Source organism: Coregonus lavaretus (genome assembly GCF_964263955.1).
Source record: "Coregonus lavaretus genome assembly, chromosome: 17".
NCBI lineage: Eukaryota > Metazoa > Chordata > Actinopteri > Salmoniformes > Salmonidae > Coregonus > Coregonus lavaretus.
Window position 1 is genome coordinate 26638666 of NC_140004.1, and position 69997 is coordinate 26708662.

A 69997-nucleotide genomic window follows, 5' to 3' on the forward strand; every position below is an offset into this window, starting at 1 on the left:
TTTTCACAATTCCTGACATTTAATCATAGTAAAAATTCCCTTTCTTAGGTCAGTTAGGATCACAACTTTATTTTAAGAATGTGAAATATCAGAATAATAGTAGAGAGAATTATTTATTTCAGCTTTTATTACTTTCATCACATTCCCAGTGGGTCAGAAGTTTACATACACTCAATTAGTATTTGGTAGCATTGCCTTTAAATTGTTTAACTTGGATCAAACGTTTCAGGTAGCCTTCCACAAGCTTCCCACAATAAGTTGGGTGAATCTTGGCCCATTCCTCCTGACAGAGCTGGTGTAACTGAGTCAGGTGTGTAGGCCTCCTTGCTCGCACACGCCTTTTCAGTTCTGCCCACAGATTTTCTATAGGATTGAGGTCAGGGCTTTGTGATGGCCACTCCAATACCTTGACTTTGTTGTCCTTAAGCCATTTTCCCACAACTTTGGAAGTATGCTTGGGGTCTTTGTCCATTTGGAAGACCCATTTGCGACCAAGCTTTAACTTCCTGACTGATGTCTTGAGATGTTGCTTCAATATATCCACATAATTTTCCTTCCTCATGATGCCATCTATTTTGTGAAGTGCACCAGTCCCTCCTGCAGCAAAGCACCCCCATAGCATGATGCTGCCACCCCCGTGCTTCACGGTTGGGATGGTGTTCTTTGGCTAGCAAGCTCCCCCTTTTTCCTCCAAACATAACGATGGTCATTATGGCCAAACAGTTCTATTTTTGTTTCATCAGACCAGAGGACATTTCTCTAAAAAGTACGATCTTTGTCCCCATGTGGAGTTGCAAACCGTAGTCTGGCTTTTTTATGGCGGTTTTGGAGCAGTGGCTTCTTCCTTGCTGAGCGGCCTTTCAGGTTATGTCGATATAGGACTCGTTTTACTGTGGATATAGATACTTTTGTACCTGTTTCCTCCAGCATCTTCACAAGGTCCTTTGCTGTTGTTCTGGGATTGGTTTGCACTTTTCGCACCAAAGTACGTTCATCTCTAGGAGACAGAACGCGTCTGCTTCCTGAGCGGTATGACGGCTGCGTGGTCCCATGGTGTTTATACTTGCGTACTCTTGTTTGTACAGATGAACGTGGTACCTTCAGGCATTTGGAAATTGCTCCCAAGGATGAACAAGACTTGTGGAGGTCTACAATTTTTTTCTGAGGTCTTGGCTGATTTCTTTTGATTTTCCAATGATGTCAAGCAAAGAGGCACTGAGTTTGAAGGTAGGCCTTGAAATATTTCCACAGGTACACCTCCAATTGACTCAAATGATGTCAATTAGCCTATCAGAAGCTTCTAAAGCCATGACATCATTTTCTGGAATTTTCCAAGCTGTTTAAAGGCACCGTCAACTTAGTGTATATAAACTTCTGACCCACTGGAATTGTGATACAGTGAAATAATCTGTCTGTAAAGAATTGTTGGAAAAATTACTTGTGTCATGCACAAAGTCGATGTCCTAACCGACTTGCCAAAACTATAGTTTGTTAACAAGAAATGTGTGGAGTGGTTGAAAAACAAGTTTTAAAGACTCCAACCTAAGTGTATGTAGACTTCCAACTTCAACTGTATATTGTTAATAGTTCAATAGTTTGTTGCAACATACTGGCCACCTACTCGTCTTCTTTCTTTGGATTACCTGCAAACCTTCCCACTGCCTTCTTCTCACCTTATGGTGTATTGAAATAAATATTAGGTCTACTTGTCTTGTCTAACTCACTTCTCTTTTTACTTTGTTCTCCATTGAGCGTGCCGTCTTTAGCCAACTCTCTTGCTATCTCTCTCAGAATGACCTTCTTGATCCAAACCAGTCAGGTTTCAGGACTGGTCATTCAACTGAGACTGCTCTTCTCTGTGTCACGGAGGCTCTCCGCACTGCTAAAGCTAACTCTCTCTCCTCTGCTCTTGTCCTTCTAGACCTGTCTGCTGCCTTTGATACAGTGAACCATCAGATCCTCCTCTCCACCCTCTCCGAGCTGGGCATCTCCGGCGCGGCTCACTCCTGGATTGCGTCCTACCTGACCGGTCGCTCCTACCAAGTGGCGTGGCGAGAAGCTGTCTCCGCACCACGTGCTCTCACCACTGGTGTCCCCCAGGGCTCAGTTCTAGGCCCTCTCCTTTTCTCCCTATACACCAAGTCACTTGGCTCTGTCATATCCTCACATGGCCTCTCCTATCATTGCTACGCTGACGATACACAACTAATCTTCTCCTTTCCCCCTTCTGATAACCAGGTGGCGAATCGCATCTCTGCATGTCTGGCCGACATATCAGTATGGATGACGGATCACCACCTCAAGCTGAACCCTGGCAAGACGGAGCTGCTCTTCCTCCCGGGGAAGGACTGCCCGTTCCATGATCTCGCCATCACGGTTGACAACTCCGTTGTGTCCTCCTCCCAGAGTGCGAAGAGCCTTGGCGTGACCCTGGACAACACCCTGTCGTTCTCCGCCAACATCAAGGCGGTGACCCGATCCTGCAGGTTCATGCTCTACAACATTCGGAGAGTACGACCCTGCCTTACACAGGAAGCGGCACAGGTCCTAATCCAGGCACTTGTCATCTCCCGTCTGGATTACTGCAACTCGCTGTTGGCTGGGCTCCCTGCCTGTGCCATTAAACCCCTACAACTCATCCAGAATGCCGCAGCCCGTCTGGTGTTCAACCTTCCCAAGTTCTCTCACGTCACCCCCCTCCTCCGCACACTCCACTGGCTTCCAGTTGAAGCTCGCATCCGTTACAAGACCATGGTGCTTGCCTATGGAGCAGTGAGGGGAACGGCACCTCCGTACCTTCAGGCTCTGATCAGTCCCTACACCCAGGCGAGGGCATTGCGTTCATCCACCTCTGGCCTGCTGGCTCCCCTTCCTCTGCGGAAGCATAGTTCCCGCTCAGCCCAGTCAAAGCTGTTCGCTGCTCTGGCACCCCAATGGTGGAACAAGCTCCCTCACGACGCCAGGACAGCGGAGTCACTCACCACCTTCCGGAGACATTTGAAACCCCACCTCTTTAAGGAACACCTGGGATAGGATAAAGTAATCCTTCTACCCCCCCCCCCCCCCCCCAAAAAAAAATAAAAAAAGTATAATTGTAAAGTGGTTATCCCACTGGCTATAGGGTGAATGCACCAATTTGTAGTCGCTCTGGATAAGAGCGTCTGCTAAATGACGTAAATGTGCCCTTGAGCAAGGCACTTAACCCTAATTGCTCCTGTAAGTCGCTCTGGATAAGAGCGTCTGCTAAATGACTAAAATGTAAATGTAAATGTAATGTGTTCTCCTCTGAAAGTCCATTCATCATGGAGACAAAATGCAACTGCAAAACTGTCCAGGGACAGTGCAACCATGCCACCGGTTTACTGCAAACCATAGCTCATTACATTAAAATGGGCTACACGTCTGTTCCAACAACAGAGAGCTAAACATCCTTGCCTCAAACATGGCACATTCCCCCGCGTACGTCAGGCCTGAAGTCAAAACCTGTATATACAGTGAAATTATCGAAGGTAAAGCCACCGAGGAAAGGTAATGCACCTGCCAACAAGGTCCGCAGGACTTGAGGGGATTGTGCCAAATATGTATTGTCCAGTCCTTACACCATTGCCCAGTAAATAGTTTGCTAGGACCCTTATGCAAAACCTTGCTGCAATAGGAAGCAACTGCCAGACGTACACCTTGCTGGCCTCAAACTCAGAGCATACTTTTTTTGTGAAATGCAACAATTATTTCCTTGAGTCTGAAAAGTGGGCGGACATGAAGTCCAAGTTGGACCACTACTTTTTTGAGCACTTCCTGCCAGCCCTGTGCAGGTATAAAGAAGAAAGAATCACACTGGTAGGTGGACAGGTGCTACCCTGGTGCCATGGTAATAAATAATGGTATATACTTTATTCAGTGATTTACAGGACTTTGAAATGTTTATAATTCCAGTTACATGATTGACGCTTAAAATATGTCTATAATTGAAGTTAGCCTATTTGATTGAAGCTTCAGCTTTTAATGAACTGAAATGATTGATGCTGGATAATTAAATAGTCATGGTTGGAAAAGCATTTGTCATGGTATTCTTTTCAGGTAGAAATACAATAGATTGATATACTGTACATCACAGAAATACAGGGTTCTCCCTTAAGTGTTACAGTGGCGCTGTACATTGAGGGTTAGACAAATGTATAAATGCTTACAATAAACAAGAATTCTTCATTCATGCCCTTATAGTGGAGGTGGGTAGGGCCACAAGGTAAGTGTTCTTTAAAACAGTTGAGTACAGCACATACATACCACAGCTGGTTAACTGATCTGGCGAGTGTCAGTGGGATCACGCTATCAAATATGTCCTCTAAGCCTACCACATGTATTCTAAGCCTGGCAATCAGCTTTCTGGGTGTCAGTCTTTGAACCCAGTGTAGAACATGATGAACCTCGGTTCACACTGGAAACGAAACTGTTGGATTCTTAGTGAGTCATTCTCCTTTGCCAGACAATCTATTTCATCACAGTTGCTCTTCCAAAGACAGGGGCTTCTGTGTAATCATGCTTTGGGAATGGTAGCTCTGCAACCTGGTTGGAACTGAAGAAGATAAACTGTCAGGATATTTGTGAACTTGGATTTTCTGGTGACATAAAAGAAGTGGGGATAATGTAGGATAATTAGCCTACTGTTATAACAGATCGGCAGGTATAAAATAGTTCCCGATTTTTTAAATGTCAGTCAATTTGAACAATTAAGAAACTATTTATTACTGTAACAAAACATGAACTACAGAAATACTCACCATGGATCACCAACTAATTCTGCAGTTGGCTCATCTGTCTATCGTTTCAGCATTGACAGTGGCACTGTAAAAAGGGAAAGCAAACTGAACTATAATGAGTGTAATTTCTTAATCATTTGCTTTTTAAATTAGCAGCTCAATTTTCAACTTACATTAATGTTATATGTCTAAGGGGTCTCCTGGAATTGTCTAATGTTACTCCACAAAAACAAAAATAGCTCTGACAGGGTCCTCATCTGGCGTTTAGAGCACACTTTGGTGTTTTCCTTGATCTATAATATACATTAAATATGCAAAATCATGAATACAGTGTATTCGGAAAGTATTCAGACCCCTTCCCCTTTTCCACGTTGTTACATTACAGCCTTATTCTAAAATGGATTACATTTACATCATTTAGCAGACGCTCTTATCCAGAGCGACTTACAGTTAGTGAGTGCATACATTTTTCATACTGGCCCCCCGTGGGAATCGAACCCACAACCCTGATGTTGCAAACACCATGCTCTACCAACTGAGCTACACAGGGCCTAAATACATGTTTTTCCTCATCAATCTACACACAATACCCCATAATGACAAAGTGAAAACAGGTTATTCTAATTTCTTTGCACATTTATTAAAAATAAAAAACAGAAATATCTTATTTACATAAGTATTCAGACCCTTTGCTATGAGACTCGCTAATTGAGCTCAGGTGCATCCTGTTTCCATTGATCATCCTTGAGATGTTTCTACAACTTGATTGGAGTCCACCTGTGGTAAATGATTTGGAAAGGCACACACCTGTTTATATAAGGTCCCACAGTTGACAGTGCATGTCAGAGCAAAAACCAAGCCATGAGGTCGAAGGAATTGTCCGTAGAGCTCCGAGACAGGATTGTGTCGAGGCACAGATCTGGGGAAGAGTACCAAAACATTTCTGCAGCATTGAAGGTCCCCAAGAACACATTGGCCTCCATCATTCTTAAATAGAATAAGTTTGGAACAACCAAGACTCTTCCTAGAGCTAGCCACCCGGACAAACTGAGCAATCAGGGGAGAAGGGCCTTGGTCAGGGAGGTGACCAAGAACCCGATGGTCACGCTGACAGAACTCCAGAGTTCCTCTGTGGAGATGGGAGAACCTTCCAAAAGGACAACAATCTCTGCAGCACTCCACCAATCAGGCCTTTATGGTAGAGTGGCCAGACAGAAGCCACTCCTCAGTAAAAGGCACATGATAGCCCGCTTGGAGTTTGCCAAAAGACACCGAAAGGACTCTCAGACCATGAGAAACAAGATTCTCTGGTCTGATGACAACAAGATTGAACTCTTTGGCCTGAATGCCAAGCGTCACATCTGGAGGAAACCAGGCACCGCTCATCACCTGGCCAATACCGTCCCTACGGTGAAGCATGGTGGTTGCAGCATCATGCTGTGGGGATGTTTTTCAGCGGCAGGGACTGGGAGACTAGTCAGGATCGAGGGAAAGATGAACGGAGCAATGTACAGGGATCCTTGATGAAAACCTGCTCCAGGACCTCAGACTGGGGCGAAGGTCCTTCCAACAGGACAACGACCCAAGCACACAGCCAAGACAACGCAGGAGTGGCTTCGGGACAAGTCTCTGAATGTCCATGAGTGGCCTGGACTTGAACCCGATCAAACATCTCTGGAGAGACCTGAAAATAGCTGTGCAGCGATGCTCTTCATCCAACCTGACAGAGCTTGAGAGGATCTGCAGAAAATAATGGGAGAAACTCCCCAAATACAGGTGTGCCAAGCTTGTAGCGTCATACTCAAGAAGACTCGAGGCTGCAATCACTGCCAAAGGTGCTTCAACAAAGTACTGAGTAAAGGGTCTGAATACTTACGTAAATGTGATCTGTTTTTTATTTTTAATACATTAGCAAAAAATTCTAAAAACCTGTTTTTGCTTTGTCATTATGGGGTATTGTGTGTAGATTGATGAGGGCAAAAAAACAATTTAATCAATTTTAGAATAAGGCGGTAACTTAACAAAATGTGAAATAAGAAGGGGTCTGAATACTTTCCGAATGCACTGTATGTCAAACTTTTTGAATATATTTACTAAGTTACAGTATGTTCTTAGGACATACACTACATGGCCAAAAGTAGGTGTATAAGATCGCGCACACTGCCATGCAATCTCCATAGACAAACATTGGCAGTAGAATGGCCTTACTGAAGAGCTCAGTGACTTTCCAACAAGTCAGTTCTTCTCATTTCTGCCCTGCTAGAGCTGCCCCGGTCAACTGTTAGTGCTGTTATTGTGAAGTGGAAACATCTAGGAGCAACAACAGCTCAGCGGTAGGCCACACAAGCTCACAGAACGGGACCACCGAGTACTAAAGCGCGCAACGCTTAAAAATCGTCTGTCCTCGGTTGCAACACTCACTACTGAGTTCCAAACTGCCTCTGGAAGCAACGTCAGCACAATAACTGTTCATCGGGAGCTTCATGAAATGGGTTTCCATGGCCGAGCATCCGCACACAAGCCTGAGATCACAATGCGCAATGCCAAGCGTCGGCTGGAGTGGTGTAAAGTTTGCCGCCATTGGACTCTGAAGCAGTGGAAACACGTTCTCTGGAGTGATGAATCACGCTTCACCATCTGGCAGGCCGAAAGAGAAATCTGGGTTTGGCGGATGCCAGGAGAACGCTATCTGCTCCAATGCATAGTGCCAACTGTAAAGTTTGGTGGAGAAGGAATAATGGTCTGGGGCTGTTTTTATGGTTCAGGCTAGGCCCCTTAGTTCCAGTGAAGGGAAATCGTAACACTACAGCATACAATGACATTCTAGACGATTCCGTGCTTCCAACTTTGTGGCAACAGTTTGGGGAAGGCCCTTTCCTGTTTCAGCATGACAATGCCGCCGTGCAGAAAGTGAGGTCCATATAGAGATCGGTGTGGAAGAACTTGACTGGCCTGCACAGAGCACTGACCTCAACCCCATCAAAACCCCTTTGGGATGAATTGGAACGCCGATTGCGAGCCAGGCCTAATCGTCCAACATCAGTGCCTGACCTCACTAATGCACTTGTGGCTGAATGGAAGCAAGTCCCCGCAACAATGTTCCAACATATAGTGGAAAGCCTTCCCAGAAGAGTGGAGGCTGTTAACGTTATATAGCAAAGGGGGGACCTACTCCATATATTAATTCTCATGATTTTGGAATGAGATGTTCGACGAGCAGGTGTCCACATACTTTTGGCCATGTAGTGTAGCTAGCAAGTAAATTGGCTAACGATAGCTAAAAAGCTAGTTAACGTTACTGTACCTGAAAATGTGCACCGACATTCCCGCGTATTTTGATGATACACTCGCAACGGAGTTGTGTGTCGGTAGGGAACCGTTGAACATATAGGTTTTTATCTGCTTTATTACTCTTGTATGATGTGCATTCATGTACACGGCAGTACGACATGCTATCTTAAATAGCTATCACACAACAACACGTTGCCTGGGCTTACTTCCGGGGTTACGCATAGGATTTCTTCTTCTTCTTCTTAGATGAGGATTAACGGCGGTTGGCATCCAATTTGTTCCATTACCGCCACCTACTAGACTGGAGTACAACTCCCTTATATTTTGCTTGAAAAATAAAATAAAGACATACCCTGCCATCTAACACTACACTCACAAATTCAAAAATATTATTAATAATTAACACCACCCTACTCCACTATTTAAATATATTCATTCCTACCTCATGCCCTCAACCTGAAATGATGGGACATCACCACTTAACACTCCCTGTAAGTCTTCTGATGTCAAGTCTCGCACACCCAAATACCTCTCTGCAGCTGCCACCACAACCTCAATTTTCTTCAACTTACGTTCCATCCTGCAGTACAATTAATAACCATTACTATAAATGCTAAAAATCCAATCTTACTGAAACATATATCACTTGTTGGCCTATCCCTCTGTACTGGTACATACCTACTACTCTCACCACTCCTCCCCCTTGACCCATATTCCTCTACTTTCTTCACTGCCTCAGCATATGACAACTTCTTCACTACCCCTACCCTGGAATCCTCAACCTGCCTCTCTCGTACGGGACATTTCTGATCCCCAGCCCCATGGGCACCCCTACAATTAGCACATACCACTACTTTCCCCAATGCTACACATTCCTTTGTCTCATGCCCTTCTGCACACTTCTCACACCTTGGAACCTCCCTCCTACACACTGCTACCACATGCCAATTAATTTTGACACCTGTAACATCGTAATGTATTCGGCACATAAACTCGTACAGGATAACTTATATATCCTAACTTCACTTTTTCCGGCAAAGACTCAACTTCAAAACTCAAAAGACAGACAATGACTCTTCTGTTTCCCCACTCTCGCCACCCTGTTTGCGTCGCACCAAACGACGAGCATCACAAACACCGGGAATCTTCCCCTTCAGTTTGTCAACTTTTACATTTACTACTACCCAGTAATCACTCCTTTCAATGGCGCCCTTTTCTTGAGAGCGAAACAATTCACAATTCTTTCCCCCATTTCTTGAACTCTGAGCGCCTTCTCCCTCTGACCAACAGAAACACAAACAATTATCACTAGACCACTTCTGGTTACCCTCACCGATTCCACTATACCCAACACTTTTTTCACCCATCCTGAAACCACAAATGGATCAGCCAAAAGGCAAGGGTCCACTTTTTCAAAAAACGTAACTTCTACTGTCACAAACTCATCTTTATCCTGACCCTCTGCACAAGCCTCGGGCTCTGAGAACTTCACCGCACCTACCACCTTCGATACTTCACCTTCATTCACTTCCATTCCTCTTCCTGTCTTCAGCTCACTTTGCTTACATTCCCTACCATTCTTCTTTAACAAACCTCCCTTTTTTCCATAATTTTTTACAGACTCAAGCTCACAATCTTCCTCCCTCTCTCTCTTAGACCTCCTCTGCCTCTCTTTTTCCCTCCATTCCTCCTCCGTCATCGAAGTATATGTCTCCTTATGATAATACTGCACTTCTCCTGACATCTGTTTCTTGCTTTCTCAAGGGACGCCATTTACGAGTCTCTCCCCCTTTACGCCCATCGGCCTACCCTTGTGCTTCCTCTTCTGCCTCATCCATAGGATTTCCCACCTCAGCCTCGCTTTCTTTTCAAAATGGCGCCTGAAGCATGATACGCAGCAGAAATGTTTTGTACTGATTATATATTTTTTGTTTCTTTATTATTTTTTTATTATTTTTTGAAATTGTATTTATTAACAACAAATCAATACAGAAAGTACATGGGGGAACACAAGTATATATAATTAATATACAAAGGACAAGTGGGCTGGGGGTACAATATCACATTACACAAGGACCTTAATTAAGGGACATACACACACTGATAATTCTAACAGCTTTTTTGTTAGTAGAGTATTTAATTGTCTTAAAATATAGTTACATTTCTTTTTGTAAGGTAAGAAAATGTGGCGTTTTGTTTGTTTGTTTTTCTTAAACTTCTTCATATAGTGGTTGGCAGGATAATATTTATGAATAATTTGAAAATAAACGTCCTTAATGTTGTTAATAAGTAGGTATGTGTGTGGCAACATACAAACTTTTTTCCAACAGACATTATCAATAAAACCATTCCAATAAGGCATGACATAAGGTATAGATACAACATCCTGCTGAAACAAGGCTCGTATAGCTCGATTGTTGTTGAATGGACCAAAAGAGAAACAAATATTTCCTACTAATGAGTCACCAGGGTTAATGGAAGGTAGGTTCTGAGGGTCTTGACACGTTCCTGAATAATAAAGCAACTGTCACAACTTTGGCCGAGGCTGCCTCCCCTCCTTGTTTGGGCAGGCTTCGGCGTTCGTCGTCACCGGCTTACTAACCACTGCCGCCCCAATCATCATCACAATTGTCTTGTCTTGTCAATCACACACACCTGGTTCCTATCCCCTAATTAGTCTGTGTATAAGTGTTCCCTCTGCCCCCTTGTCCTTGTGGGTGATTGTTATTTGTGAGAGTAGTGTAGCTCGGTGGAGCTACTTGTAACATATTGTTGCCAGGGTAGATTTTCCCCTGTGCCTATGTATTATTGGATATCCGTTACAGTGTATTTGCCAGGGATGATAGTTTCCCCTGTGCCTGTTTCGTTGATCGCTATTTCAGCGCATTTGTGTGTCTACGAAGGAATAAACTCTGTATTCGGTGATTACCCTCCTGCGCCTGACTCCTTTCCATCACACTCATCACAGAATCACCCACCCGCTATGGAGTCAGCGGGAGAAGAGCACATGCCTGGAGTCGTGGCACGGGTCCAGGAGCATTCCACGATGCTAGCCAGCTTGGGGGAAGCGATGGATAGGGTTCTTCAGGTCGTCCAACACCTGGAGAGGAGAGGACCCGATCTGTCGAGACCAGCTGGCCAACCGGATCCAGATACCTACACCCCAGCACCCGGAGGAATCCAGATATCCCGACCACGGGCGTTTGATGGGACGGCGGCGCTGTGCCAGGAATTCCTCCTCCAAATGGAGCTTTACTTCTCCAGCATCAGGCCGGCGCCATCGGAGCGGGAGAAGGTGTCTGTCCTCGTTTCCTGCCTCTGTGGGAAAGCCCTGGAGTTGGCCAACGCGGTGTGGAAAGAAGAAGGAGCCGCATTGGAGGACTATGGGGAGTTCGCTCGCCTCTTTCTGGCGTTCTTCGATCACCTGCCCGAGGGTCGAGAGGCGGGCGAGCGGCTGGTCCACCTGAGATTTCCGGTGCCTTCTGCGGGAGGACGTCCGACGGGAGCTAGCCTGCCGGGACACCATGTTGTCCTTCAACAAACTGGTGGACATGGCCATTCGTTTGGACAACCTGCTGGCAGCCAGAGGACGTCCTGGTAGGGGTCTGCCTGTTTCCACCCCAGACGACTCGGATCCCGAGGAGATGGAACTGGGTGGAGCCGCCGGCTGAGAGAGCGGAGGAGGACAGCCACAGTGTCACTCTGGTGGCACGAAGGGACAGTACACCACACGTCGTAGTCAACGTTCTTTTGGGCCTGGAGGCGGCAGGCAGGGCACTCACGCATCACCCCAGGTCTCGAACACCCACACTTGTTCAGAGCCCTCTGCTGCGCACTGTACCCTACCTATTCACTTTCCCGATCACATGGTAGTTCCCCAGTGTAAGGCGCTAGTCGATTCAGGTGCAGCTGGGAACTTCATGGACAGGGCATTCGCATGCCGTCAAGGCATTTCATTGGTTCCCCTATCCATTCCACTCCCCATCAGAGCACTCGATAGTCGACCATTAGGGTCCGAGGTTGTTACGGAAGGCACTATACCAGTCACCATGATCAGCCAGGAGACACATTGTGAGCAGGTTATTTTTTCGATTATTGAGTCTCCTGCTTTCCCTGTGGTATTAGGTATCCCGTGGCTAGCATTCCACAACCCCACCTTCTCATGGCCGCAGAGGGCTCTCACGGGGTGGTTGCGAGAGTGTCACGGTAGGTGTCTAGATGTTTCCGTTGGTGCAACCACGGTGGAAAGTCCAGACGGTACCTCCACCGTGCACATTCCCCCCGAGCACCTCGATTTGGCGCACGCGTTTTCAAAGACGCGTGCAACTAAATTACCACCTCATTGGGCGGGGGATTGCGCGATAAACCTTCTGGTAGACGCTATACCTCCCAGGATTCATGTGTACCCCCTGTCGCAGGCTGAAACGGAGGCTATGGAAACATACGTCTCCGAGTCCCTGGGCCAGGGGTATATATGTCCCTCCACTTCACCCGCCTCCTCGAGTTTCTTCTTTGTGAAGAAGAAAGACGGCGGTCTGCGCCCGTGCACTGATTATCGATCACTGATCAAGGAGACGATTAGATTTAGTTATCCTCTTCCCCTCATTCCTTCTGTGATTGAGTCAATGCATGGGGCGCGCTTCTTCACTAAGCTAGATCTCAGGAGTGCATACAACCTGGTTCGTGTTCGGAAGGAGGATGAGTGGAAGACAGCATTCAGCACAACCACGGGGCATTATGAATACCTGGTGATGCCCTACGGTTTGATGAATGCTCCATCCGTCTTCCAGTCCTTTGTGAACGAGGTGTTTCGGGACATGCTTGGTCGCGGAGTGATGGTCTACATCGATGACATCCTGGTGTATTCCGCTACTCGCGCAGAGCATGTGTCCCTGGTTCGCAAAGTGCGGGCCCGACTGTTGGAAAATGACCTTTATGCCAAGGCAGAGAAGTGTATGTTTTTCCAGCAGTCCGTCTCCTTCCTCGGATACCGCATTACCACCTCAGGTGTGGAGATGGAGGGAGATCGCATTTCAGCCATGCGTAATTGGCCGACTCCAACCATGGTTAAGGAGGTGCAGCGCTTCCTTGGCTTTGCCAACTACTATCGGAGGTTTCTCCGGGGCTTTGGCAAGGTTGCAGCTCCCATTACATCCCTGTTGAAGGGTGGGCCGTCCCGGTGGGCCGTCCCAGCTCAGCTGGTCTGCTGAGGCTGACCTGGCCTTTAGGAGACTGCGGGGTCTGTTCACCTCAGCTCCGGTACTGGCCCACCCCGATCCATCACTACCGTTCGTAGTGGAGGTGGATGCGTCCGAGGTAGGGATAGGTGCTGTCCTGTCCTAACGCTTGGGCACGCCACCCAAGCTCCGCCCCTGTGCCTTCTTCTCTAAGAAGCTCAGCCTGGCGGAGCAGAACTACGACGTTGGTGATCGGGAGCTGTTGGCTGTTGTCCGAGCTTTGACCGTGTGGAGGCATTGGCTCGAAGGGGCAAAACACCCTTTCCTCATCTGGATGGACCACCGTAACCTGGAGTACATCCGGGCACCGAGGAGGCTGAATCCTCGCCAGGCCAGGTGGGCCCTATTCTTCACCCGGTTTGATTTTACACTGTCATACATTCCGGGTACGAAGAACGTGAAGGCAGACGCACTGTCCCGGCTGTATGACACAGAAGAGCTGCCCAGAGACAACACCCCCATACTCCCGGCCTCCTGCATTGTGGCGCCGGTAGTATGGGCGATGGACGCGGATATAGAGCAGGCATTATGCACAGATCCATCTCCATCGCAGTGTCCAGCTGGGCTGCGGTACGTGCCTGCTCTTATCCATGATCGTCTGATCTTCTGGGCACACACGTCACCCTCCTCTGGTCACCCAGGTATCGGTCGTACAGTGCACTGCTTGATCAGAAAGTACTGGTGGCCTACCTTGGCTAAGGACGTGAGAGTGTACGTCTCCTCCTGTTCGGTGTGCGCCCATAGTAAGGCACCTAGGCACCTCCCAGCGGGTAAGCTACAACCTTTACCAGTTCCACAACGACCATGGTCTCACCTTAGTATAGATTTTTTGACTGATCTTCCCCTCTCCCAAGGTAACACCACCATCCTGGGCGTTGTGGACCGCTTCTCCAAGTCCTGCCGCCTCCTTCCTCTGCCCGGTCTCCCCACGGCCCTGCAGACTGCGGAGGCCCTGTCTACTCACGTCTTCCGGCACTACGGGGTGCCAGAGGATATAGTGTCCAACCGAGGTCCCCAGTTCACGTCCAGGGTTTGGAAGGTGTTCATGGAACGTCTGGGGGTCTCGGTCAGCCTGACCTCTGGGTTCCACCCCGAGTGAAATGGGCATGTGGAAAGGGTAAATCAGGATGTGGGTAGGTTCCTGCGGTCCTACTGCCATGACTGGCCGGGGGAGTGGTCGGTGTTCCTGCCATGGGCAGAATATGCCCAGAACTCTCTCCGCCACTCCTCTACTAACCTAACACCATTCCAATGTGTTTTAGGTTACCAACTGGTTCTGGCACCGTGGCACCAGAGCCAGACCGAGGCTCCTGCGGTGGATGACTGGTTTCGGCGCGCGGAGGAGATGTGGGACGCTGCATTGTCAGAAGGCCAATGCTGACGGTCACCGCAGTGAGGCCCTGGTCTTCGTACCGGGGGATCGGGTCTGGCTCTCGACCCAGAATCTGCCCCTCCGCCTGCCCTGCCGGAAGCTGAGCCCGCGGTTTGTGGGGCCGTTCAAAGTCCTGAGGAGAATCAACGAGGTCACGTATAGGTTATTACTTCCCCCTGATTACCGTATTAACCCCTCGTTTCATGTGTCTCTCCTCGGGCCGATGGTGGTTGGTCCGCTCCAGGAGTCTGAGGTGCGGGAGGTTCCTCCACCTCCTCTGGACATCGAGGGGGCCCCGGCGTACTCTGTCCGTTCCATCCTGGATTTGAGGTGTCGGGTGGGAGGCCTTCAGTACCTCGTGGAGTGGGAAGGGTATGGTTCGGAGGAACGGTGCTGGGTCCCGGTGAGGGATATCCTCGATCCCTCCCTGTTGCGGGATTTCCACCGTCGCCATCCAGCTCGCCGACCCCGAGGCCGGGGTCGGCGTGCTGCTGGAGCTGTGCGTCAAGGTGGGGGTACTGTTACGACTTCGGCCGAGGCTGCCTCCCCTCCTTGTTTGGGTAGGCTTCGGCGTTCGTCGTCACCGGCTTACTAACCACTGCCACTCCAATCATCATCACAATTGTCTTGTCTTGTTCAATCACACACACCTGGTTCCTATCCCCTAATTAGTCAGTGTATAAGTGTTCCCTCTGCCCCCTTGTCCTTGTGGGTGATTGTTATTTGTGAGAGTAGTGTAGCTCGGTGGAGCTACTCGTAACATATTGTTGCCAGGGTAGATTTTCCCCTGTGCCTATGTATTATTGGATATCCGTTACAGTGTATTTGCCAGGGATGATAGTTTCCCCTGTGCCTGTTTCGTTGATCGCTGTTTGAGCGTATTTGTGTGTCTACGAAGGAATAAACTCTGTATTCGGTGATTACCCTCCTGCGCCTGACTCCTTTTCATCACACTCATCACAGCAACACCTGAGGGAATGGCAATTGCAAAATCTTTAGGTGTTACAGGGATCTTGTAAAGTGATAATAATTTATTAGAACTAAGTAAAAAAAACTCTGCATTTACAAGTTGGCTCACCAATAGGATATTATTTTGGGTCCAATATTCTAAAAACCTATAAGTATTTTTATACAATATATCCTGTTTATTCCATATATAATATCTGTGTGGAGAAAAATTATGCTCATAAATTAAGGACCATGACAAGAAAACGTGCCGATGAAAAGCAGAGAGTTTCACTGGAACCAACATGAAGTTAAGTCCACCAAAAGAAGAGAAGACATGATGAGGAATACAATTTCACATAGAAGTGGGTCTTTTTAGGAATTGTTTTATCCAATTGATCTTAAAAGTATTATTTAAGGTAATAAAGTCTAAGAAATTCAGCCCACCATACTCATAAGTGTTCATTACAACAGTTTTCCTAATGTAATGGGTACGGTTTCTCCACAGATAGTTGAAAAGCATCTGGTCTATCTCTTTGCTTATTTTACCATCAAGATATAAAGATTGAGCGGCATATGTTAGCCTAGAGATACCCTCAGCCTTGGTTATTAGGACTTCCTTTTAAAGATAAGTACCTGTGTAGCCATTGATTTAGCTTCTTCTGGGTTTTTTTAACAAGAGGGTTAAATTTTAGTAAACCTCTAGACTTCTGATCCTTAGTAATGGTTATGCCTAAATATGTACATTCTTCTTCCACTGGAATACCATAATATGAGGGTGTGACACAATCTTTGACAGCCATGAGTTCACATTTATTAATGTCAAGATATAGAACAGATGCTTTGGGAAATGATTTTATCACATTGATCGATGTGGGAATTTGATTAGCGTCTTTCAGAAAAAGTGTATTATCGTCAGCCAGCTGGCTTATAATAATTTATTGACCAGCTATGGAAATACCTTATACAGGACTACTATTTAAAGAATTTGTAAGAAGTTGGGTGATTAATAAAAACAGATACGGTGAGATAGGACAACCTTGCCTAATTCCTCTCTGTAACTCAAATCTAGGAGAGGTGCCATGTTTCAGTTTGATAGAGCTGTTACCATTTGTATAGAGAGTCTTAATACCCTTACAGCAAAAAATCCCTGAAGCCAAGTTTATCAAGGGAGTGGAAGAGGAACTGATGCTCTACTGTGTCAAATGCTTTATAAAAATCAAAAAAATAATATGAAGCTATCCTCGGTTATTAGGTCTGAGTAGTCAAGTATGTCTGATACTAGTCTGGTATTGTTAGAAATATGTCTGTTCCTCATAAAGCCAGACTGTGTTTCATCAGTGATTGAATACAGGACTTCTTTCATTATTTTTGCAAGTAGTAAGGCTAATATCTTATAGACATTATTAAGAAGACAAATTGGACGCCAGTTATCGATAAGCAGCACTTATTTTTTAGGTTTAGGTATCAGTGTTATTAACCCCTGACTCATTGTAGGAGGGAGAACATTGTTTTTAATACTCTCTAAAAAGACTTCAAGTAGGAAGGGAGCTACTTGTTCAGAAAATAATGTGTAAAATTCTGACGTAATTCCATTAATACCTGGGGATTTATTGTTCTTTAGATGTTTAATAGACTCGATAATCTCTTCAACTTTGATGGGTTCATCACACTGATTAGATTCTGTATCACTGATTGAGTTAACATTATTCATTGAGTCAAAAAACCTATCTGTGGATTCCTGAGCTATATAATTTCCTGTAAAAATTGCTACAGTATTTAGCGATTATTTTTCAGTCAACTGTAATAACACCATCAATGTTTAACTTACGGATAGTGTGATCTGTAGTGACATTTCTCAAGTCTAAAGAAATAGGATGAATTCTGTTCTCCCTCCAAGCCATTTTTTCCTAGATCTAATAAAGGCTCCTTCTGCTTTTAATCTATATATATTATCCAGTTTATTTTGTAACTCAAATCAGTTCCATCTTCTCCTCCTCCGAGAGGCCGGCTGGGGACCTCTGAGAAAAGGAAGTTATGTTAATGATCACCTTTTCCTCCTCAGCTCTTCTGGTGTTAGCAAGATTACTACCATATTTTCTAAGGTATTTGAGTCCCCTCAAATTTAAAGAGCTCCCCGTTCTTGCAATAGGATTTTTCTTCACAAGCCCTTTCCCAAAAGTGTGAGAGCAGATCTTTAACCTCAAACTTAACTATATCATTACTTAATAACGAGCTATTTAGCTTCCAGTAGGATGCTCTACCAAGGTTAGTATCACGGGTAAATATTTTGATATCAATGTGAATGGCCCTATGGTCTGTGAGGGGAGTAGTACAACTAGTTGTAGTAACACACTCACTATCAATAAATGTGGATATAAACCAAAAATCTATTCTGGATTGTTACTCCAAGTGAACGACCTGTTTTGTGCTGATGATGCCTGCGACAAATGGCTTCCGGTACTGCTGTGTTTGGTCCGTCAAAAATCCAAAGACTCCTAATTTAAGTTCCACCACGCTAGCTCCGAGAATATGCCGTGGTGCAGACCAGCGACATCTGAAAAGCTTATTCGGGAGTTCCTGTACTCTGGATCCATTGTCAGGTCAGACCTGAATGTTTTAAAACGCGTTGCTTTTCGCGCATTAAATATGTGATTGTGTCGGGGTTTAGCAAAGTGTGGTCAATGAGCTTGCTCTTTCTTATTGCGCAGCACGAACGACGTTTTTAAGTGGCGCACACACAAACCATGCCAAAGCAATCGAGTACTGTTGATCTGTTGACTGCATCAATCGGAAATTAACGACTAGACAGACTACTTTTATGGGATTACCATACCATCTGTTAGCAAAATTGCAACATGTTTTAGAGAACTCTATGTGCATTATGTCGTAGTAGAGGGTGTAAAAAAAAAAGAGCAAGCTACAGTAGCGTTATCTAATGTTTATAGAAAGATCTGTCTGTCAAGCGGACAGGACAGCCTATCGTCGGCTGGAGAACATGTGTCGTGTCGTGCTTGGCAAATGAAATGGGGCGACAGCAAACTAACTGGTTTAATTGGACTTACATGAACCAGGAATTATCTAGTTCACAGGTTTAGTTAGCTAAATTGGGCTCCACTGCTGCTGCTTTGGATACATTAGAGTTAGTTAGATATGGACATACGATCTATTCAGTGTAAGTAAAGGGAAACGCATGTGTTGTCCAAACAGTTCAGCCTTGTCAGTGAAACTGCCAATAATATGTATAGCTTTGGAATATTTTTCAGGAACAAAATTATGAAAAACTGGGGAGTCATTGGTGGAATAGCGGCTGCCATGGCTGCTGGAGTATATGTTCTATGGGGTCCAATTACAGACAGCAAGAAAAGGAAGAAAGGTAAGCTTGCCCAGTGTCTGTGTTGACAGTTCAAGACAGGATCACTAATGTTATGTAAGTGGATGTTTATGAGGGCCATTGACTGTATACTAAAAAAAAGTATCCACCATAGGCATGGTACCAGGCCTGCTGAACCTGGGAAACACCTGCTTCATGAACTCTCTGCTCCAGGGCCTGGCAGCCTGCCCTTCCTTTGTCAAGTGGCTGGAGGAGTTAACTAGCCGCAAAGGTGTGTCAGATGGTGAGCCAGAGAAGGACCCTAAACTTTCCAGAACTCTCCTGCAGCTTCTCAAAGGTAGTGTTCTGTGATGGGCGGAGAAGGAATCAGAATCTCTTTTCACTCAATTGTTACACTCTATGGGTGCAACCCAAATGGCACCCTATACCCAACATGGTGCACTACTTTTGACCAGGGCCTATGTAGTGCACTATATAGGGAATAGGGTACCATTTGGGATGTAGCCTGACAGTGGATTCTCTGAATTGCAGCACTGTCAAACGACCCTGGGGAGGAGGATGTGCTGAATGCAGGGTGTCTGCTGGAGGTCCTCAGACTCTACAGGTGGCACATCAGTTCCTTTGAGGAACAGGTGCGTTATCCTTACTTGTTAAGCATTAGTGATACATTTTTCAGAGCATTCAATTCAAGTCAAAATGATTGTCTTAAATCTGTTCCCCATAAGAATTCTGCTCCACGTTCAAAACAAATTGAAAGGAAACCCTTCCAGTCGAAGCTCGCATCCATTACAAGACCATGGTACTTGCCAATGGCGCAGCAAGAGGAACTGCCCCTCCCTACCTTCAGGCTATGCTCAAACCCTACACCCCAACCCGAGTACTCTGTTCTGACACGTCTGGTTTCTTGGACCTCCCACCCCAGCTCCCGCTCAGCCCATTCAAAGCTCTTCTCTGTCCTGGCACCCCAATGGTGGAACCAGCTTCCCCCTGAAGCTACGACAGCAGTGTCCCTGCCGATCTTCCGAAAACATCTGAAACCCTACCTCTTCAAAGAGTATCTTAAATAATCCCCCCCCCCCAAAGAACAACTTGCCTTTTTGTTAACTAACACTCAAACTTGACTCCCTCCCCTACTAGCACTGACTGCCGATAGCTACTTTGAGGAAAAATGTACTTACTATACTGAACAAAAATATAAATGCAACAATTTCAAATATTTGACTGAGTTACTGTTCATATAAGGAAATCAGTCAATCGAAATAAAGTCATTAGGCCCTAATTCACATGACGGCAGGGGTACAGCCATGGGTGGACCTGGGAGGGTATAGGCCCACCCACTGGGGAGCCAGGCCCAGCCAATCAGAATGAGTTTTTCCCCACAAAAGGGCTTTATTACAGACAGAAATACTCCTCAGCACCCCCCACCCCGCCTCAGACGATCCCGCAGGTGAAGAAGCCGGATGTGGAGGTCCTGGGCTGGTGTGGTAACACGCGGTCTGTGGTTGTGAGGCCGGTTGCACTTAGTGCCAAATTCTCTAAAATGACGTTGGAGGCAGCTTATCAAATCAAATCAAATGTTATTTGTCACATACACGTGTTAAGCAGATGTTATTGCGGGTGTAGCGAAATGCTTGTGCTTCTAGCTCTGACAGTGCAGTAATATCTAACAAGTAATATCTAACAATTTCACAACATATACCTAATCACACAAATCTAAGTAAGGAATGGAATTTATGAATATATACGTGTATGGACAAGCAATGACAGAGTGGCATGGACTAAGATACAGAATAATATTATAGAATAGAATACAGTATATACATATGAGATGAGTAATGCAAGATATGTAAACATTATTAAAGTGACTAGTGTTCCATTTCTTAAAGTGGCCAGTGATTTCAATAGGCAGCAGCAGCCTCTGTGCTAGTGATGGCAATTTAACATCACTTCATGATGGCCTTGAGATAGAAGCTGTTTTTCATTCTCCCGGTCCCAGCTTTGCTCGCTTATGGTAGAAATTAACATTACATTCGCTGGCAATAGTTATGGTGGACATTCCTGCACTCAGCATGCCAATTGCATCTCCCTCAACTTGAGACATCTGTGGCATTGTGTTGTGTGACAAGAGCTTTAGTGAGGTTGGGCACTGATGTTGGGCGATTAGGCCTGGCTCGCAGTCGCCGTTCCAATTCATCCCAAAGGTGTTTCGATGGGGTTGAGGTCAGGGCTCTGTGCAGGCCAGTCAAGTTCTTCCACACCGATCTCGACAAACCATTTCTGTATGGACCTTGCTTTGTGCATGGGGGCATTGTCATGCTGAAACAGGAAAGGGCCTTCCCCAAACTGTTGACACAAAGTTTGAAACACAGAATTGTCTAGAATGTCATTGTATGCTATAGTGTTAAGATTTCCCTTCACTGGAACTAAGGGGCCTAGCCCAAACCATGAAACCAGCCCCAGACCATTATTCCTCTTCCACCAAACTTTACAGTTGGCACTATGCGTTGGGACAGGTAGCGTTCTCCTGGCATCCAACAAACCCAGATTAGTCCGTCGGACTGCCAGATGGTGAAGTGTGATTCATCACTCCAGAGAACGCGTTTCCACTGCTCCAGAGTCCAATAGCGGCGTGCTTTACACCACTCCAGCTGACGCTTGGCATGCGGCTGCTCGGCCATCGAAACCCATTTCATGAAGCTCCCCACAAACAGTTATTGTGCTGACGTTGCTTCTAGAGGCAGTTTGGAACTCGGTAGTGAGTGTTGCAACGCGCTTCAGCATTCGGTGGTCCTTTTCTGTGAGCTTGTGTGGCTTACCATTTTGCGGCTGAGCCGTTGTTGCACCTAGACGTTTCCACTTCACAATAACAGCACTTACAGTTGACCGGGGAAGCTCTAGCAGGACAGAAATTAGAAGAACTGACTTGTTGGAAAGTCACTGATTTCTTCAGTAAGGCCATTCTACTGCCAATGTTTGTCTCTGGAGATTGCATGGCTGTGTGCTCAATTTTATACACCTGTCAGCAACGGGTGTGGCTGAAATAGCTGAATCCACTCATTTGAAGGGGTGTCAACATACTTTTGTGTATCTTAAGATTAATGCACTAACTGTAAGTCGCTTTGGATAAGAGCGTGTGCGATATGACTTAAATGTGTATGTAAATGTAATGTGTATGGTATATTGGTTTAATCTCTCGTCCCTATTTACATTTCTTAGGATGCCCATGAGCTCTTCCATGTCCTCACCTCTTCCCTGGAGGAGGAGCGAGACCGACAGCCCAAAGTCACCCACCTCTTTGACATTCAGTCCCTTGAGGTCAGTTGCTCTTATCCCTCTCCTTCCTTTAACACTCACAGCCCTGCTCAGTTTTGTCTCTTTCAGCACAGTGTGTTTTTGATGCAAGTTAATTGTATATTTGCCTTCTGACTTCTGTTCTTTTGTTTTTGGCATCAGAGTCTCCCAGATATAGATGAGAAGACCTTGAGCTGCAAGAGTCGAGGTAAGGAGACAAATAGTGGTTTGGAATATGTTACTGGATAAGTAGGTTTTGGGAAAATATGAAAACTACTTTTGCTCTTCCAGGCCCTCTTCATCCTATACGAAGTCCTTGGAAGTTTCCACATCCTTTCCATGGCCGCCTAACAAGCAACATGGCATGCAAGCGTTGCGAACAACAGGTGATTAATTTTTATTTTATTATTCATATCACGTGAATATCAGATATTTGGCAGTGTACTGTCTTTAAATCAGTGGTTTGTTTGTGCTATTAATTCCCTTTTCTTGTTTGCAGAGTCCAGTGCGATATGACTCTTTCGACAGCCTCTCCTTATCCATCCCTTCGCCGCAATGGGTAAGCAGAATGGGTGACGGGAGAAAAAATACATGAAGGAAACCTTCAAATCATTAAGGTGACGGTTTTCCGTGATATGTGTACACCAAGGATGCAGGAGCAAAAGCTTGCACGAGTTCGGGTAACCCTGTTTTACATGACTGTATGTAAATAAATGGCTTGTGAGCTACAGTATATGCAATGTGCTGAGGACTGATAGAGTATATTTCCCTTAGGGCCAGCCTGTCTCTCTGGATCACTGTCTCCAGCATTTCATCTCTTCAGAGACCATTAAAGAGGTGGAGTGTGAAAACTGCACCAAGGTACTAGTCTTCACTCTTATTTGGTTGGTGAGTTAGTTAAGAAAAAGGAACTGTACATCTGTGAGCCTATGGGTATGTTACTATTGGAGCTTTGGAATGAACCTTGTTTTGGCATCTTCTCTCCCGTTAGCTTCAACAAGGAGCCTTAGTGAATGGGCATGTCCTCGAAAGCCAGAGGACAACCTTCATCAAACAGCTTAAACTGGGAAAGGTAATGGTGCACTGCCAGATTTAAGTCCCACTAACTACATTTCCATCCAGTTTTTGTGCAAGTAAAGTCAAACCGTATAAAGAAAATCACTGTGATGGACACAGGAAGTTTCGTCAAAATTTTAGAAATGCCGACAGATAATTTGTTCTTTCAGCATGGTGGGATCTTTTTGTGTTGGTAAAATTAATTCTGCAAGAAATGGTGGTGGAAACATCTTTATGCACAAATATTGATATGATAACCATCATATCGAAGTAAACTTTGAGTTACGCAATGATATGGTGTGTGGTCCTCCCACTACGACTCAGGAAACCATGCAGTTTATTAGGCTACAGTGCCCTACAAAGGCAAAACGCAGTAACTATGAAGTTGGTCAAATCTTTGATCTGTTGTAATGGCCAGGTATATTATTTGATTAATGTTGGTATTTAGTTTCTTGACACAAGAACATGCCAGTTGATCAGAGTATATCATGGAATATCAGAAATGCCTGTCTGTCTAGACAGAAAAAGATTTTGAAGTCATATTTTGCCTTTTGTAGTGCAGTACAGATTAAATAAGTTATGAACTTCACAGGGTGGTGAAAGTGCACGGTGATGAGCTTGATGCTCCTTTCCAATAAATATCAAGGGTCGTATTTTCGGTAGAGTTGAAAATGCGATGGAAACACATTGGACTTTATATTTTTATTCGGTACATCAATCAAATATATTTATAAAGCCCTTTTTACATCAGCAGATGTCACAAAGTGCTTATACAGAAACTCAGCCTAAAACCCCAAAGAGCAAGCAATGCAGATGTAGAAGCACGGTGGCTCGGAAAAACTCCCTAGAAAGGCAGGAACCTAGGAAGAAACCAGGCTCTGAGGGGTGGCCAGTCCTCTTCTGGCTATGCTGGGTGGAGATAAGAGTACATGGCCATTAAGGCCAGATCGTTTTTCAAGATGTTCAAACGTTCATATATGACCCACAGGGTCAAATAATAATCTGTGGTTGTAGAGGGTGCAACAGGTCAGCACCTCAGGAGTAAATGTCAGTTGGCTTTTCATAGCTGAGCATTCAGAGGTCGAGATAGCAGGTGCGGTAGAGAGGGAGAGATGGAGAGATGGAGGGAGGGAGAGATGGATGGGGGGGGAGGGAGGGAGAGATGGATGGGGAGAGGGAGGGAGAGATGGATGGGGAGAGGGAGGGAGAGATGGATGGGGAGAGGGAAGGAGAGATGGATGGGGAGAGGGAAGGAGAGATGGAGAGGGAGGGAGAGATGGATGGGGAGAGGGAGGGAGAGATGGATGGGGAGAGGGAGGGAGAGATGGATGGGGAGAGATGGAGAGGGAGGGAGAGATGGATGGGGGGAGGGAGAGATGGATGGGGAGAGGGAGGGAGAGATGGATGGGGAGAGGGAGGGAGAGATGGATGGGGGAGGGAGGGAGGGAGAGATGGATGGGGAGAGGGAGGGAGGGAGAGATGGATGGGGAGAGGGAGAAAACAACATGAAAACATAAGTGAAAAAGTACATTTTGTGTGCACTACATCATCACACAATGATTTTTATCTGCAACAAGTCAGTTTGGTGGGAAAATTTACATATATTCATTATGCAGATTTTAGAATATTCACATGAAAATCTGTCATCAATTGGATGGAAACCTAGCTATTGTGACCTACTTGATGATATGTGAAACAATTGCTGTGTACTAAATGGTTTCACTGCTTTACTGGTATCCCCCTGCACACATCACTATCAGATGCATTTATGTGTCTGGCTTCAGCATATCATCCTTGTCCTCAGTTATGTGACATACTGTATACAGGTATATGACGATGTGTGTTTGTGTGACTCCTCCCTCCAGCTCCCCCAGTGTCTCTGTATTCACCTGCAGAGACTGACGTGGTCTAATGAGGGTATGCCCATAAAGAGACAGGAACATGTCCAGATCTCAGAGTACCTGTCTATGGACCGCTACAAACACCGCGCAACCATTCAGAGGCTCCAGCACATCAACTGTACTCCCAAAACCATTAAAGCAGAGGACTCACGAGAGGCTGCAGATAAGACCACTCCCAATGGCAAAGGTACGGTGAAAGCACTTGAAAATTGTCTTCCTGGGACTAAATGGCTTGTCTTAAGACTTTATTATGACTTTCTTTCAGCTTGAGAGGACTCAGAACTGTCATGATTGTTCTTATCAGGTTGTTGGAAATTGGCCATAGATGGTTTGGGATTTGTTAAAAGAACAGAAATACTCCAGATTACTCTCATAATGTAATTGTTGTTTTACAGACCCATGAAAGGCCTTGTACAACAGTAAGATCATACTGTATTCTACTTATTTTCAGATGTAGAACACCATAACAACAACAAGCCTCTGTCCAATGGAACATGTTCGTCTGTCTTTCTCCATTCTCCTGGGTTGAACCCACAGGTCAACCTCACATATGACTACAGGTAAACAAAACCTGATCATCTTAAACAGCCTTTTCATATCAATAAAGAGAAGACGCAATATTACAAAATCAGATAAATTCTCTTGGAATTATAGTGTGTACTCTGATAACACTGTTGAATACACCATGTCTCTCCACAGCTCCTCAGAATACCTATTTCAACTGATGGCTGTGTTGGTTCACCATGGTGACATGCACTCAGGACACTTTGTCACGTACCGCCGCTGCCCTCCCTCGCCCCGCAGCTCCTCTCCATTCAGCTCCCAGTGGCTGTGGGTTTCAGATGACTCCGTACGCAAGGCCAGTTTGCAGGAGGTGCTGTCATCCAACGCCTACCTACTCTTCTATGAGCGGGTGAGACGGCTCCGTCTACTGTTGGAGGAGTAGAGCCCTGGAGCAATGAGCCAGACTGGACACCCACTCCCCTGCCAACCCATACCGCCACAGAAAACACCCCTCAGAAGTGTAGTTCTCCAGGCCCAATGGTTTACCTGTAGGATTGTGCTTTAACAGTACTGAAGATTATGCTGCTCTACTTTGATCTGTCATATTAAAATCATGAATGTCCCCCTCGTCTTTTACGGCGATTTAGGAGGCACTGCCTTTTAGATCCCAGAGATTGGACGGTTCTCAAAAACATCTCAGAATGGCTGGTAGTCTTTTCACAAAATATTTGAGTTACTTCAACCAAGACATTTTAGGCTTAATGGGTGTTACTAGATTATGAAATGTGTCAGTGGAGGTACGTGATATGTAATCACTGTCTTCAGCCATTTCAGTCTGGAAATAATCACTCATTATATTGTAAAATGTCAAATGTAGGTCTATTTAAAATAATGCAATGTTTCAATTGACATTGTATATAAGCTGCTGTATATTTTATTTTTCTACTTTAACAAATGATTCAGAATACTTTAATAGCATGCAGGTGGTTTGGATTGTAGTCTAGCTGCACGTGTCTGCAGACTAGGTACCTTTGTGTAGAATAATTTCTGCAGTTGTTGCACAAGATCTCATGGTATCAAGCCAATGTGTAGATTGTTATTTTTGTTCCTAAATGATATTGAAGCAACGTGATAGTTTTACAACTGTTTATAGAGCAGCGAAATTGGAATTGATAGAAATGTAACAAATTTGCCAAAGTATTTAAAGTTGTGGTTGTACAGTGTGTACGACTAAACAATCTAAGAGTGAGTATTGCTCAACATGCATACCAGTTGTGTTGTAAATACTGCCATTTACTCACTCTCCTCCTAGTATTAAAGGATGCAACCTCTAAATAACCCTCTATACCCATTTTCTGATCAATTTGCACTAATGTATATTTTGAAGATTTGTGTGTGTGTGAGATCTGTCAAGAAGTTGATTGTTTTCATAGATACAATTATGAAAATTAAAAATATATAAGTAAAGAGTTACCACATGACTGATTTGTATGAATTGGACCTTGAACAAAGATACATTCAGAAACTAGTTTCATCAATATAGCAGTGGTCCCAACCCCTGATGTGGGCGTAGTGATTAGACAGTACGCCCCCTGACGTCAGCCACAATGAAGTGAGACTCCCAACGGACCTTGTCTGACCCTCATTTCTTGCCGTCTTGGAGGATGCGTCTGAAGGTGAGGTTGATGCGGGGTGTGAGGACCCTCTTGCGGGCTGGCAGGCTGTGGTACCATAGGGTGTTTGTGGGAGAGTTCATGAGGAGCAGGCTTCCATGGGCCAGTTCCAGCTTCACCGGGTTGATCTGCCGTCGGCACTGTTTTCCCCGTGCTTCCCGGTGTCTGAAGACAAAGTCCCGGGCCGCCCCCAGAGATACGGAGGCGATGGGACAGAGGGGGTCCAGTTCCCGCTCATCATCACGGTGCTCACCCATGTGATCATGTCCATCTTTGTACCTGAGAAAACCAGGAGCAGCTAGAATGGAATCACACTCGCACAGTCCTGGAGTGTATTTATTACACCGATTCTGTTGCAAAACGTTTTGCAACAAACCGTTTACTCCAAACAGAAAACGTTTTGCAATGAAAACTACAGTTTCTATTGGACAAATTCAAGTTGGTCCCTGCTCGTTTCGCTCTGTTTGCTTCCGTTTGGTTCTTAAACGGTAAACTGTTTCCGTTGCAAGACGTAATGAATACACCCCTGTAGATGTAGAATATTCTATAGCAGTGTAGACTGACTCACCTGTTAATCAGGACGAAGTTGAAGGTTTGGCCTGTTGCCTTTGTAACAGCATCACGAATGTACTCCAAGGTTGGAGTCCACGGGCTGGCCTGAAGACTCATTCCAGAATAGGTGTAGGTTAGTCCTGCGTCCCCATAAGTTGCCTGCTTTCTGGGGACATTGTAGACCTTTCCAAACACCTGAATCTTTGTTTTATCCCCTGTAACAAAATAAGAATGGCTCATCTACATACCAAGAAAAAATGTATCTGAACTGTCACTGAATTGAGTGTGACAATTGAATACCTGTGAGGTAGACTACCTCCTCCTCCAGCTGTGTGTAGAGGGAGTCTGCTTCCTTTTTAGGAAAGAGTAGAGCATAGTCACAGTCCAGTCCCTCTGCTTCAATCTTCTGCCAAGGAAGAGGCTGAGAGAACTCAGTCAAATAGGCATCCTCCTTTACAATCCCCTGATTGCATTCTTCCCCTTTACATTTTTTCCACACAGGTTCTCTCTGTTCATCTGTTCTCCCATCAATATAGCGCTTCCTGGTTTGACTCACAAATGTATCCATCAGCCACCTGCCTGCTCAGTGCTCACCCACATGAGAAAACGTCATTGGAATAATGTCCTAGACATAGAATGAAAAGAGAACACAGGAGTACGGATAACAGGAGGAATAGGCCTACAGATACAAACTTATAGCATAGGATAATTAATTACTAAATACATGAGTGGAAAGTTTACAACACATCTCTATACTTGGCCACTACAGTTCAATACCTTGCTAATCTCAAGTACGAACATTGAACTATAACCATTGACATGAACAGGTACAAAATGCATACTATGATGGACAGTGCTATCCAGGATACTCGGGACGTCCCTACCCCTAAACCCTAACCCTTACCCTAACCCAGCGTTTCCCAAACTCGGTCCTGGGGACTCCAAGGGGTGAATATGTAGGTTTTTTTTGCCATAGCACTACACAGCTGATTCAAATAATCAACTCATCATCAAACTTTGATTATTTGTATCAGCTGTGTAATGCTAGGGCAAAAAACAAAATGTGCACCTCCTGGGGTCCCCAGGACCGAGTTTGGGAAACAATGCCCTAACCTTAACCCTTACCATAACCATTTTAAATCTCAACTTCAATGGGGTAGGGACATCCCAAGCGTCCCTGATGTTGCAACATGGTCTCAGAGCATTTCGTATTATTCTTTATGTAAATTCGAGACACTCCATTGAGTATGATATGTTGCGTTTGGTATGGTTACATTACACAGATGGTTACTTAAGGCAAAAACGAAAGTACGGTGGTTGGTCGTGGTGAATGGGTTGGCGTATAACGCGAACGTCTAACAACCCGAAGGTTGTGAGTTCGCCTCTCATCACGGACATCTTTAGCATTTTAGCTAATTAGCAATTTTTTAACTATTTACTACTTTTTTGCTACTTTGCAACTACTTAGCATATTAGCTAACCCTTCCCATAAACTTAACCATTTTAGTTAACCCTTCACCTAACCCTAAACCTAACTCCTAAATGTAACCCTAATCCCTAACCTAGCTAACATAACATATTGTACTTTTTGCAAATTCATAACATAAAATTAAATTAAAATAAAATAATAATACGAATTGTAATTCGTAACATATCATACGAAATGGGTGATGGACATCCACAAATGAATACATTTCATATTAAATCTCGGATTTACTTACAGAATAATACTAAATGTTCTGAGACCAGGTTAGATAGCACCAACAAAACTATGACCAAGGCCCTACGCATACACATCATCCATACGTCATCGCAAGTTGGCGGGAATTTTTTTGTCAGAGAGGACAGAGCAGTGGTTCAAAACAAGCTTGACTGTGTTAGCGGTGCTCAACAATAAGGAAAGCAAACTCTAAGTCAACTACTACCAAATTAATCAAGGTTACTAAAATGATAGGGCAGAAAACTATAAATTCTTTTTTTTCGCCCATTTCGAAGAAGAGAGCTTTGGTAGAGGAACATGAGAGAGAGGATGCCCAAGAACACGTGAGAATTAGCTCACTATTCATTTATATCATTGTTTGCACGCGAGCTGCATGAGTACAAACGGGCAATGATGTAACTATTTTATGTAGCTAATATTCTGTAAATTACAACGTTTAACCTAAAGTTGCATGTATACACATTGAAATCAGGTTATATAGAGTTTCACCAGCACGTACCTTGTTGTCTTGACGCTGTTATTAAAATAATTTGCTTGCTAACTAACTAAATCATTGATTAAATTGTTACATTTTATGTGATAACATTGAAAATACCATACAACAGGTTTCAAACCATGATTCTAAACCATCTTTGACCGTAACACACACATCCCGCGATATCTTCACTATCAGCGATCACAGGGGGTTTGTTTACTCACTGGCGTCAGGGTTTAATAAAGTTGCTCGAGTTTCATAGCGGATCTCGAACATGTAGCTAGCTAGCTAAAATGCTTGCAATGAATGTACCATATTTGAGACGTTCCGCAATAATGATTTTAACTGCACCATTAACAGCCACACATGTTTCACCAACCTTGCACTTTGCTCAATATACCAAGGTTGGACGGGTGAAGAAGCTGAAGCCATCAGGCAACGAAACGACGGCGTCACCCCCTTCTTCATTGACTCCGGAACAGCTGGCCCAAATCGGCAAAAACAAGCAAGCAGCGCTGGAGAAACTGTGCGCCAGGAACGCACCGGATGAATTTGGGGAGAGTTGGCGAAAGGGTTTGGGCTCTGAGTTTGGAAAGCCTTATTTCAGAAACGTAAGATGACAGTCTACCCACACATGGCTACATCATACAGGTTATCAGAAATGTGCATAATCTAATTCCCTTCCTTCTTACTGTTACAGTTGATGTCCTTCGTTGATGGAGAGAGGAAACGGAACACTGTCTACCCACCCCCTCAGCATGTTTTCACCTGGACACAGATGTGTGACATCCAAGATGTAAGTTTAGGTTTTTGACAACAATGGCACATGTACAGTTTTTCATATTAATGTAATGTACAGTATGAGCCAACTCATAAGGTTAGGCTGTACAAGTTAGCTCCAGGGGGAAGAACCACTTCACTTCCCATTATGATCAGCGCTATTTCTCCTTGGTACAGGTCAAGGTTGTAGTCCTCGGCCAGGACCCATATCACGGTCCAAACCAAGCCCATGGATTATGCTTCAGTGTGCAGAGACCTATCCCACCTCCACCCAGGTAGCCTACAGTATTATTACGTTGTAGACCATGTTGAACATATCCAGGCAAGGGGAATATGTTTCCTGCAATAAAATGTATGGTGTAATACATACATTACCTTTAGAAATTGATTTAATTGTCGTTTTTTTGTCAATGATCTACACTAAATACTTGAATGTCAAAGTGGAAGAAAAATTCTAACATCTGTAAAAAAAAAAAAATATGAAAAAGAAAACATCTTGATTAGATAAGTATTCAACCTCCTGGGTCAATACATGTTAGAATCACCTTTGGCAGCGATTACAGCTGTGAGTCTTTCTGGCTAAGTCTCTAAGAGCTTTGCACACCTGGATTGTACAATGTGCAGGTTTCTTATTTTTTCTCACATTATTCTTTGTAAAATGCTTCAAGCTCTGTCAAGTTGGTTTTTGATCATTGCAAGACAGCCATTTTCAAGTATTGCCATAGATCAGGGTTCTTCAATTCCGGTCCTGGAGGGCCGAAACACCTCTGTTTTTTATCCTCTCCATCTAAATCAGGGGCTAATTCAGACCTGGGACACCAGGTGAGTGCAATTAACTACCAGGTAGAAATAAAAAACAGAAGAGTTTCGGCCCTCCAGGACCGGAATTGAAGAACCCTGCCATAGATTTTCAAGCCAATTTTAAGTCAAAACTGTAACTAAGCCATTCAGGAACATTCAATGTCGTCTTGGTAAGCAACTCCAGTGTATATTTGGCCTTGTGTTTTAGGAAAGCAGACTGAACCAGGGTTTCCTCTAGGATTTTGCCTGTGCTTAGCTCTATTCCGTTTCTTTTGATTTAAAACTCCCTAGGCCTTGTCGATGACGAGCATACCCATAACATGATGCAACCACCACCATGCTTGAAAATATGAAGAGTGGTACTCAGTGATGTGTTGTGTTCATGGCATAACATTTACATTTTGGTCCACCAGCCACTGTGGCAGGTAGATTAAAAAACTTTCCAGACAGTCAGATTTTTTACCAGCCAAAATATTTTTCCCTGTTAAACTTACACCAACAAAATACAAGATAACTTATGAGCATGGTTTGTCATGTTTCTAAAACGATAAATGCATTACTAGTAAGAAGTAATGTGGTATATTGTTTAATTTCATTTTTTGTGACCTGAGTGTTTTTATTTTACCCCCTTTTTCTCCCCAATTTCATGATATCCAATCTCATCGCTGCAACTCCCCAATGGGCTCAGGAGAGGTGAAGGTCAAGTCCTCTGAAAGTTGACCCGCCAAACCGCGCTTCTTAACACCCGCCCGCTTAACCCGGAAGTCAGCTGCACCAATGTGTCAGAAGAAACCCCATTCAACTGACAACTGAAGTCAGCCTGCAGGCACCCGGCCCACCACAAGGAGTCGCTAGAGCACGATGAGCCAAGTAAAGCCCCCCCGGCCAAACCCGTACAATTGTGCGCCGCCCTATGGGACTCCCGGTCACGGCCGGTTGTGACACAGCCTGGGATAAAACCTGGGTCTGTAGTGACGCCTCAAACACTGCGATGCAGTGCCTTCGACCGCTGCGCCACTCGGGAGGCCCCGTGACCTGAGTCTTTTAACCAAAATATCAGATGAGACAAAAAATGTCACCTACCGGGCGGGAGGTTACTGTGGTAGATCAAGTCATGTTTGTGCCTGTCAGATTGAGTGAATCTTTCACTCAGCTCTTTACGTGCGCACAGTCCCCAGCCAGGCAGTGTTGCAGCGTGAGGTGGAATAGGCTATATAAGATTCGTAGTTCTTTGACTTTGAGCAATTTAATTTACCAGCTATGAAACAAAACAGCAGAAATACTTTGAAGACAGCTACTGCAGCATTTATTTGACTATAAATGTGATCATACTTGACTTTTTATTCATGAATGTGAGTGAAATGCTCGCACTGTTGAGCCCTGACCACCCGCCAACGTGGCTGGTGAAATAGACATCATACAAGCCAATGCCAAAATCTACCCTCATTTGGCAGGTGGCAGGTGTTGATTTTAGGCCCTGGTTGTGTTGGATTTGCCCCAAACATAACGCTTTGTATTCGGGACAAAAAGTTAATATCTTTGCCACATTTTTGCAGTTTCTTTTTTTTGGGGGGGGGGGGGGGGGGTGTAGATCAGCTTAATATTGCAGATAGATTGTAACTTCCATCAATGTAATTGTCTGCATCACTTCCAATCCCCCATGTTTTTTATATATATATATATATATATATATATAGTGGGGGAAAAAAGTATTTAGTCAGCCACCAATTGTGCAAGTTCTCCCACTTAAAAATATGAGAGAGGCCTGTAATTTTCATCATAGGTACACGTCAACTATGACAGACAAAATGAGATTTTTTTTCTCCAGAAAATCACATTGTAGGATTTTAAATTAATTTATTTGCAAATTATGGTGGAAAATAAGTATTTGGTCAATAACAAAAGTTTCTCAATACTTTGTTATATACCCTTTGTTGGCAATGACACAGGTCAAACGTTTTCTGTAAGTCTTCACAAGGTTTTCACACACTGTTGCTGGTATTTTGGCCCATTCCGCCATGCAGATCTCCTCTAGAGCAGTGATGTTTTGGGGCTGTCGCTGGGCAACACGGACTTTCAATTCCCTCCAAAGATTTTCTATGGGGTTGAGATCTGGAGACTGGCTAGGCCACTCCAGGACCTTGAAATGCTTCTTACGAAGCCACTCCTTCGTTGCCCGGGTGGTGTGTTTGGGATCATTGTCATGCTGAAAGACCCAGCCACGTTTCATTAATATAATAAAAAAGTTTCATCTTCAATGCCCTTGCTGATGGAAGGAGGTTTTCACTCAAAATCTCACAATACATGGCCCCATTCATTCTTTCCTTTACACGGATCAGTCGTCCTGGTCCCTTTGCAGAAAAACAGCCCCAAAGCATGATGTTTCCACCCCCATGCTTCACAGTAGGTATGGTGTTCTTTGGATGCAACTCAGCATTCTTTGTCCTCCAAACACGACGAGTTGAGTTTTTACCAAAAAGTTCTATTTTGGTTTCATCTGACCATATGACATTTTCCCAATCCTCTTCTGGATCATCCAAATGCACTCTAGCAAACTTCAGACGGGCCTGGACATGTACTGGCTTAAGCAGGGGGACACGTCTTGCACTGCAGGATTTGAGTCCCTGGCAGCGTAGTGTGTTACTGATGGTAGGCTTTGTTACTTTGGTCCCAGCTCTCTGCAGGTCATTCACTAGGTCCCCCCGTGTGGTTCTGGGATTTTTGCTCACCGTTCTTGTGATCATTTTGACCCCACAGGGTGAGATCTTGCGTGGAGCCCCAGATCGAGGGAGATTATCAGTGGTCTTGTATGTCTTCCATTTCCTAATAATTGCTCCCACAGTTGATTTCTTCAAACCAAGCTGCTTACCTATTTCAGATTCAGTCTTCCCAGCCTGGTGCAGGTCTACAATTTTGTTTCTGGTGTCCTTTGACAGCTCTTTGGTCTTGGCCATAGTGGAGTTTGGAGTGTGACTGTTTGAGGTTGTGGACAGGTGTCTTTTATACTGATAACAAGTTCAAACAGGTGCCATTAATACAGGTAACGAGTGGAGGACAGAGGAGCCTCTTAAAGAAGAAGTTACAGGTCTGTGAGAGCCTGAAATCTTGCTTGTTTGTAGGTGACCAAATACTTATTTTCCAACATAATTTGCAAATTCATAAAAAATCCTACAATGTGATTTTCTGGATTTTCTTTCCTCAATTTGTCTGTCATAGTTGACGTGTACCTATGATGAAAATTACAGGCCTCTCATCTTTTTAAGTGGGAGAACTTGCTCAATTGGTGGCTGACTAAATACTTTTTTTCCCTACTGTATATATATACACATACACACATACATACATACATATCCTTTTTTAAAAATATATTCCCCTTTATTACTTTCCAACCCCACCACCCTTTCCCTAATTGGAGTAAACTAGTGAACAACAATGCTTAGGCTTCTACTTCCAGCTTATACTTACTATATACATTTTATGGACACAGTCAATTTTACAATAATTATATTTTGAACTACTTCTACTCTCAACCTCTCCGATCATTTTCATGATGTCCATCCGGTTTGCTTCTATATGCCATATCTTTCTAACTGTGCTCTTTCACAAAAACTCCCAACCTACAACCTATATACTTATTATGGACACAGTATGCTTACATTATTAGTTATGTTGTTATTAGTCCCATCCTTCAACTCCATTCAACACCACCCATCTATCTCTTAACACCATCCATATAGGATTTCTATTTGCCATATCTTTTTTCAACTGTACACTTGACAGCCATGGGATCGGTACGTCAAAAATCTCTTCAAAAAAAGTATTTAGTCAGCCACCAATTGTGCAAGTTCTCCCACTTAAAAATATGAGAGAGGCCTGTAATTTATCATAGGTACACGTCAACCATGACAGACAAATTGAGGAAAAAAATCCAGAAAATCACATTGTAGGATTTTTAATGAATTTATTTGCAAATTATGGTGGAAAATAAGTATTTGGTCACCTACAAACAAGCAAGATTTCTGGCTCTCACAGACCTGTAACTTCTTCTTTAAGAGGCTCCTCTGTCCTCCACTCGTTACCTGTATTAATGGCACCTGTTTGAACTTGTTATCAGTATAAAAGACACCTGTCCACAACCTCAAACAGTCACACTCCAAACTCCACTATGGCCAAGACCAAAGAGCTGTCAAAGGACACCAGAAACAAAATTGTAGACCTGCACCAGGCTGGGAAGACTGAATCTGCAATAGGTAAGCAGCTTGGTTTGAAGAAATCAACTGTGGGAGCAATTATTAGGAAATGGAAGACATACAAGACCACTGATAATCTCCCTCGATCTGGGGCTCCACGCAAGATCTCACCCCGTGGGGTCAAAATGATCACAAGAACGGTGAGCAAAAATCCCAGAACCACACAGGGGGACCTAGTGAATGACCTGCAGAGAGCTGGGACCAAAGTAACAAAGCCTACCATCAGTAACACACTACGCTGCCAGGGACTCAAATCCTGCAGTGCAAGACGTGTCCCCCTGCTTAAGCCAGTACATGTCCAGGCCCGTCTGAAGTTTGCTAGAGTGCATTTGGATGATCCAGAAGAGGATTGGGAGAATGTCATATGAAACCAAAATATAACTTTTTGGTAAAAACTCAACTCGTCGTGTTTGGAGGACAAAGAATGCTGAGTTGCATCCAAAGAACACCATACCTACTGTGAAGCATGGGGGTGGATACATCATGCTTTGGGGCTGTTTTTCTGAAAAGGGACCAGGACGACTGATCCGTGTAAAGGAAAGAATGAATGGGGCCATGTATCGTGAGATTGAGTGAAAACCTCCTTCCATCAGCAAGGGCATTGAAGATGAAACGTGGCTGGGTCTTTCAGCATGACAATGATCCCAAACACACCGCCCAGGCAACGAAGGAGTGGCTTCGTAAGAAGCATTTCAAGGTCCTGGAGTGGCCTAGCCAGTCTCCAGATCTCAACCCCATAGAAAATATTTGGAGGGAGTTGAAAGTCCGTGTTGCCCAGCGACAGCCCCAAAACATCACTGCTCTAGAGGAGATCTGCATGAAAGAATGGGCCAAAATACCAGCAACAGTGTGTGAAAACCTTGTGAAGACTTACAGAAAACGTTTGACCTGTGTCATTGCCAACAAAGGGTATATAACAAAGTATTGAGAAACTTTTTTTATTGACCAAATACTTATTTTCCACCATAATTTGCAAATAAATTCATAAAAAATCCTACAATGTGATTAAAAAAAAAAAAAAAATGCTCATTTTGTTTGTCATAGTTGACGTGTACCTATGATGAAAATTTCAGGCCTCTCTCATCTTTGTAAGTGGGAGAACTTGCACAATTGGTGGCTGACTAAATACTTTTTTCCCCCACTGTATATGGGATGGCTGTCAATCCTTTGGTCCTTAAATGAAACTTGTATACTTTTTTATTTATCACAGTTTTCTTTAACCAATTGTGTTCTTTAATGCAAGGCCAACAGACAAGTTTCTTACGTTCTTCCACTTTCCTCTTCCATTTTTGCAGTTTTACTTTAGTGCCTTATTGCAAACAGGATACATTTTTAGGAAATGTTTTATTCTGTGCAGGCTAACTTATTTTCACTGTCAATTAGGTTAGTATTGTGGAGTAACTACAATGTTGTTGATCCATCCTCTGTTTTTTCCTATCACAGCCATTGATACTGTTTTAAAGTCACCATTGGCCTCATGGTGAAATCCCTGAGCGGTTTCCTTCCTCTCCGGCAACTGAGTTAGGAAGGACGCCTGTATCTTTATAGTGACTGGGTGTATTGATACCAGTGGAGGCTGCTGAGGGGAGGATGACTCATAATAATGGCTGGAACGGAGTAAATGTGGAATGGCATTTGATACCATTCCACTAATTCCGCTCCAGCCATTACCACGAGCCCGTCCTCCCCAATTAAGGTGCCACCAACCTCCTGTGATTGATACACCATCCAAAGTGTAATTAATAACTTCACCATGCTCAGAGGGATATTCAATGTCTGGGTTTTTTCTTCTTACCCATCTACCAATAGGTGCCATTTGTGAGGCATTGGAAAACCTCCCTGGTCTTTGTGGTTGAATCTGTGTTTGAAATTCACTGCTCGACTGAGGGACCTTAGGTAATTGTATGTGGGATACAGCGATGAGGTAGTCATTCAAAAATCATGTTAAACACTATTATTGCACACATTCCATTTAACTTATTATGTGACTTGTTAAGCAGATTTCTACTCCTGAACTTACTTAGGCTTGCCATAACAAAGGAGTTGAATACTTATTGACTCAAGACATTTCAGCTTTTCATTTGTAATTAATTTGTAAAAAATTAATAAATCGAAAAACATCATTCCACTTTGACATTATGGGGTATTTTGTGTAGGCCAGTGTAAAAAAAATCTACATTTATTTAAATTCAGGCTGTAACACAACAAAATGTGGAGAAAGTCAAGGGGTGTGAATACTTTCTGAAGGCACTGTACATTTGTATCTGTGTGGAGGACAGTTAGCTTTTTTTGCCTTTTTATTCGGTATTGTATTTTGTTTTTCATGTCATTGACACAGTTGCCACATCCTCAAATGTAGAGCCTCTTATTTTTTCAGCTTGGTGAATATGTATAAAGAATTGGCGTCTGATATAGAGGGCTTCCAGCACCCTGGACATGGAGATCTGACTGGATGGGCTAAACAAGGTACTGTAGGCACAATAGTCTAGAACACACGTGTCTAACTCCAGTCCTCGAGGGCATAGTGTATGCAAGTTTTCGCTCCTCCCTTCTACTTTACTGATCAGTTAAAGTCATTGATTAGTTAGGAACTCCCTTTGCCTGGTTGTCTAGGTGTTAAGTGGACACTAATTGAAAGGAAATAAAGAAAGCCAGCAGAGACACTGCCCTCGAGGAATTGAGTTTGACTATGGCTGGGAGGGATACCGTATTTTACGATATACCGGTATTAATGCACGGACCAGTTTGGATTTCACTTTACTTTCTATAACGTTATTTAAATGTTATTTTGTTATATGAAAATATTTTTTTTTTTAGGGGGTTTCAATGTTTTTTGTGGAAATGTGATACTCTACTCCACCTTGTGTAGCGTCCGTTTTTATAGTTTACTCCGCTACTTGAGTTGTCTTTCTCCTCTCCCACTCTCTCTCATGCCGCTTTCCACACAAACCAAGCCCTGCCCTGTCACTCCAGGAGTGCAGTTGTTTGCGTTCAGTCTGCATGGTCAATGCTGCACATGCAACAAGATGTAGATGATAATGATGCTGGTTTCCACTTTGCTTCTTAATATATTCCACAAGCGTTCTATAATTACACAATTAGTTTGTATCTTAATGTCTGCAACTTCTTAGCAAGTTGTGGCTAAAATGAATCGTTTTAGCCTCTAATGCAAATAGCTAATTAGCTGGCTAGGTAGCTAGCTAATAAATGTACTGAGTCAGAGCAAACGTAGCTAGCTAATATAGCCTGATACCATTGATGGTGTAGACCTAAATCAGCATGTTGTTTGTGCAACAGTATCTTCTAAATCAAAGAGTTATATGTGAAGCATGAATGTTCTTCTTTCAATTTGTATTGGCGGATCGCAACCAACTGAAAGGTGCGTGCACAGCCACCTACTGTACTGGACTGTGAAGCCGGTTATTGCCTCCCCATTAATCTATTTCTCTTATCTAGCCCTGTGTTTCCACCTACTGTTCTGGAGTGTGAATTCATTACACTTTGTGACACAAAAAGGAAAGGGGAAAAGTATGGGGAAAAGGGAAGAAAAATTGCCCTACCAACTAACACTACACCCATTAAAACCTCATCACTATTCCACTACTTGGCCCTATCTGATCCTACACCAGGTCGACAGCCTGGGAGGACGGGACACTATCATTCAACACACCTTGTAACATCCTCTGCAGTAAAATCTTGTACACCCAAGTACTTCTCTGCAGCTGCCACCACAACATCTATATTCTGTGATTTATGTTCCATTTCTGCAGTACAGTTGATAACCATGGCTATGAACGCTAAGAAGCCAACCTTACTGAAGCAGATGTTATTTCTATTACTCTCCATTGGCCTCAGCTTACTCTCAGGGAACCTCTTAGGATCACTCGCCCTGGACCCATCTTCCTCTACAACTCTCTTCACAGCCTCAGCACACGACATTTACATTACATTTTAGTCATTTAGCAGACGCTCTTATCCAGAGCGACTTAGTTAGTGAGTGCATACATTATATTTTTATTTGATTTTTTTCCATACTGGCCCCCCGTTGGAATCGAACCCACAACCTTGGCGTTGCAAACGCCATGCTCTACCAACTGAGCTACATCCCTGCCGGCCATTCCCTCCCATACCCTGGACGACGCTGGGCCAATTGTGCGCCGCCCCATGGGTCTCCCTGTCGCGGCCGGCTACGACAGAGCCTGGATTCGAACCAGGATCTCTAGTGGCACAGCTAGCACTGCGATGCAGTGCCTTAGACCACTGCGCCACTCGGGAGGCACCTTCTGTACTACTCTGACCCAGGCAACCTCGACCTGCCTTTCTCTCACCAGACACTTCTGATCTCCAGAAACATTAACACACACAGCTTTTTCCACCGATACTACACATTCCTTTGTCTCATGCCCTCCTGCACACTTCTCTAGGAATCTCCCTCCTACACACTGCTGCAACATGACCATTAGCTTGGCACCTAAAACACTGATGGGTTCGGGACAAAAGCTCTCACAGGATAACTGACACATCCTAACTTGACTTTGTCGGGTAAGGAATGCATCAAAACTCAGCAGGACAGATCGTGTCTTCTCTGTTTCACTACGCTCTCCACCGGGTCTGCGTTGCACCAAAGGCGGTCATCACAGACACCAGGAATCTTCCATTTGAGTTGGTCCTCCTCAACACTTAACGCGACTCAACTTATCACTCCTTTTAGCGACGCCCTGCTCCTGAGAGCAAAGCAAGTCACAGTTATTTTCCCGTGGTGCGGAGCGCCCAGTCCTTCTGGACAGACGACACACAAAAAAACATCGAGTCCACTTCGAGTTACTTTCACAGATTCAACAGTCCCCAAACTCTTCTCCACCCAACCTGACACCACATATGGATCAGCCAGAAGACAAGGATCCATTCTCTCGAAAAATCTCACTCTCACTGGGCTACAATGATCTTTATCATCATCGGGACAATGCTCGACCTCGGCGGTCTTCACCACACCTGCCACCGCAGGTAATTCATTCTCACTCTCATCAGCTTCCATTTCTGAGCTACCGTAGTACTTTTTTTTTTTTGTGTAATGACGTCAATCTTCCTCCCCACACCGCTTCCCTCTACACTACACTTCTTTCCTTCTTCCTCGCTGTCCATTTCCACATCTCCATACTCTTTCCACTCCTTCATCCGCTGTAGTAGCAAATGGTTCTTGAATTTGTCGCCATGTCACGTCCGCATGAATAGAAGTAGCTACGAAAAAACATTTAATGTAGCCAAAGATTATAGGGTCCCCTAGGAAACACTGACCAACACGTTGGTTCTTACCCTGTCACAATAAGTCCTCATTCTATTTCCATGATTCCAACAATTCACCTAAGTGTTTATCTAAATCGCAAGTCAAATCGCAATTGCAATATTTGGTTAAAAATAAGGTCTAGATTCTTTGCCCATATCATGCAGCCCTACGTGGCAGTGTGGAAATTATCTCAAATGAGTGCAGGAAATGCAGAAATTGATAAATGCTTTATTATTTTGGGTTGAAGTTTGTTTTACACTGTTTAAATCAATCAGAATGGAGAATGCCCATTGAAATATCTTAGAATGTATGTGTTGCCACCCTAGGGTCATGCACTACTCATAAAGCAAATGTAGAACTTTTATTATTCGAAAACATAAAATACCATCCACAATTTATATTTTGGCCATATAGGCCAGCCCTAAGTTTGACACCCCTGGTCTAGCAAGTTTGGCAATGGTAATACAGTATAAATATCAGACTCCTGATGCAATATCTTAGGACTGTCATGAATGCAGGCACTATTCAGGATCATGCCGATATTCAGAACAAGTAAATTGAAGTATGGATTGGGCACTGATGAACTTCAATGCCTTGATGTGCAGTTATCAGGAGCCAACTGGCGTAATGCTTCTCTTTCCAGGTGTCTTGTTGCTCAATGCTGTGCTGACCGTCCGTGCGCACCAGGCCAACTCTCACAAAGACAAGGGCTGGGAAACCTTCACTGACACTGTAGTGCAGTGGCTCAGCACCAACCTGGAGGGCCTCGTCTTCATGCTGTGGGGGGCCTATGCTCAGAAGAAGGGAGCAGCTATTGATAGGGTTGGTTAAATGAATGTAATATTGTATTAATTCTATTCTTGACACATTCCACTGACCTCAGCTTAACGATCTTTTGTCTTTTCCTCTGTAGAAACGTCACCATGTCCTCCACACTGTACACCCCTCCCCTTTGTCTGCTCATCGAGGGTTCTTCGGATGCAAGCACTTCTCCAAGACCAATGAGTTGCTGGAGAAATCAGGGAAAGAGCCCATAGACTGGAAGGCACTTTGAGATGTCCCACACAGCCTTATTTTCAGGGTGTGGATTCCCAAATACAACTAACTTGATTCATCACTACTGTTACCAAACCATAAGCTTACGGTATCATTTTTGTTATCAAGTATCTGGGTGACATATGTGAAAATGTTTACTGCAGTGGATAAGGCCATACTATATTCCTTTACTGGCAGATTATAGTTTTCACTCTGGTTTGCAGTTTGCACCCTTTAAAATGTCATTGGATTTGATCTACATTCAAGCTAAGTAATACCTCATCAACAAGCATCACTTTGGTATGTCAACACATAGTAGCTACGTCAGGGTTTCCCAAACTCCCCCCTCTGGGTGCCTGTTTTGGTTTTTGCCTAAGCACTACACAGCTGATTCAAATAATCAAAGCTTGATGATGAGTTGGTTATTTGAATCAGCTGTTTTTTTGGGAAAACCCAGGACCGAGTTTGGGAAACCCCTGAGCTACATGTGGCTGGTTTGTAAATATGTCATTATTCTGTTCTTGTTTTTTTAGTACATTTTGTAGTGTGCTTTTCTACTTTAAAAATACACGTAGTTATCCAAGGCAGTTTTGTGATACTGTAATCAATATGAACAATCTATTTACATTCCTATTTTTTTTACGTTTCCTCTCTGAGGTTGATGCCTCTGTCAGGTTCTCTCAAACTCAGTCCTGGGGACCCCAAGGGGTGAACGTTTTGGTTTTAGCCCTAGCACTACAGAGCTGATTTTAAAATAATCAACAATTCATCAAGCTTTGATAATTTTTTATCAGCTGTGTGGTGCTAGGGCAAAAACCAAAACGTGCACCCTTTGGGATCCCCTGGACCGTGATTGGGAAACGCTGCTCTAGGTTGATGACATGGTTAAGGTGCTGCACGAGGTGAGGGGGGTTCAATTGCCCGGTTGCCGGTGAAAGTTGATTGCATTCGTTTTGGAACCCAAAAAGAAAGTGACGTAAAAAGCACGTGGAATAATGAGTAGGATTCGGTTTTCACATGCAAAAGGCATTGCTTTATCTGGCTTCCCAATGAACACGTGTTTTAAAATTCAAACATGTATATTATGGAAAAGAGATGCACTGTATGTTTCTGGATGATGCACCATGCTGCCTTGTTGACAAAATGGCCGAGCAGTGCAGATTACTGTTCGATATGAGAAGGGCACTCCTCCCTCACCGCTTTTGCTCGTTAACTGTCACGTGCCGTACACGGTTGCCCCGCGGCTCAGCATAATCGAATCCGCCCACTGTCACGTTTCGTTCCAGACCTTGAGTGGCCACTGTCCAGACCAATGACTATAGGGCCAGACCAATGATTTATATATACACTAGATGACTGACACGGGGTGCTGTTTTTTGGACGCTATAGAAATGTATTTTTTTTCCCACGTATATTCTATTATCGACAACTTAATGCATGTTTTTACATTATATTATGTAAGCTTAACATAAAAATGAAAAAATATTTTAAAGTTCCCTAAAGTATGATTTTATATTGTTACTATGACCGCTTTTTTAAAAAAAACGTAAATACATGTAATTTTGTCCTTGAAACATTTAATTAAAATATTGTAGAATTCGATCCATTCCAATGGAGGACTGCGTCTTCTAGGGACTGCCAATATGGCCGACCAGTGGCTTCAAAGCCTCTCATTGGCCATTACATAGCATCAGCAATCCAGGGTTTATATACATCACTTGGCCAAACATATCTGTGATAGGGGCAGACATCTGTGCGGTGGTGGTCCTTCAAACACAAAACTTATCGTCCAAATGCAACATTTCTACCGTGACAATGCCTGTACAAAGTTTACCGATTCGAGACTCTGCCCTCTACGTGCGACTGCTACATCAATACTTGATTCTGCTGAAGAATTACCCCATTCTTACCAAATCCGTAACGAGGTCAGTATAGCTAACGTTAGCTAGCCTATTGAAATTGTTTGAATAGAATGTGATCATTAGCTAGCTAACTAGCTAGTTAGCTAGTAGGGGTCTTCCTGGTTATCTTATAGATAGCTAGTGTAACACCTAACAAGTGACAACAATTACTACTGATCTCTCTTAATACAGAAATCCATTAACTAATTTGTGGAATGTAAAATGTAAATGGTAGACTCGTAAGGGTATGGGGCTACATGATAATTTGCAAACTATGGCAAGGCAAGGTAAACATGTCCTTTTGCCAAGACCTTTCTACTTTGCTGTCTGTTTTCAGCCAATCAGCATATGCTCTGAGAACCTCCCTCATCTTTCCTGACAACAGTTGCTGTCATAGTTAAATTGTTTCAATACACTTAAAGAACACTTTCTTCAAACTCTGACCACTACCATGGCATGACTACAAATAAACTCTTCATCTTCTTCAGTGGCATTCTCTCAGCAATGGGAAATCTAATATCTCAAGCATTGGAAGCAAAACGAAAGGCCAAAGAAGGGACCCCAGTGAAGGAGATTGACATTTCAGGACCTGCCCGCTTTGCCATTTATGGGTAGGCATGTGATTAAAGTCAGGTCCAAATCACTTGAATTAGTTTTTGTTGTTGTTACAATGTAATCCATTGCAATGTACTGTATAATCAACACACCTATTGTTATTTCCCTTTGTTGAATCAGGTTGCTCATTACTGGGCCTGTGAGCCATTACTTTTACCAACTCATGGAGGTGTTGATGCCTACCACTGTTCCATACTGCATGGTGAAACGCTTGTTCTTGGATCGCCTTATCTTCGCCCCTGCATTCCTCCTGCTTTTCTTCTTTGTTATGAACATCCTGGAGGTAAATCAGCTTCTCCAATATGGACTCTCTTGCGCCATACACCTGACTAGCCCATCCATAGACGCTACTGCAGGGTTCTTCAATTCCGGTCCTGGAGGGCCGAAACACTTCTGTTTTTTATTTCTACCTGGTAGTTAATTGCACTCACCTGGTGTCCCAGGTCTGAATTAGCCCCTGCCACCAGAGGTGTTTCGACCCTCCAGGACCGGAATTGAAGAACCCTGCGATACTGACTTTAGCGCCTATTGACGATCGTTTATTTTGGCCGGGGGAACGTTCAGTTTTGGAAAATATAAGAAATATCTTTCATATCAGCGAGAAATAATTTTCAAAAAACAAAAGGTTAAATTACTACACAACTTTATAGAGTAAGGGTTCCCACGCGGCCATATTCACATGTTACAGCGTTTGTTTATGGAAAACAGACGCAATACAGTCGACTACCTGTGCAAATTAGCTATCTGCTTCTCCTAACACCTGTGTGTAAACGGAAGATGGATGCCACAAACGTGATGTCACTGGAAAAATAGTGTCGGCTGCAACTGTGTTAAAACCGGTTAAAACAGTGTACAGTAAGTGTATATTTTGCATTTGTAAAATTATTTTGATGTAATATGAAAGTAGAGGGCTTTAAGTTTAGAACCGTACCGCAATTGAGAATCGATTCACGTTAAGAGTATTTGGCTGTTTTGGCTGCCAGAGCCAATTCGCCTCTAAACAGAACATGTAAGGTCCTTGGACTATAAGCAGTAACGTTAGGCTCCTTTAGTCCATTATTACTGACTAACTCTCACTGCTTGGATCAGATAGCACCTTCTCATATAAAAATTGGGATTACTCTGTGTAGCTCAAACTTTAAGCAGGGACTACTTATTAGTCTCAGTTAAGGTTGGCCCTAGTGAAATTATGCAGTACTACTCACAGTTAATTTTCATAAGTGGTTAATTACGTTCCAATCCAGACTATTGCCATGCCTGTACATTCATTTTCATCCATTCCAATGCTATTTTAGGGTAAGAGCTGGGCAGACTTCCAGAGCAAAGTGAATAGTAGTTATTGGCCTGCCTTGAAGATGAACTGGAAAGTGTGGACCCCCTTCCAGTTCATCAACATCAACTATGTGGCTGTAGAGGTGAGCAGTTCTCACTGGCTTTTCTTTTATGCATTCATCTGGAATGTAGGCTATTTGACAGTGGTGCTCTGTTACCAATCTGTGTTGTTGTGTTTTCAGTTTCGAGTACTGTTTGCCAACATGGTGGCCTTATTTTGGTATGCTTACCTTGCGTCTGTGAGGAAGTGAAGACTCCCAAGATCTTCTCCCTGATTACTGAATGAAGAGGGCACAGGGTGTGCCTCAGGAGCTGCAGAACGTTACAAGGACAGGCCTGTGAATGCCAGTGCAGCAAGCTGGTACAACCAGGCAAATTAACTGGGGTGATGTGTAGAACGTCACTCACAAACTACAAAAGTACTACACTAAGGAAATCGTAACGCATCTAATGTGTTGCTTACATGGAGAATAACATAACTGAGATGTTCAATGTTAATTGTTACTACTGATATTTAAGATCTTAAATTAATTGAAATACTTGAGTCGTTTTGTGCCAAGGTGTTTTGGTTTGAACAATGGTAAATACATGTTACCTATTCTTGATAGATAAAAATGTATACTATAATTTAAGATGAAGCAAATGTGCTGAAGGAAATTAATATCAGTGACTGTTTCAACCTTGAATGCAACTCATTTAACACCATCTGAATATGCAATGTTAAGATGTATCAGGCCATGAAGCATTGTGTATATTGCTGACAAGGCTGGCCTGTAGTTTCCTCATGTGGACTGCCTTTAGTTTAGTTTGAGTCTCAACTCAACTGTAAATGTTACTGCTCTCTCTGTCTCTATCAGGTCATATAAGGGAGCAACAGCACATCAGACTGAAACTGCCATAATATTTTACATCCTGATGTATTTGATTTAACCCTATTTTATAAATGAAAACAATAACCAGTCCATTACCTTATGTTGCTTTATCTTTTGTTTTGAGTTGGAGCCATGAAAACGATGGTAGACTGTGTTTTATACTTGGTTATCACTTTATTACAATCTCATTTACATTGTTTTAACATAAGCCAATATCAGCCATAGTTAATTTAAAAGTTTACAATTGAATACAAATGTTATAACACTAATAATTTTTTGCCTAGATTGCTTTTTCTCTATAGACATGGAATGCATAATAAGTTAAGCGCTTCAGGTGACTGGTCGTTTCAGGTCGATACTGGGTGTCTTCAGCCTCCCCTTAGACGGAGCGTCAGGTGGATGGTGCTTAGATTTCTGACGCCATAGTCTTCCAGTTTCTTGCCATCATCGAGCTGCCTGCCCTCGTGAATCAGCCTCTGTTGGTTGGCTTGGACTCCCTCCTTGTTTTGGACCTTGTCTTTGAACTGGATTACGGTCTCACCCGGCACCACCTCATATGTGTGTGTCTGGCCCTTTTCGTTTTTCAGGAACACCTGGATATGAGTGGGTTCTGTAATCAGCACCATCACTTTGGATCCTGAATGCAGGCCATAGTCGCTCAAAGTTTTTGAATCATCGCTGAGACTGATGTTGTTCCCATTGACACCTGACAGCCTCTGCCTTTCTGTGGGCACTCTTAAGAGTTGGTTGATCCGACTCTTGAGAGACCCCAGAGTGGTGTGTGGCTCAACCATCAGGGGATATGAGTCGCCATTCAAAAGTGTTATAGTGAGTTCCATGATAGATATCTGAAAGAGGATTTAATATATTATTTATCTGGCCTTCCAATCGCATAGCTCAATTGAATGATTTGAATGAATTCGTCTAGTAACACTTTACTAAAAGCCTGCAGGTATAATACTTTATAACTTGTTAAAAGCACGTATGATACTTTGTCTTATAAGGTTTTCAATATGTAATGTCCCCTCTCTATCAACATTTCTGCTCACTCAAATGGCTGGTATTTAGTGATAATCATTTTGAGATGATTGACAGACATAAGTGGGTATTATCATACATGATATAATATAATAATAATACATGCTCATGACAATTTATACAATTTATTATAACCTTTTATATTAACCTACAGCCCTTTGTAATAACTAAAATAATGTGTAAGAGAATTACTTGATAGCTGTTTAGCTTTAACAGCAGAGTTATATAAAGTATTATAGCCTAATGATGAAAAAATGACTTACCTTTTTAGTAGATATTGTTGAGATGTCCTTATTGTGAAGTGTTGCAAACTGTTTCAACAAATAGTTTTGAGAAATCGGTACGTTGACAAAAACAACTTTTACCGATTTAAGATTGAGACAGCTGTCACAGTGTACAGCTGAGCCTGGTATATAACGGCTGATCTGCCCCGCCCCTCAAATTAAGATTCGTTTTCCCGCTCTGTCTCCCGCCCCTTTCGGTTTCTATTCTCGGATAATAATGACGTAGTATGCTGCTATTTGTAGAAAGTTGAGTGCAATAAATAGTTATTTTGTTATTGTTGAGTTACGATTTAGAACGGAGGACGTGCCTAAACCCAATGAAATAAAGTAGCCCAATGACTTGCCCCTATCATTCACACAGATACTGTATGTCAGACACCAGAAAGAGAAACCTAATGTCATTGTAGATGAAACCCAGTCTTGGGAAAACCCAGGCCCAGATGATACTGATAATGACTAACAGTTGCAGGTATCTTGTGATATGTCAGACATAGGTGAGTGCAGAGGGAATTTTAACAGCAATACAAATAGACACACCCTGCCTCACCTTTCCCAAAACGATAACATGTCAGAAGTTGAACCATATGGCTTTCAGACATCACATCTCAGACTACACAAAGTTATTCACCCTTATGTTCTCTAGTACAAACTGTAACCAGTGGAAGTAGTTACTTCTATGTTCTCCAGTATAGCCTATTTTATTTCTGCATCTGTGGACAACTCCAGGGGTCAATGACCTCTGTGCATTTTACTAATGTAATTCTAATGAGTCAGAACTGATGTTTGCCATGTCAGCTGAGGTAAGTGGTATTGAAAGCTGTTCAGACACTTCTGAGAAGTGCAGTGCATTCGGAAAGTATTCAGACCCCTTGACTTTTTCCACATTTTGTTACGTTACAGCCTTATTCTAAAATTGATTACATTGTTTTATTTCCTCATCAATGTACACAATACCCCATGACATAGCAAAAACTGGTTTTTAGAAATGTTTGCAAATTTATTAAAAATAAAAAACAGATATCACATTTACCTAAGTAGTCAGACCCTTTACTCAGTACTTTGTTGAAGCACCTTTGACAGTGATTTCAGCCTTGAGTCTTCTTGGGTATCACGCTACAAGCTTGGCACATCTGTATGTGGGGAGTTTCTCCCATTCTTCTCTGCAGTTCCTCAAGCTCTGTCAGGTTGAATGGGGAGCATCGCTGCACAGCTATTTGCAGGTCTCTCCAGAGATGTTCCATCTGGTTCAAGTCTGGCTCTGGCTGGGCCACTCAAGGACATTCAGAGACTTGTCCCAAAGCCACTCCTGTGTTGTCTTGGCTGTGTGCTTAAGGTCGTTGTCCTGTTGGAAGATGAACCTTCGCCCCAGTCTGAGGTCCTGAGCGCTCTGGAGCAGGTTTTCATCAAGGATCTCTCTGTACTTTGCTCCGTTCATCTTTCCCTCGATCCTGACTAGTCTCCCAGTCCCTGCTTCTGAAAAACATCCCCACAGCATGATGCTGCCACCACCATGCTTCATCGTAGGGATGGACAGGTTTCCTCCAGACGTGACGCTTGGCATTCAGGCCGAAGAGTTGAATCTTGGTTTCATCAGACCAGAGAATCTTGTTTCCACTCTACCATAAATGCCTGATTGGTGGAGTGCTGCAGAGATGGTTGTCCTTCTGGAAGGTTCTCCCATCTCCACACATGAACTCTGGAGCTCTGTCAGAGTGATCATTGGGTTCTTGGTCACCTCCCTGACGAAGGCCTTTCTCCCCCGATTGCTCAGTTTGGCCAGGCGGCCAACTCTAGGAAGAGTCTTGGTGGCTCCAAACTTCTTCCATTTAATAATGATGGAGGCCACTGTGTTCTTGGGACCTTCAATGCTGCAGACATTTTTTGGTACCCTTCCCCAGATCTGTGCCTTGACACAATCCTGTCTTGGAGCTCTACGGACAGTTCCTTCGACCTCATGGCTTGGTTTTTGCTCTGACATGCACTGTCAACTGTGGGACCTTATATAGACAGGCGTGTGCCTTTCCAAATCATGTCCAATTAATTGAATTTACCACAGGTGGACTCCAATCAAGTTGTAGAAACATCTCAAGGATGATCAATGGAAACAGGATGCACCAGAGCTCAATTTCGAGTTTCATAGCAAAGGATCTGAATGCTTATGTAAATAAGGTATTTCTGTTTTTGATTTTGTAGAAATGTGCAAAAAATTATAATAACCTGTCTTCGCTTTGTCATTATGGGGTATTGTGTGTAGATTGATGAGGGGAAAAACATATTTAGTAAATGTTAGAATAAGGTTGTAATGTAACAAAATGTGGAAAAAGTCAAGGGGTCTGAATACTTTCCGAATGCAAAGTATGTGTTTAGTGCTAGTTGTTACCTGTGCCAACCCATGAAGCTTAGCATATTCTCTCACTAAGTCTGTGAGGACACCTTTCCCTTCTGATGTCCTGTTAGTAAAATACAAAGACATTTTACATTACAGATGTGCCTTGAGGCAGAATTCTTTGTCATTCTAATTTCTGTAATGAACAGAGAGCGCTTGGGTGTTTATATTTTCAGCCATATATATGAGTTCAGGTACAGTCAAGGTATAAGGTGCTCAAATTTAACAAAAAAGGCCTTTTGTGAAGGTATACCAAAAATATACGTATTGCATACTTATGCTACAACAGTCAACTAGGGAGCCTATATTTACATTTACATCATTTAGCAGACGCTCTTATCCAGAGCAACTTACAAATTGGTGCATTCAATTTATGATAGCCAGTGGGACAACCACTTTTTTTTTTTGGGGGGGGGGGGGGGTAGAAGGATTATTTTATACTATTCCAGGTATTCCTTAAAGAGGTAGGGTTTCAAGGTGGTCAGGTGACTCTGCTGTCCTGGCGTCGTGGGGGAGCTTGTTCCACCATTGGGGTGCCAGAGCAGCAAATAGCTTTGACTGGGCTGAGCGGGAACTGTGCTTCCGTAGAGGTAGGGGAGCTAGCAGGCCAGAGGTGGATGAACGTAGTGCCCTCGTTTGGGTATAGCGTCTGATCAGAGCCTGAAGGTAAGGAGGTGCCGTTCCCCTCACAGCTCCGTAGGCAAGCACCATGGTCTTGTAGTAGATGCGAGCCTCAACTGGAAGCCAGTGGAGTGTGCGGAGGAGCGGGGTGACATGAGAGAACTTGGGAAGGTTGAACACCAGACGGGCTGCAGCGTTCTGGATAAGTTGTACGGGTTTAATGGCACAGCCAACAGCGAGTTGCAGTAATCCAGACAGGAGATGAGAAGTGCCTGGATTAGGACCTGTGCTGCTTTCTGTGTAAGGTAGGGTCGTACTCTGCCAATGTTGTAGAGCATGAACCTGTAGGATCGAGTCACCGCTTTGATGTTAGCGGAGAATGACAGGGTGTTGTCCAGGGTCACGCCAAGATTCTTTGCACTCTGGGAGGAGGACACAATGGAGTTGTCAACCGTGATGGTGAGATCATGGAGCGGGCAGTCCTTCCCCGGGAGGAAGAGCAGCTCCGTCTTGCCGAGATTCAGCTTGAGGTGGTGATCCGACATCCACACTGATATGTCTGCCAGACATGCAGAGATGCGATTCGCCACCTGGTTATCAGAAGGGGGAAAGGAGAAAATGAATTGTGTGTCGTCTGCGTAGCAATGATAGGAGAGACCATGTGAGGATATGACAGAGCCAAGTGACTTGGTGTATAGAGGGAATAGGAGAGGGCCTAGAATTGAGCCCTGGGGGACACCAGTGGTGAGAGCACGTGGTGCGGAGACAGATTCTCGCCACGCCACCTGGTAGGAGCGACCTGTCAGGTAGGACGCAATCCAAGAGTGAGCAGCGCCGGAGATGCCCAACTCGGAGAGGGTGGAGAGAAGGATCTGATGGTTCACAGTATCAAAGGCAGCGGATAGGTCTAGAAGGATAAGAGCAGAGAGAGAGTTAGCTTTAGCAGTGCGGAGAGCCTCCGTGACACAGAGAAGAGCAGTCTCAGTTGAATGACCAGTCTTGAAACCTGACTGGTTTGGATCAAGAATGTCATTATGAGAGAGATAGCAGGAGAGTTGGCTAGCTCAAGAGTTTTGGAGAGAAAAGAAAGAAGGGATACTGGTCTGTAGTTGTTGACATCGGAGGGATCGAGTGTAGGTTTTTTGAGGAGGGGTGCAACTCTTGCTCTCTTGAAGACGGAAGGGACATGGCCAGCGGTCAAGGATGAGTTGATGAGCGAGGTGAGGTAAGGGAGAAGGTCTCCGGAAATGGTCTGGAGAAGAGAGGAGGGGATAGGGTCAAGTGGGCAGGTTGTTAGGCGGCCGGCCGTCACAAGTCACAAGATTTCATCTGGAGAGAGAGGGGAGAAAGAAGTCAAAGCATAGGGTAGGGCAGTGTGAGCAGGACCAGCGGTGTCAGTTGACTTAATAAATGAGGATTGGATGTCATCAACCTTCTTTTCAAAATGGTTGACGAAGTCATCCACAGAGAGGGAGGAGGGAGGAGGAGTAGAATTCAGCAGGGAGGAGAATGTGGCAAAGAGCTTCCTAGGGTTAGAGGCAGAGGCTTGAAATTTAGAGTGGTAGAAAGTGGCTTTGGCAGCGGAAACAGAGGAAGAGAATGTAGAGAGGAGGGAGTGAAAAGATGACAGGTCCGCAGGGAGTCTAGTTTTCCTCCATTTCCGCTCGGCTGCCCGGAGCCCTCTTCTATGAGCTCGCAATGAGTCGTCAAGCCATGGAGCAGGAGGGGAGGACCGAGCCGGCAGGGAGGATAGGGGACATAGAGAGTCAAAAGATGCAGAAAGGGAGGAGAGGAGGGTTGAGGAGGCAGAATCAGGAGATCGGAGGGAGAAGGATTTAGCAGAGGGAAGAGATGATAGGATGGAAGAGAGAGTAGCGAGAGAGAGAGAGCGAAGGTTGCGACGGCACATTACCATCTGAGTAGGGGCGGAGTGAGTAGTGTTGGAGGAGAGCGAGAGAGAAAAGGATACAAAGTAGTGGTCGGAGACTTGGAGGGGAGTTGCAGTGAGATTAGTAGAAGAACAGCATCTAGTAAAGATGAGGTCAAGCGTATTGCCTGCCTTGTGAGTAGGGGCGGATGGTGAGAGGGTGAGGTCAAAAGAGGAAAGGAGTGGAAAGGAGGCGGCAGAGAGAAATGAGTCAAAGGCAGACGTAGGGAGGTTAAAGTCACCCAGAACTGTGAGGGGTGAGCCATCCTCAGGAAAGGAACTTATCAAGGCGTCAAGCTCATTGATTAACTCTCCAAGGGAACCTGGAGGGCGATAAATGACAAGAATGTTAAGCTGGAATGGGCTAGTGACTGTGACAGCATGGAATTCAAATGAGGAGATAGACAGATGGGTCAGGGGAAAAAGAGAGAATGTCCACTTGGGAGAGATGAGGATTCCTGTGCCACCGCCGCGCTGACCAGATGCTCTCGGGGTATGCGAGAACACATGGTCAGATGAGGAAAGAGCAGTGGGAGTAGCAGTGTTTTCTGTAGTAATCCATATTTCCGTCAGCGCCAAGAAGTCGAGGGACTGGAGGGTAGCATAGACTAAGATGAACTCTGCCTTGTTGGCCACAGAATGGCAGTTCCAGAGGCTCCCAGAGACCTGGAACTCCACGTGGGTCGTGCGCGCAGGGACCACCAGATTAGAGTGGCAACAGCCACGTGGTGTGAAGCGTTTGTATGGCCTGTGCTGAGAGGAGAGAACAGGGATAGACAGACACATAGTTGACAGGCTACAGAAAAAGGCTACAATAATGCAAAGGAGATCGGAATGAAATGAACTAAACATCTGGGAAAGTGAGAGAGCGGGGCCTCCCTCACTTACATTTCACTGAAACACTCAAATATAACTCTCCCAACTTCCACTTTAGAAATTATAATTGTTGTAAACTACAGCGGTTCAATGTTTTCTAGGAATAGACTCTAACTTAGTTTATTCAGCTAGCTAACTTGGTACAGTATTCTTCCGTGAAAACCGTCCAGGGCACCGAATCCTATGACGCCATAGCCAACTAGCATGCCAGCCTCCAATAACAAGGTTAGCACCAATACTCGATTACAACAAACCACCAGTGTGTTAACACGCCAAGCAGATCATTCGTGTCCGTGTCTAACGTTGTGTAAAGTTTTGGGTTAGTTTTCACAGTTTGGGTGGGTACCTCGTCAACTTATTCAGCCAGTTAGTTAGCTAGAATAGTTACCATACTAGCTAGCCATTGCTCTCTGCCAACGAACCAACCCCTCCTCCCACTGCATGAACACACTAAATGGCCTGAGACTTTTCAAGGGGCCTGGGACACACACACACACACACATTGGCTGGCGGACACTTTTATGGCATGACAGACCCTCAAGAAACAAAGGAAAAAACCAAAATATCTCACATTTTAGTTTGGTACTGTTCGACATGCAAAACATGACATGCAATTTGTGGATGTGGGGATGAAAGGTTTTTGTGTGCAGGGGCGCCACCTGGTGGATATGGTAGGAACCTTTTGACGGAACCGGAAGTCATTGGAGGAAACTGGCTAGCCTAGCTAGCTTAAAGCAGCATAGAGATCCACCGAGAGAGGTTTGAGGCTACCGTTCTCCGGAGATAAGCAAAAAATAGCATTATACGAGTTTTTGAAAATAACCACAGCAACCACAAGGGTTGCAGGTCTGGTCAGCGACACAGGAAGGTAGGCGAGCTATCATGAGCTCTTCTGCAAACACAAAATATGACACACGAGTCAGCAAGGCTAACTTGTTAGCTAGCAAGCTAACGTTAGCTACTAGCTAGCTAACTAATGGTTGTCGACAACTTGGTGGCTAGGTACTGAATGAATGGGCAAACCTGGAATAAAGGTGAGCACAGTTTGGCAATCCAGGGAAGGTAGGTAGCTACTACGAGTCGATATGCAACGTATTTTTCTGTTTGAAATATATTAACAAGCTACCTAGTTAGCTAACTACTGTCCCGCCCCCAGCCATGTTATCCCGTTTTGAAAGGAAATATCCCATGAATAGCTAAGCTAACTTTAGCGTAGGTAGCTAGCTATCTAACTGAGCCTGCTGGGATTTCGTCTCACCTGGTGGTTGAACCGTTGGGCGTGCGTTGGGGTTTGGTTAATAAGTACCCAACTCGGTATTTGAGTTTGTCTATGCAGTCTTGATACATTTGACTTGTAGGGGTTGTACGAAGTGTAAACCTTTGTTTGGACATTATGAATGGCAGGAATGAGGGGGGGGGGAAACATTATTTTAGTTCAGGGAGTGTTCAGTATTGCTAACGTTCTCTTTCCCCCCCAATCAGGATCAGTTCTGGTAACATCATGGCAGATGGCAGGATCTACGTGGGGAACCTTCCGGCTGATGTGCAAGAGCGGGATATTGAGGATATATTCTTCAAATATGGCAAAATCCGAGACGTTGAGTTGAAGAATAACAGAGGCACTATTCCCTTTGCCTTTGTGCGCTTTGAAGATCCACGGTAAGATAAACCACCATCCATGAATGGCATTCTCCATTGTTGACCAATAAGACTAGATCAATAGTGTTCATAGTTTTGTCATTTGTGACTGACTCCCATATGACTGCCATCTTGACATGCCACATTCTCACACGGTCACTCATGTCCTTATGTATTAGTGATGCAGAGGATGCAGTCTATGGGAGGAATGGTTATGGATTTGGAGACTGCAAGCTGCGCGTTGAGCACCCTCGCTCTGCCTCCTCTAAATTCAACGGTCCTATGGGTGGTGGTGGTCGAGGGGGTGGTGAAGGAGGTCCCGGTGGTCCTAAAGGGAGGTTTGGGCCTCCTACTCGAAGGTCAGAGTTCAGAGTTATTGTGACTGGTAAGTGGATAAAGTCGGTGCTTATTTGTTTAATGAAAGCTTATCTCTTCCTTCGATCAACGTCAGTTTGCACTCGGTTCCCTCTGATTAGCTTTTTATATGCTTTATTTCTCAAGTTATCAGTGTTAAATAATTCCATGATTTACGACACTGTATGCCAATACAAGGTTAGATGTACCCTGGTATTGTTGGGGGTTGCCTATAACATTTACATTTTACATTTTAGTCATTTAGCAGACGCTCTTATCCAGAGCGACTTACAGTTAGTGCATATATTATTTTATCGAACCCACAACCCTGGCGTTGCAAACGCCATGTTCTACCAACTGAGCTACATCCCCTGCCGGCCATTCCCTCCCCTACCCTGGATGACACTGGGCCAATTGTGCGCGCCACCCCATGGGTCTCCCGGTCGCGGCCAGCTACGACAGAGCCTGGATTCGAACCAGGATCTCTAGTGGCACAGCTAGCACTGCGATGCAGTGCCTTAGACCACTGCGCCACTCGGGAGTAATAACAAGGTTTCCCAACCCTGGACCTCAAGTACCCACAACAGTACACATTTTTATTGTAACCCTGGACAAGCACACCTGATTCAACATGTCAACTAATCATCAAGCCCTCAATGAGGTGTGTTTGTCAAGGGCTACAACGAAACTGTGCTGTTGGGGGTACTTGAGGACCAGGGTTGGGAAACACTGGCCTATAAAGGCCAAAGTCCTTAATGGTTTGGTCTCTGTTCCCACAGGCCTGCCTCCGACTGGAAGCTGGCAAGACTTGAAAGATCACATGAGGGAGGCGGGAGACGTTTGTTTCACAGATGTTCAGCGGGACGGGGAAGGGGTGGTGGAGTTCCTGCGCAGAGAGGACATGGAGTATGCCATGCGGCGCCTAGACAGGACGGAGTTCAGATCACACCAGGTAACTAAACACTCAGATCCTCAGCTCTACAGTCTTAAGGAAATGTTGCATTTTCAGGACGTTCTCTGACATGGCGGACATTTTTCAGGGGGAGACATCGTCTATCCGGGTCCATGGAGAGATTGGGGACAGCAGAGGACGCTCCCGGTCCCGTTCCAGATCCAGGGGACGGTACTCACCCGCTTATCAAGGTCGCGGCTCTCCACCCCCTCGTTATCAGTCACCCCCTGTTCGCAAGGTGTCTCGCCATAGCCCTCCTCCACGTCGCCCACCTGCAGCACACCGTAGCCCACCCTCCCGCAGCCCACCCCCCCGTCACTACCGATAGTCTACCTACAGGATGGAGCCAAGACTGCTGATTACTTTTTGTGTTGCTTTTCGTTTTAGGCTGTCATGTGCATTCCACTATGAAGACTGTCTCCAAAGGAGGACTTTTTAAAATAGTGTAGACAGCGGCTGGGCAAATCTGCATTTGCCTCACATTCTAAGTGATTCATTCTCAGACCTAGGATATAGCTAGTTAGGGATATTTGTGAAGGAGACTGCATATTAGAGGGATGCAACATCATACAGCTCTTTAGTAATGTGTTTTCTTTAACAAAAAAAAAAAAGCATGTTTCTGTAAGAGCCTGTCTAGACTGCCCTTCCTTGTGGATGGTTGCCTTGCAAATGTGTTTGTGCTGGTCTCTATTTTGTTCCTCTTATTTTACATGAGTGAAATTATTTGTAACTACTCCTGCCCCCATTCTCAAAATAATCTTTGTATCTTGTAACAGCTTTGTAAAAAGTATTTTTTTTATTTTTTTTTATAAAGTGAGTACTCTTAGTAGAATGTTTCTTTGTTTTAGTTTCTCAATGCATGACTTTTACATCCATTAGTGGCCTCAAGTCCTTGAGAAGCAAATGTACCATTGGGAGTTATGGTTTTCTGCTTTTTCAACATAATGACACCGTACATAAACAATGTTCATAGATAATACAAGGGAGTACACAAATATATCCACAACTCTGGAAGATGTTTCTTTGGTTTAGCTTCAGTTTCTTGTTTGAAGGTGCCATGTAGCCAAGCCCTGACCCTCTTTATGGTTGGTCAAACAGTCTTTATCTATGTATTTCCTGGCAGAGGTATGCATCTCAAATGAAATACTGCTTCAAGAGTATCCTGTCTTTCCATACTTTGTGAGTTATACAGTGGGGGAAAAAAGTATTTAGTCAGCCACCAATTGTGCAAGTTCTCCCACTTAAAAAGATGAGAGATGCCTGTAATTTTCATCATAGGTACACGTCAACTATGACAGACAAATTTAGATTTACATTATAGGATTTTTTATGAATTTATTTGCAAATTATAGTGGAAAATAAGTATTTGGTCACCTACAAACAAGCAAGATTTCTGGCTCTCACAGACCTGTAACTTCTTCTTTAAGAGGCTCCTCTGTCCTCCACTCGTTACCTGTATTAATGGCACCTGTTTGAACTTGTTATCAGTATAAAAGACACCTGTCCACAACCTCAAACAGTCACACTCCAAACTCCACTATGGCCAAGACCAAAGAGCTGTCAAAGGACACCAGAAACAAAATTGTAGACCTGCACCAGGCTGGGAAGACTGAATCTGCAATAGGTAAGCAGCTTGGTTTGAAGAAATCAACTGTGGGAGCAATTATTAGGAAATGGAAAACATACAAGACCACTGATAATCTCCCTCGATCTGGGGCTCCATGCAAGATCTCACCCCGTGGGGTCAAAATGATCACAAGAACGGTGAGCAAAAATCCCAGAACCACACGGGGGGACCTAGTGAATGACCTGCAGAGAGCTGGGACCAAAGTAACAAAGCCTACCATCAGTAACACACTACGCCGCCAGGGACTCAAATCCTGCAGTGCAAGACGTGTCCCCCTGCTTAAGCCAGTACATGTCCAGGCCCGTCTGAAGTTTGCTAGAGTGCATTTGGATGATCCAGAAGAGGATTGGGAGAATGTCATATGGTCAGATGAAACCAAAATATAACTTTTTGGTAAAAACTCAACTCGTCGTGTTTGGAGGACAAAGAATGCTGAGTTGCATCCAAAGAACACCATACCTACTGTGAAGCATGAGGGTGGAAACATCATGCTTTGGGGCTGTTTTTCTGCAAAGGGACCAGGACGACTGATCCGTGTAAAGGAAAGAATGAATGGGGCCATGTATCGTGAGATTTTGAGTGAAAACCTCCTTCCATCAGCAAGGGCATTGAAGATGAAACGTGGCTGGGTCTTTCAGCATGACAATGATCCCAAACACACCGCCCGGGCAACGAAGGAGTGGCTTCGTAAGAAGCATTTCAAGGTGCTGGAGTGGCCTAGCCAGTCTCCAGATCTCAACCCCATAGAAAATCTTTGGAGGGAGTTGAAAGTCCGTGTTGCCCAGCGACAGCCCCAAAACATCACTGCTCTAGAGGAGATCTGCATGGAGGAATGGGCCAAAATACCAGCAACAGTGTGTGAAGACCTTGTGAAGACTTACAGAAAATGTTTGACCTGTGTCATTGCCAACAAAGGGTATATAACAAAGTATTGAGAAACTTTTGTTATTGACCAAATACTTATTTTCCACCATAATTTGCAAATAAATTCATTAAAAATCCTACAATGTGATTTTCTGGAAAAAAAATTCTCATTTTGTCTGTCATAGTTGACGTGTACCTATGATGAAAATTACAGGCCTCTCTCATCTTCTTAAGTGGGAGAACTTGCACAATTGGTGGCTGACTAAATACTTTTTTCCCCCACTGTAACTGTGAACAGTGTTGTGTCCAAGACCGATCCAAGACCAGAGCAAATCGAGTAAGACTGGGAGGGGGACAAGGGGCCCGAGACCAGAAAAAATGTGGGTCCAATTCATGACCATGATTGTAATTTTATCAAATCACCACCATAAAAATTCAAAATGTCCAGTATTTCTGTGTTCATATTTCAGAACAACATATGGATTCTCTAGTCATTCAGAATAGTGAAAACATGCATGCTGAGGGAAAATAGAGCCACTCTACAAATTATTACTAACCCAAACACAGTGGGGAACAATGGGCCTTCTACGCCTTCAGAGAAGGGCTAAGGATTTATAAAATAATGATAATTATATTATTTTCAATGATCTGATTTAATATAATTTAAGCAAAGAAAAACCCTGATTGGATCTTTTTTTCTTCTCTGCAGTGTTTACCCTTTCCAACCAAAAATGAAGAGGAAAAAAAGATCCAATCAGGGTTTTTCTTTGCTGGTCTCTGGGAAGATACATTTAGCTAGCTAAGTCAGCCATTGGCTAGGTCATCAGAAGCTAGATAAAGGAATCTGCCATTCAACTGTATTAGGGCAAAATTTTGGAGTGACCGTGGAATCACCCAATAATATTCTGACTTAACGGGTGGGACCGTTTTTACTAAAACGTATGGAAACTTCTGCTTTCTTGAAGGCCAACAAACATATTTGTATAACTAAACCAAGATAGACCCCAGCTTGTAGTTTCCAATGGGAACAAATGAGTCATAGTGGGCAGAACAAGCACGTGCTAGCGATATCCTATTGGCGCGTTCTAGTACACATCTGCATATTTCCGTTACTCTGTGAAGTGCGCGTGTGCAATAACTACATTCACCTTTGCACTCCTAAACAGCTCGATTTTTTAAAACGAGGGTAAAGTCTACAAAACTTAGTCCACTCTGTTCATAACATATTCTAGTTTTGGGAACAGAACTGTATTGAGATCAAATGTTTAATGGATGAGAAAATGTGCAATGTCGACCAAAATCCATCTTTTCCCACTGCCCGCCAGTGGGCTTCCTCTCACTACCGTATTTGGTAGTGAGTGGAAATGGCAACAGGATGCTTCACATTTATACATCCAGTGAAATATATGTCTCATTGTTCTATCTGTGGCCAACAGGTCACTGAGCAATAGCGAGCAGTAGTTTTCCACGGTCTAGCTAGCTAGCTTTTGTTGTTGGCTAGTTTGCAGTGGCTGCAGCAGGTGTTATCAAATAGGATGTTGTTGCTCAATATTATGCCAACAATGCCTTAGTGTATGCCATGGAATGGGAATGTTGAGTCAAACCTATTTTTAAACCTCTTATAAAGTTGGTTTAGTAGCATAAACTAGGAATTTGATATTTTTGACTGATATTAGGATTGTCTGTTTCATATCTACAAAGTAGTTAAAACGCTGTCAGTTCCACTTTAAACTTTAGGTTACTGGTTACTTTGTGTGCTAAACATTAAATATTTTTTGCAATGGGAAATAATAGTTGTACATTTTGATTGGGAAATGCTTAATGGTTGTGTTTTTGTATTCTTATGATTGGGACCTACTGGCTTATTATGTCTGAGTTTATGGACTGCTTATCCTTTAACATCATGCTGTGTGTGACTGCTGTCTTTCCATCGGCCCTATGCAGTGGTGTAGTGGTGCCTGGAGAAGTGGGTATACTCTAATTTTGCCCAGAAGTTCTCAAACAGCCCGCCCTGCGAAGGAAAGGCACCCTGTGTAAAAAATCCTATTTTCTATGAGTTTTCCTATAGATTTTTCAGATTTTCACTCTCAAAAGCACTTTTGTTAAAATAAATAAATAATTGATGGTCTAAGTCCACAACAATGCTTAAACCACATCAATCTGATTGGGTGGGCCTGTCGGGGCCTTGTCTCCCCACCCAGGCCCATCCATGTCTACGCCCCTGATACAAACAGCACAATTGCTCATCACAAATAGCCTACTAACCAACACTTTGGACTAAACTTTTTCAACACCCGCTTTGCATACCCATTGTTGGCATAGCTGGTAGATATAAAGTTGAAACGTCGTTCCTACCGGCTACCGATGTCATTCTTCTGTGTGCTGCTCCATGCCAAAACTAGTCGAGACCTGCACACTCTTGCTGCCTGCAGATGTTATTCAGTTGAAACTAGGCTGTGTGCGGCGCGCATGTGAATATATTTCACGTGCTTTGCGATTGTGTAGGCTACTTTGTGCATGATTTCTTTATTGTACTACACAATTGACAATTCGTATACCTCTACTACACTGATACGCATCCGTAGGGATTAAGAAGTGAGTATATGCAATGGCCACCGGTACGGCTGCGGATCCGATTTTTCTGGACCCCTCTTTCTGCTGGCTAAAGCTGCCAAAGATCTGCGCCTGTTTTTATTTGTTAGTCATTTAGCAGACGCTCTTATCCAGAGTGACTTACAGGAGCAATTAGTGTTAAGTGCTTTGCTCATGGGCACATTGGCAGTTGTTTCACCTAGTTGGCTTGGGGATTCGAACCAGAGACCTTTCGGTTACTGGCCCAATGCTCTTAACCGCTAGGCTACCTGCCGCATGTGCGGGATTCTCTACTTTACACACAGTCCCTGCTCTACTTGTAGAGAACAGGCTGGCTACTGTGGCGAATGGTGCTTGTTTAATAAAGTTAGATCAAAGATAAATCACTGTCAGCAAGATCACAATGACTTCTTGACACCAGGCCATCCTCCAAAAGTATTCGCCTCACTGTGCGTGCAGATGCACTCACACCTGCTTGCTGCCATTCCTGAGCAACCTCTGCAATGGTGGTGCTCCGATCCAGCAGCTGAATCAACTTTAGGAGACGGTCCTGGTGCTTGCTGGACTTTCTTGGGCGCCCTGACGCCTTCTTCACAACAATTGAACCTCTCTCCTTGAAGTTCTTGATGATCCGATAAATGGTTGATTTAGGTGCAATCTTACTAGCAGCAATATCCTTGCCTGTGAAGCCCTTTTTGTGCAAAGTAAATGATGACGGTACGTGTTTCCTTGCAGGTAACCATGGTTAACAGAGGAAGAACAATTATTTCAACCACCACCCTCCTTTTAAAGCTTCCAGTCTGTTATTCTAACTCAATCAGCATGACAGAGTGATCTCCAGCCTTGTTATCGTCAACACTTGCACCTTTGTTAACGAGAGAATCAATGACATGATGGCAGCTGGTCCTTTTGTGGCAGGGCTGAAATGCGGTGGAAATGTTTTTTGGGGATTAAGTTCATTTTCATGGCAAAGAGGGACTTTGCAATTAATTGCAATTCATCTGATCACTCTTCATGACATTCTGGAGTATATGCAAATTGCCATCATCAAAACTGAGGCAGCAGACTTTGTGAAAATGAATATTTGTGTCATTCTCAAAACTTTTGACCACGACTGTACACATCAGCTACCACAGTGACTGAAATGACTGCAACACTTAACAAAGAGCTGCAGTTCGTTTCAGAATGGGTGGCAAGGAATAAGTTAGTCCTAAATATTTCAAAAACTAAAAGCATTGTATTTGGGACAAATCATTCTCTAAACCCTAAACCTCAACTAAATCTTGTAATGAATAATGTGGAAATTGAGCAAGTTCAGGAGACTAAACTGCTTGGAGTAACCCTGGATTGTAAACTGTCATGGTCAAAACATTGATACAACAGTAGCTAAAATGGGGAGAAGTCTGTCCATAATAAAGCGCTACTCTGCATTCTTAACAGCACTATCAACAAGGCAGGTCCTACAGGCCCTAGTTTTGTCGCACCTGGACTACTGTTCAGTCGTTTGGTCAGGTGCCACAAAGAGGGACTTAGGAAAATTTCAATTGGCTCAGAACAGGGCAGCACGGCTGGCCCTTGGATGTACACAGAGAGCTAACATTAATAATATGTATGTCAATCTCTCCTGGCTCAAGGTGGAGGAGAGATTGACTTCATCACTACTTGTATTTGTGAGAGGTATTGACATGTTGAATGCACAAGCTGTCTGTTTGAACTACTGTCACACAGCTCGGACAACCATGCATACCCCACAAGACATGCCACCAGAGGTCTCTTCGCAGTCCCCAAGTCCAAAACAGACTATGGGAGGCGCACAGTACTACATAGAGCCATGACTACATGAAACTCTATTCCACATTAAGTAACTCATGCAAGCAGTAAAATCTGATTTAAAAAACAGATAAAAATACACGTTATGGAACAGCGGGGACTGTGAAGCAACACAAACATAGGCACTGACACATACATACAAACACACAATAACATACGCACTATACACACACGTACAAATGGATTTTGTGTTGTAGATATGTGGTAGTAGAGTAGGGGCCTGAGGGCACACACTTTAATACAGTGGGGTAAAAAAGTATTTAGTCAGCCACCAATTGTGCAAGTTCTCCCACTTAAAAAGATGAGAGAGGCCTGTAATTTTCATCATAGGTACACGTCAACTATGACAGACAAATTGAGATTTTTTTTCTCCAGAAAATCACATTGTAGGATTTTTAATGAATTTATTTGCAAATTATGGTGGAAAATAAGTATTTGGTCACCTACAAACAAGCAAGATTTCTGGCTCTCACAGACCTGTAACTTCTTCTTTAAGAGGCTACTCTGTCCTCCACTCGTTACCTGTATTAATGGCACCTGTTTGAACTTGTTATCAGTATAAACGACACCTGTCCACAACCTCAAACAGTCACACTCCAAACTCCACTATGGCCAAGACCAAAGAGCTGTCAAAGGACACCAGAAACAAAATTGTAGACCTGCACCAGGCTGGGAAGACTGAATCTGCAATAGGTAAGCAGCTTGGTTTGAAGAAATCAACTGTGGGAGCAATTATTAGGAAATGGAAGACATACAAGACCACTGATAATCTCCCTCGATCTGGGGCTCCACGCAAGATCTCACCCGTGGTGTCAAAATGATCACAAGAACGGTGAGCAAAAATCCCAGAACCACACGGGGGGACCTAGTGAATGACCTGCAGAGAGCTGGGACCAATTAACAAAGCCTACCATCAGTAACACACTACGCCGCCAGGGACTCAAATCCTGCAGTGTCCCCCTGCTTAAGCCAGTACATGTCCAGGCTCGTCTGAAGTTTGCTAGAGTGCATTTGGATGATCCAGAAGAGGATTGGGAGAATGTCATATGGTCAGATGAAACCAAAATATAACTTTTTGGTAAAAACTCAACTCGTCGTGTTTGGAGGACAAAGAATGCTGAGTTGCATCCAAAGAACACCATACCTACTGTGAAGCATGGGGGTGGAAACATCATGCTTTGGGGCTGTTTTTCTGCAAAGGGACCAGGACGACTGATCCGTGTAAAGGAAAGAATGAATGGGGCCATGTATCGTGAGATTTTGAGTGAAAATCTCCTTCCATCAGCAAGGGCATTGAAGATGAAACGTGGCTGGGTCTTTCAGCATGACAATGATCCCAAACACACCACCCGGGCAACGAAGGAGTGGCTTCGTAAGAAGCATTTCAAGGACCTGGAGTGGCCTAGCCAGTCTCCAGATCTCAACCCCATAGAAAATCTTTGGAGGGAGTTGAAAGTCTGTGTTGCCCAGCGACAGCCCCAAAACATCACTGCTCTAGAGGAGATCTGCATGGAGGAATGGGCCAAAATACCAGCAACAGTGTGTGAAGACCTTGTGAAGACTTACAGAAAACGTTTGACCTGTGTCATTGCCAACAAAGGGTATATAACAAAGTATTGAGAAACTTTTGTTATTGACCAAATACTTATTTTCCACCATAACTTGCAAATAAATTCATTACAAATCCTACAATGTGATTTTCTGGATTTTTTTTTCTCATTTTGTCTGTCATAGTTGACGTGTACCAATGATGAAAATTACAGGCCTCTCTCATCTTTTTAAGTGGGAGAACTTGCACAATTGGTGGCTGACTAAATACTTTTTTCCCCTACTGTATGTTGTGAAATCTGTTGTGAATGTATAGTAATGTTTTAAAAAATGTATAACTGCCTTAATTTTGCTGGACCCTAGGAAGAGTAGCTGCTGCCTTGGCAGGTTATATACAGGGGATACAGGTACAGAGTCAATGTGAGGGGGACCGGTTAGTTGAGGTAATTGAGGTAATATGTACATGTGGGTAGAGTTAAAGTGACTATGCATATAATAAACAGTAGCAACAGCGTAAAAGAGTGGGTGGGGTGGGGTGGGGGGGACAATGCAAATAGTCCGGGTAGCCAATTGATTAGCTGTTCAGGAGTCTTATGGCTTGGGGGTAGAAGCTGTTAAGAAGCCTTTTGGACCTAGACCTGGCACTCAGTCTATGACTAGGGTGGCTGGAGTCTTTGACAATTTTTAGGGCCTTCCTCTGACACCGCCTGGTATAGAGGTCCTGGATGGCAGGAAGCTTGGCCCCAGTGATGTACTGGGCCTTATGCACTACCATCTGTAGTGCCTTGCGGTCGGAGGCCGAGCAGTTGCCATACAAGGCGGTGATGCAACCAGTCAGGATGCTCTCGATGGTGCAGCTGTAGAAACTTTTGAGGATCTGAAGACCCATGCCAAATCTTTTCAGTCTCCTGAGGGGGAATAGGCTTTGTCGTGCCCTCTTCACGACTGTCTTGGTGTGTTTGGACCATGATAGTTTGTTGGTGATGGGGACACCAAGGAACTTGAAGCTCTCAACCTGTTCCACTACAGCCCCGTCGATGAGAATGGGGGCGTGCTCAGTCCTCTTTTTTTTCCTGTAGTCCACAATCATCTCCTTTGTCTTGATCACGTTGAGGGAGAGGTTGTTATCCTGGCACCACACGGCCAGGTCTCTGACGTCCTACCGATTGGCTGTCTCATCGTTGTCGGTGATCAGGCCTACCACTGTTGTGTCGTCGGCAAACTTAATGATGGTGTTGGAGTCATGCCTGGCCATGGGTGAACAGAGAGTACAGGAGGGGACTGAGCACGCACCCCTGAAGGGCCCCGGTGTTGAGGATCAGCGTGGCAGATGTGTTGTTACCTACACTTACCACCGGGGGCGGCCCGTCAGGAAGTCCAGGATCCAGTTGCAGAGGGAGGTGTTTAGTCCCAGGGTCCTTAGCTTAGTGATGAGCTTTGAGGGCACTATGGTGTTGAATGCTGAGCTGTAGTCAATGAATAGCATTCTCACATAGGTGTTCCTCTTGTCCAGGTGGGAAAGGGCAGTGTGGAGTGCAATAGAGATTGCATCATCTGTGGATCTGTTGGGGTGGTATGCAAATTGGAGTGGGTCTAGGGTTTCAGGGATAATGGTGTTGATGTGAGCCATGACCAGCCTTTCAAAGCACTTCATGGCTACAGACGTGAGTGCTACGGGTCGGTAGTCATTTAGGCAGGTTATCTTACTGTTCTTGGGCACAGGGACTACGGTGGTCTGCTTGAAACATGTTGGTATTACAGACTCAGTCAGGGACATGTTGAAAATGTCAGTGAAGACACTTGCCAGTTGGTCAGCGTATGCTCAGAGTACACGTCCTGGTAATCCGTCTGGCCCTGCGTCCTTGTGAATGTTGACCTGCTTAAGTCTTACTCACATCGGCTACGGAGAGTGTGATCACATAGTCATCCAGAACAGCTGATGCTCTCATACATGCTTCAGTGTTGCTTGCCTCGAAACGAGCATATAAGTGATTTAGCTCGTCTGGTAGGCTTGTGTCACTGGGCAGCTCGCAGCTGTTCTTCCCTTTGTAGTCTGTAATAGTTTGCAAGCCCTGCCACATCCGACAAGCGTCGGAGCCGGTGTAGTACTATTCAATCTTAGTCCTGTATTGACTCTTTGCCTGTTTGATGGTTCGTCGGAGGGCATAGCGGGATTTCTTGTAAGCATCCGGGTTAGAGTCCCGCTCCTTGAAAGCGGCAGCTCTACCCTTTAGCTCAGTGCGGATCTTGCCTGTAATCCATGGCTTCTGGTTGGGTTATGTACGTACGGTCACTGTGGGGACGACATCATCGATGCACTTATTGATGAAGCCAGAGACTGATGTGGTGTACTCCTGAATGCCATCGGAAGAATCCTGGAACATATTCCAGTCTGTGCTAGCAAAACAGTCCTGTAGCTTAGCATCTGCGTCATCTGACCACTTCCTTATTAACCGAGTCACTGGTGCTTCCTGCTTTAGTTTTTGCTTCTATGGAGGATAGAATTATGGCCAGGTTTGCCAAATGGAGGGCGAGGGAGAGCTTTGTACGCATCTCTGTGTGTGGAGTAAAGGTGGTCTAGAGTTTTTTTCCCCTCTGGTTGCACATTTAACATGCTGGTAGAAATTAGGTAGAATGGATTTAAGTTTCCCTGCATTAAAGTCCCCGGCCACTAGGAGCGCTGCCTCTGGATGAACGTTTTCCTGTTTGCTTATGGCCTCCACACTTAACGCCACCCCAGAAATCACTCCTTTCAATGGTGCCCTGTTCCTAAGAGCAAAGCAAGAAACTGATCTTGACCCAAGTTGCATGACACGGAGCGCCCACTCCCTCTGGTCAGAAGAAACACAAACAAATATCACAAATCCACTACAGGTTACCTTCACTGATTCAACTGCACCCGACTCCTTTCTCACCCACCCTGAAACCACAAATGGATCCGCCAAAAGGCAAGGATCCACTTTCTCAAAAAATTCCACTCCTACTGGACCAGATTCTGCTTTATCATGTCCATTTATGCCAGGCTCAGTTTCCGAGCTCTTCACCACACCTTCCACCTCACTTAACTCGCCTTCATTCACTTCCATTTCACCTCCAGAACTCGGTCTGGTGCACGACTCGGTTTGCACTCGACACCAATCTTCTTCAACACCCCATCTCCATTTTTATCGCCATCTTCCTCAAATTCAAATCCAACCTCTGATTTCCTAATTCTCTTTGAATTCTTCTTCCTCTTTTTTCCTGTCCATTCCTCCTCAGAAATCCACCTTTCTGTGTCCCTGTCCCAATTTTCCTCTTCTCCCGACTTTGCTTGCGGCCCGGTGGCATCCAGACGTAACTCCATCTCATAATCATCCTGCTCACCTCGGAAACATGTCATCTCCGGGCGCCGATATTTTTAGAGCATCTTCCGTCCTCTCACTTGCAGCTATCCAGCTAACTAGCTAGCTAGCGGGGCGTTTAGTAGGACAGAATGTTTTGGAACGTTCTGATAGAAATATGTTATATAGAACAAACATGCATATCCGATATGTAGGACAAGGAATCATGTCGGCTCTAGTCACTGCATTTCTATGTGCAACGTTTGGTAACTGAACACGTCCCAGCCCTAAATCTTTTCAGTTGTGAAGTGATTTTCATGCAGGGTTTCCAGGTCTAGCTAAACCTAGATAATGACCACTCAAAACCCAAAGGCCTGAAAACTAGCCCAACATTTTTATTCTCGCAATCACGTTATGCCAATCATGTCTGCCGTATCTAAGGTAGTAGACAGCTGGTGATGACAGCTCGAGAGAGATCTCAGTCTGACAAACTGCTATCAGGAAGTATTTTTATTTTATTTGTAATCTAACTATTTATACTGAACAAAAATATAAACACATGCAACAATTTCAAAAATTTTACTGAGTTACAGTTCATATAAGGAAGTCAGTCAATTGAAATAAATAAACTAATCTATGGATTTCACATGACTGGGAATACAGATATGCATCTTTTTGTCACAGAGACCTTAAAAAAAAGGTAGGGGTGTGGATCAGAAAAACCAGTCAGTATAGGGTGTGACCACCATTTGCCTCATGCAGCGCCACACATCTCCTTCACATAGAGTTGATCAGGCTGTTGATTGTGGCCTATGGAATGTTGTCCCACTCCTCTTCAATGGCTGTGTGAACACACTGTCGTACAAGTCGATCCAGAGCATCCCAAACCTGCTCAAATCAAATCAAATTTGATTTGCCACATGCGCCGAATACAACAGGTGTAGACATTACAGTGAAATGCTTACTTACAGGCTCATAACCAACAATGCAGTTTAAGATAAATAAATAAAAAAGCAAATAAATAAATATTTATCATGTTGAAACATGAGGTGATAGTGGCGGATGAATGGCACGACAATGGGCCTCAAGATCTCATCACGGTATCTCTGTGCATTCAAATTGCCATCCATAAAATGCAATTATGTTTGCCCGTAGCTTATGC

General features: G+C 44.1%; 6 protein-coding genes and 1 long non-coding RNA gene across 13 annotated transcripts; 4 read left to right on the top strand and 3 right to left on the bottom strand.

Annotated features, from left to right (window-relative positions):
* Positions 1–3869: 3869 nt before the first annotated feature.
* On the bottom strand, positions 3870–8237 carry LOC311144194. 2 transcript variants are annotated; one of them, XR_014614489.1, is made up of 4 exons: positions 8062–8237; positions 4931–5050; positions 4779–4842; positions 3870–4573 (listed from the first exon to the last, which is right to left on the bottom strand). It is a non-coding gene; the product is annotated as an uncharacterized lncRNA (long non-coding RNA). The 2 variants fall into 2 exon arrangements; XR_014614488.1 differs by lacking the exon at positions 4931–5050.
* Positions 8238–18102: 9865 nt separating this feature from the next.
* LOC311144482 (ubiquitin carboxyl-terminal hydrolase 30-like) lies at positions 18103–27169 on the top strand. 3 transcript variants are annotated; one of them, XM_084180507.1, is made up of 13 exons: positions 18103–18205; positions 18869–18978; positions 19091–19273; positions 19468–19568; positions 22153–22251; positions 22390–22435; positions 22519–22613; positions 22727–22786; positions 23002–23088; positions 23219–23299; positions 25149–25371; positions 25636–25744; positions 25884–27169. In XM_084180507.1, exons 1-13 carry the CDS (start codon positions 18135–18137, stop codon positions 26128–26130), a joined length of 1512 nt encoding a protein of 503 aa, XP_084036633.1. In that variant the 5' UTR covers positions 18103–18134; the 3' UTR covers positions 26131–27169. The 3 variants fall into 3 exon arrangements, with proteins under 3 accessions (XP_084036633.1, XP_084036634.1, XP_084036635.1); XM_084180508.1 differs by having other exon boundaries at positions 18127–18205; positions 19091–19219; XM_084180509.1 differs by lacking the exon at positions 18103–18205 and adding an exon at positions 18227–18777.
* Positions 27170–27330: 161 nt separating this feature from the next.
* alkbh2 (alkB homolog 2, alpha-ketoglutarate dependent dioxygenase) lies at positions 27331–30558 on the bottom strand (the record flags this gene model as incomplete). Its single annotated transcript, XM_084181065.1, has 4 exons — positions 30488–30558; positions 28214–28538; positions 27930–28128; positions 27331–27640 (listed from the first exon to the last, which is right to left on the bottom strand). Exons 2-4 carry the CDS (start codon positions 28479–28481, stop codon positions 27331–27333), a joined length of 777 nt encoding a protein of 258 aa, XP_084037191.1. The 5' UTR covers positions 28482–28538; positions 30488–30558.
* On the top strand, positions 29736–42845 carry unga (uracil DNA glycosylase a). 2 transcript variants are annotated; one of them, XM_084181064.1, is made up of 7 exons: positions 29736–29956; positions 30513–30719; positions 30809–30904; positions 31066–31163; positions 38317–38405; positions 41867–42045; positions 42137–42845. In XM_084181064.1, exons 1-7 carry the CDS (start codon positions 29861–29863, stop codon positions 42275–42277), a joined length of 906 nt encoding a protein of 301 aa, XP_084037190.1. In that variant the 5' UTR covers positions 29736–29860; the 3' UTR covers positions 42278–42845. The 2 variants fall into 2 exon arrangements, with proteins under 2 accessions (XP_084037190.1, XP_084037189.1); XM_084181063.1 differs by lacking the exon at positions 29736–29956 and having other exon boundaries at positions 30377–30719.
* Positions 42846–43708: 863 nt separating this feature from the next.
* On the top strand, positions 43709–47073 carry pxmp2 (peroxisomal membrane protein 2). The gene is made up of 5 exons (XM_084181066.1): positions 43709–44183; positions 44648–44770; positions 44895–45057; positions 46070–46189; positions 46289–47073. The coding sequence occupies exons 1-5, from the start codon at positions 44074–44076 to the stop codon at positions 46355–46357; spliced, it is 585 nt and encodes a 194-aa protein (XP_084037192.1). The 5' UTR covers positions 43709–44073; the 3' UTR covers positions 46358–47073.
* Positions 47074–47136: 63 nt separating this feature from the next.
* Positions 47137–48440, bottom strand: isg15 (ISG15 ubiquitin like modifier). The gene is made up of 2 exons (XM_084181067.1): positions 48280–48440; positions 47137–47826 (listed from the first exon to the last, which is right to left on the bottom strand). The coding sequence occupies exon 2, from the start codon at positions 47815–47817 to the stop codon at positions 47347–47349; it is 471 nt and encodes a 156-aa protein (XP_084037193.1). The 5' UTR covers positions 47818–47826; positions 48280–48440; the 3' UTR covers positions 47137–47346.
* Positions 48441–54804: 6364 nt separating this feature from the next.
* LOC311144646 (serine/arginine-rich splicing factor 9-like) lies at positions 54805–57880 on the top strand. Of its 3 annotated transcripts, none has more exons than XM_084180697.1 (5): positions 54805–55144; positions 55593–55769; positions 55928–56133; positions 56882–57054; positions 57143–57880. In XM_084180697.1, the coding sequence occupies exons 2-5, from the start codon at positions 55612–55614 to the stop codon at positions 57380–57382; spliced, it is 777 nt and encodes a 258-aa protein (XP_084036823.1). In that variant the 5' UTR covers positions 54805–55144; positions 55593–55611; the 3' UTR covers positions 57383–57880. The 3 variants fall into 3 exon arrangements, with proteins under 3 accessions (XP_084036823.1, XP_084036822.1, XP_084036821.1); XM_084180696.1 differs by having other exon boundaries at positions 54815–54978; XM_084180695.1 differs by having other exon boundaries at positions 54837–55172.
* The last annotated feature ends 12117 nt before the right edge of the window (positions 57881–69997 follow it).

Bases quoted from the DNA above. Each gene is read 5' to 3' on its own strand.
- isg15 (XM_084181067.1), bottom strand. From the start codon at position 47,817: ATGGAACTCACTATAACACTTTTGAATGGCGACTCATATCCCCTGATG.
- LOC311144646 (XM_084180695.1), top strand. From the start codon at position 55,120: ATGAATGGGCAAACCTGGAATAAAGGTGAGCACAGTTTGGCAATCCAG. The intron at 55,173-55,592 runs GTAGGTAGCTAC...CCCCCCAATCAG, and splicing joins AGTTTGGCAATCCAGGGAAG to GATCAGTTCTGGTAACATCA. The intron at 56,134-56,881 runs GTAAGTGGATAA...CTGTTCCCACAG, and splicing joins GTTCAGAGTTATTGTGACTG to GCCTGCCTCCGACTGGAAGC.
- unga (XM_084181063.1), top strand. From the start codon at position 30,402: ATGCTTGCAATGAATGTACCATATTTGAGACGTTCCGCAATAATGATT. The intron at 30,720-30,808 runs GTAAGATGACAG...TTACTGTTACAG, and splicing joins GAAAGCCTTATTTCAGAAAC to TTGATGTCCTTCGTTGATGG. The intron at 38,406-41,866 runs GTACTGTAGGCA...TTCTCTTTCCAG, and splicing joins GACTGGATGGGCTAAACAAG to GTGTCTTGTTGCTCAATGCT.
- pxmp2 (XM_084181066.1), top strand. From the start codon at position 44,074: ATGCCTGTACAAAGTTTACCGATTCGAGACTCTGCCCTCTACGTGCGA. The intron at 45,058-46,069 runs GTAAATCAGCTT...ATGCTATTTTAG, and splicing joins TTGTTATGAACATCCTGGAG to GGTAAGAGCTGGGCAGACTT. The intron at 46,190-46,288 runs GTGAGCAGTTCT...TTGTGTTTTCAG, and splicing joins TCAACTATGTGGCTGTAGAG to TTTCGAGTACTGTTTGCCAA.
- LOC311144482 (XM_084180507.1), top strand. From the start codon at position 18,135: ATGCCGTGGTGCAGACCAGCGACATCTGAAAAGCTTATTCGGGAGTTC. The intron at 23,089-23,218 runs GTACTAGTCTTC...CTCTCCCGTTAG, and splicing joins AGTGTGAAAACTGCACCAAG to CTTCAACAAGGAGCCTTAGT. The intron at 25,372-25,635 runs GTACGGTGAAAG...ACTTATTTTCAG, and splicing joins GACCACTCCCAATGGCAAAG to ATGTAGAACACCATAACAAC.